This window comes from Labrus mixtus, chromosome 4 (genome assembly GCF_963584025.1).
Source record: "Labrus mixtus chromosome 4, fLabMix1.1, whole genome shotgun sequence".
NCBI classification, from domain to species: domain Eukaryota; kingdom Metazoa; phylum Chordata; class Actinopteri; order Labriformes; family Labridae; genus Labrus; species Labrus mixtus.
In genome coordinates this window covers 32,258,927-32,331,015 of record NC_083615.1, presented here as the reverse complement: position 1 = coordinate 32,331,015, position 72,089 = coordinate 32,258,927, and the positions used below count along the sequence as shown (strand labels likewise).

The 72,089-nt window shown below is 40.4% G+C and overlaps 1 protein-coding gene across 1 annotated transcript; it reads left to right on the top strand.

Annotated features, from left to right (window-relative positions):
- Positions 1-16,886: 16,886 nt before the first annotated feature.
- sf3b3 (splicing factor 3b, subunit 3) lies at positions 16,887-45,687 on the top strand. Its single transcript, XM_061036953.1, has 27 exons — positions 16,887-16,988; positions 17,634-17,774; positions 18,995-19,150; positions 20,025-20,195; positions 20,788-20,960; positions 21,258-21,399; positions 21,756-21,868; positions 22,047-22,184; positions 22,398-22,501; positions 23,957-24,122; positions 24,275-24,370; positions 24,966-25,038; positions 25,470-25,621; positions 26,224-26,379; positions 27,040-27,195; positions 27,807-27,950; positions 28,228-28,350; positions 28,545-28,699; positions 29,647-29,821; positions 30,409-30,614; positions 32,355-32,511; positions 37,426-37,551; positions 39,950-40,162; positions 40,313-40,411; positions 44,291-44,434; positions 45,149-45,253; positions 45,347-45,687. Exons 2-27 carry the CDS (start codon positions 17,705-17,707, stop codon positions 45,485-45,487), a joined length of 3,654 nt encoding a protein of 1,217 aa, XP_060892936.1. The 5' UTR covers positions 16,887-16,988; positions 17,634-17,704; the 3' UTR covers positions 45,488-45,687.
- Positions 45,688-72,089: the final 26,402 nt, after the last annotated feature.

The window sequence follows — 72,089 nt, the reverse complement described above, 5'->3', positions numbered from 1 at the left end:
CAGACACGACATGTTTCTCGTTGCCGTCGAAACTGCCCAAATACATGCAGTGTTTCCCCTAGGTTTACAGCTTTGGGGGGGGGGGAGGTGCGGGCAGAGGGACGCTGACACAAACACTTGAAGGAATCTTGGTGTTCATGTGTTACTTTTAATGACAGCTGTCCTTTTCTATCGGAAAGGTATCCTTAAATGTCCTTAAACTTCTTTCCCTGATTTCAGACTCAATCCACTATCCTATCTCTACAATAAAGACACAAAAAGCCCAAAAATAAATCTAAATTATTTTTTATTAACTTGACCTTCAAGGGGGGCAGAGGGGGCCGTTGGGGGGGCGGGCCGCCCCCCTAATATAATGGTAGGGGAAACACTGACGTGTGTCGGAAAAAGGAGAAGGCGAGCTGGGACGCAAGTGATCCAGACTCATACAGCTTCTGGTCGTCCTGTATCGAGGCTACACAAGTCTGCAGATGTTGTTGCTGAGTGTCATTCTGTTGCATTCTAATCTATTTTGTAATAACAGAACGTTATGGTGGATCAACCTCAGTTTTCTATTAATGGTAAATGGACTTGAGCTAATATTGCGCTTTTCTAGTTTTCTGACTATTCAAAGTGCTTTTTACACTGCAGGTCACACCTACACATTCACACACTGATGGTAGAGGCTGCTATGTAAAGAGACCATCAGAAGTAACTAATCTCATTCATACACCGCAGACGAAGCAGCGGGAGAAATTCAGGGTTAAGTGTCTTATGCACGGACACATCGGACATGTTGCTGCAGGAGCCGGGGATCGAACCCTCGACCAAGACAACTCTACAGACGGAGCCACAGTCGCGTCACAATGACGGACAGCCTTCAGATTTTTCCGTCATGTTAAAGCCAAATGTTCGGTTAATGAGATCTGAAACACATGCACACAAAGAAATGCCAGCGATGAATTAAAGAAATGTGGATCTTTTCATTTATCAACCACCTTGGTAGTGTGTCAAAAAGTTTATTGTAGACTCTGCAAGTTTTAATTCACATGACACATGGTGAAAAGCATTACAGCTTTCATGTTGTGCATGCTCCCCAGCTGTCAACAAATGAGAAATGAGTGCAGCTTATATTCCAGTCAGGTGGAAGTTCAGACCGGGTGTAGAGTCTCTCTGTTTTCAAGGGGAAGTTGATTAAGTAGACCTCAGCCCTACACATTTCTTAAAAAGAGCGCAGGAGAGATCCAGCTGCTCCACCTCACACTCTCCCCTGGGTGCTGTGTCCTGCTCCACAGAGAGACGAGAGTGTGAGAAGAGAGAACGAGATGAGATGGTTTCTGGGAGACAGATGAGATGAATCGAGCACTTGACAGACAGCAGCTTAGGGGGACTGCTCCTACAGTACAACAGAGCGACACACAGACAGACAGAAACAGACTTTTCTAAACTTGAGGAACAGGAGCCTGTTCTTTAAGAGTCAGAGTGAAAAATACTGTAGAGGAAGGCATGAAAAATCAGTGACATGAGCATTTCAGGGCATGTAACTTAGATCAGTGAGTTTCATGGTACCAGTGATGATTGCCACGGCAGATCTGCGACCAAAATAGCAACAGCTACGTCAACTGCCTGCTAGCTGGAGCTGCAGGATGGGGGGCGTTTTCAAGCCTCTGAATCTGAACATCTGTGAAGTGAAGGAGATATTATGACTCTGTGCGTGTGCTCCCAAGTGAAGACAGGTTATTTAAGAAGGCAGAATTTTCCTGCAAGAACTTAACTCTCAGGTGGCTGGTTAACAATGTGAAGGATTGCTCTACCTCCCTTAAAAGTCACACATAAGGCAAGATACACTTTACCATGTTTTTTCTAACACTAATATGTGTCTCTAGTCTGTCTACAAACCCCCCAATTTTGGGAAAAGTCCATCCTCTCCGTCTTTTGCCTGCTCCACTTTTCAGAAAATGTGTGCTCAAACAGGCTGTTTGGAGATTCTCCCTTTGTAACATCACAAAGGGCAGTAACCCCTCCCCCAGGTGGGTGACACTCTAGCTTTCTAATCGTAAACAATAGGGCATGGTGCAAGAAAGCCAGAGCCACTCAAGCTCTTCCAGAGAGGGGGCGTGGTCAGAAACAACTCATTTGCATTTAAAGGTACAGACACAGAAACAGTTGTGAGCAAGGTTGAAATAGAAGTTAGCTCATTCATTCTTCATTCATGCTCATAAAGCATAAACTTGAAAGATATGCCAGATGCTACATACGCCATAATGGAGATGCATAGTCATGTTTAACCTCTTACACAGCCCCTCTAAAAAGAGCCTAATCTCCCGACTCTATAGAGAACATTCATCTAGTGACATGTTGGCCCATATTACAGAAAATAGATTTTCTCAGCTGCTTGGTACACAGTTGCGCTTTCTCAGGGGCAACCTGAGGCAATCTGAGACTGTCACCACAAGTGACTCACACAGCCAAGGGCAGTCCTAAACATCTTGATAAATGTCACTTTCCTCTCTTTGCCATGCCACAACAGTATTTCAACGACACACAAGTATAATCAGTGGGAAAAAAATCCCATGACACAGCACATAATATATGAACAACTGTCACTGTGTCTTTGTTGCAGCCTTTACAACGTGCACAACTTGTGACACGCCCTGCTGATGCCCTGCTGATGTGTGGAAAACATTAATGCCCAACTCTATTGAGAACATACTTTTCATGCCCATCATGAGATTAGATTACAGTAACAGCATTTGGGGGAAATAAGAGTTTCTATGTGTGGCTTGTTTGGCTGAGCTGTAAACTGATACAAGTGTTCATTTTCCCCCCGTCGCTTCTCGGACAAAGCTACTTTCTCAGAAGCTACATGGGGCGGCTGAGGCAAGACACTAAACCCCGAATTACAGCTCCTGCTTCTTCAGCGGAGTATGAATGATCTGAGAAGGCAGGACAAGATGTACAAAGAAGGACCTGGACATGGCAGACGAAGCAATAGAAGCTGGCATTATATTGAATTGTTTAGCCATTATCAATCAATCAATCAATTTTTATTTGTATAGCGTCAACTCATAACAAGTGTTATCTCGAGACACTTTACAAGAAGCAGGTAAAATACCTTACTCATTGTTATGTTACAAAGATCCGGCCTATCCATCATGAGCACTTTAGCAAAGCAGCAAAAGTTACAGTGGTAAGAAAAAACTGTCTTATATCAATGCTAAGTGTAGTTTGACATATTAACAGTATCAACAATAGATAAATAGCATTAAAAGAACATGCTGGCCACCAGAAAACATTATGAACATAATTAATGCAGTTTACATGAATGGACATTGCACTGGTCACGCAATGTTTGCAGTAACGTAATCTCACCCCCTCCAACTTTTTTTTTATTAGTAACACTGACTTGAAACTGGCAGATCTCATTTCACTTAAAGCCTGTAGACCTGGATGAGAGAGTTAAAGTAAGGAGGAGACGTTTCTGTGTCTGTTTTGTAAGCGAGCAGCAGAGTTTTAAATCTGATGCGAGCAGTAACTGGGAGCCAGGAGATGAACAGCAGAGTGACATGTGCTCTTTTAGGAAGGCTGAACTTCACTTCATCTGCAAACTGATTTGCACTTTGAAATTTTTGTCTGCTCTTAATTTACTGTTTATAAACTGTTTCTTAATCATGTAATATTTATTATGACTTGTGCTGCTGCCCTATTGGTCAGGTCAGCAACGGAAACGAGGTCTTGTTCTTAATGGGTTCATTACCTGGTTAAATAACAAAACAAGACAAAACTAAATACCACTAAGAGAGAGGGCAACAAGGCAAAGACGGGGACTGAACTTTCACCCATGTAAAAGTCAGACAACTCCTCAAACATTACAATCTTGACTTTAACAAAGCAGAAGACAGTGACTCTTATTAAGAATCTCTCTCATTAAAAGTCAATGCTCAACAACGGTCTATCTCCCTCCCAACTATAAACCAATATTCATCAATTCAGATCTTTAAAAAGAGGGGATTTTCTTACACAGAAATCAAATGACAGTGCTGTGAAGAATGGATGTATTGGACTACACCATTTTTGCACGCTTTACACTTTGTTAATTAAAACATGAAAAGTCAGTGGGTGAATAAAAGCTGTCTCGGTATTGTAAATGTTTCAGAGAAATATCTTGAAAGAAGCCAATAGAATATGGTATATGAAGAAGGAAAGAGTTCTTCTTTCTTTCTTTTGGAGGGGCGGGGGGTCACGTTGGGGTGGCAGGCCGCCAATCCAAACGAATGGTAGGGGAAACATTGGCCTGTGTGTTAACCCAGTTTGAAGTCCCCCTGGACCAGAAGTGACAGGGGCTGTAGCATCACAAAATAATCTCAGAGAACAGATACAGAGGAGAAAAGTGAAGAGGTGAAACCAAAAAAATAAAAAATAAGGCTAAGCCAGTTAGGTTTGTGGAGCTCTATTAAAACTCGGCTCCCCGGGTACCAGATTAACCTAGTTTAAGATTTCCCTACAACATTAATCAGCCAGCGCTTCTGAGAACTGCCACTGCAGATTCTTACTGATATGATGAACATCAACGGCACCACTCTCAAATTTGGATGCTAGAGCAGGACCGCTGATCTATAATTATATTACTCAGCTGTGTTCCAATTACCCTCTGCAGTCCAGAGCATGTGACTGCCCAGAAATCTAATCTGCTTTTTGGGTATTGATTTTAGAAAGCCAGAAATGCTGAAAAGGTTTCTGCTGAGAGTTTCAGTGTTGTTTGGTCTTCGGGGGCTGGCTGTAAATTGACTGACTTTTAATTGTATTTACTGGTGCTTTTGGCACCTACTTGAAATACATCGCAGAGTAAACATTGCAGTTTCCTCAAGTCTGTTTATAAAAGGCAGAGAGAGAGAGACAGAGGGATGTGAGCAAATGGAAAACCCATTAATACAATTCTATTTCACAACACTGTTTGGAAAAGTGCAGCTTGGTAGAACAGCACTGAAACACTGGTTTCATTAATTTTAGAAAAATGACCACGAGCTACTTCTTTTTTGATTTCCATTGAGCCAGGGGTTCCAATATGGGGAAATTTACTCTGTGAAATATTCTTGACCAAACAGCAAGTCATCGTCACAGTGTTCATCTTTGAAGGGGAACAGGACTTTAGGACGCTATTGTAGCTTGTAAGCCCTGAGGCGCTATGCTCCACAAGCAGAAACGTGGTCAAACTAGGATAAATACTGAAGATGCTTTTGAAAATAGAGAGAGGTTAAAACACAGAAAGGATTCGAGACCGATGCAGAGCTGGCTAAACACTGAAGCTTCAGTGACCTGTGTGCACATTGACTCTAGAGAGACGAGGGGGCGGGGTGCTCTGTAGGTGAAGTAAACTGCTCAACAAAAGAGGAACATTTCAATCAGTTAACAGGCAGTGGTTGATGGGTCGGATAAATCTGTTTTCGGGGTATATTATTTTGTTGGGTTAGCAAACATGCTAACAAGCTTAAGATCTGTTTGTTTCTTCAGTATGATGCAGGCTACTCAGTGATTTCAGCAATGTGCATGTTTTAAAAATCTACCATGAAATAGCCTTGTGAACAAAGGTTTGTAATTTTAATGCCGGAACGGAAGAGTGCATCCTTGCATTAACACACTTCAGGCAGGAAGAACTCTTTGTTTTTTTCAAGTACGCTTGTTAGTTGTGAGAGCTTTTTTTCCGTCTTCAAGAAAACCCCAGAGAACAAATGGCAGCAGGAGGTAAATAGCACAGAACAAAGAACAGAGAAAATAAGTTCTCTGTAACACAGTGTTCTTGGTTTTGAACAGTGAGGTTTCAGTTTGGTTGGTTAATGTGAGGCAGCTAAAGCATTTTGTAAAGTTAGAGAACATTGTGGTCTAAATATCGGAGAGAGAGAAAAAAAGTGACTCTTAGACACTGCCACTTCAAGGGGGGATATTGACACCTCTAAATTGCAAAGTATAACACAGAAGAATGGCAGAATGGAGGGGTTGTGTTTAATAAGCTCCACGACCAGAAACGTGATAAAACTAGGACCGTCTGCGACATGGAAACCTGGCTGCTCATCGACTCTAGGAAGGAGGGGGGCAGGGGGAGACAGCTCTCGCCAATGTTTTGAATTTGGACTGCAGTACCCATTTTAAACACTAGGTGTAAGACCTACAAATTGCTCCTTTAAGGTTGTTAGTGTTCGATACTTCAGCTATTTTTGATACCAGATGTTTTAAAGTGATACTAGCTCTATAAATGTAACTTTATCTATAGATAAAATAAATATTTATAAAAATAAATATGAAGCTCTTATCACCAAAAGCTGCCGTAAGAAAAGAGAGCAACAGGAGTTGCAGTGCAGGAGTTTGGGTGATTAAAAACAAGAAATTACAAAATATTGGGCGCCTTGGTCTTGTGTTTTTGTTCCCCTGGTGTCAAAACGGGTATCAATATTCTTTCATTTTTACTAGTATCGTATCATAGTGTCAAAATCTGGTATTGTGACAACCCTAATGTACATGACACAAACGCCCAGCCTCCACCATCGAACTGTGTCGTCCCCACAACCAACGGTGTCCTCATTCATGCACGGCCTGCAGCAACCTCCACCTCAGCGGAGAGGAAGTGTGGACAACAGGAACGTTAGGATTACAAAGATTACAAATCCTTCCTGCATATTATCCCATCTGCTCTTTTGTAGCATCTTGAGATAACAGTTGTTATGAATTGGCGCAATACAAATTATAATTGATTGATTGATTGACAAACATGAATTAACCTGAGACATTGACTCAAAATGTGTTTGCAACTCTGTGAGCACAGCGCTGTACAGTGATCCTTGCTAACCCACCTGTGATTGGGGGCTATTATCAGTGGTAACAGTCAGACGCCATTGATTAGTGACTACTAGACAAACGGTGTGGAAATAAATGGACTGACATTGCCTGTGTTATCTAAACTGATGGTTTGAGTTACCGTGCAATGTTCTATTGGAGAAATTATTAAAGATAAACAGCAGTGCCAGATAAATATCAAGATTAAAGATTAACACAAACGATACAGAGTGGATTGATTTCCAGTGATTTATATAATAAACAGTTCAGTTGAATGCCAGGTTCATTGCTTTCTTCACTGTTACAGTGAACCTATTGGCTTGCTTTCAAGTAGCAACAGAGATAAAAGAGCTAAATGTGTGTTGAGAAGGTTAAGTAGTTTACGCTAATAGGATTCTATTTGTTCATGTGTGTGGAGAGCAATACAGTTACTCTAAGTAGTTGAAAATGATAGGATTATGTGTGGGTTTGTATGTATGTATGGGCGTCTTCCTACCGTGGGCTCTGCATCATGTCAAGTTGTTGTGTTCTTTCTTTCAGAGCGTCCAGCGTGTAGATTCACAAGCTGCTGGGCTTTTGCATCATTATTAACACTTTCAGTACTACAATGCAAAAATCTGTCTGGTTCCGTTTGATTTATCAGTTATTTCATAGTCCTGTAAACTCTACTTGACTGGAGGCTCTTCACCTTAAGGCCCTTGACATTTGTTCGGCCTGCACACACAGATTGCCCTGAGGACGCATAAAGACCTTTGAAACTCAAAGCCTTACTTCTTCTTAACTTCTGATTGTTAATTGCTGAGAAAAGGAATGCATTAACTTCACTTTTCCCTGATAGACCACCTGCAGTGTTTTCACCACAGGCCCAAATGGCATTGCAGCACAGTTTTTTTTGCAGAGAGCCTCAGTGACTAATCTCTCTGCATTCTTGAGAACTGGCTTGTAACTGGTTTATATAAATATCACTTTTTTGGGGGCTAAAGTATGCACACACATCACAGTCGGGGGGGGGGGGGGGGGGGATGAAAAGCAGTCACATGCTGGGTGAAATCTTCACAGACTGGCACCTACATTTCCCAAACCACACAGGGGAAAAGACAAACTGCACTTCACTTGCTGTTGATAAAGGCCAAGTTGATTTAAGGAAAATAATTGCCCTTTCTCCCTTTTTCTGATTAAGCTGGCATGGCTTTTTTGATTATGAAAAATTAAAATTAGGCTCTCTATATTTTGCTTCACACTGCACTCAGATCAGTGCATGGACTGTCCTAAAGTAGAAAATGCTTAGACGTAAATATCTGTGAATCTACCAGTTTTATTGTTCTGATTTTCCACTGAACACATTTACAGATACTCTGCCGTCTAGTCTACTGGCTGTCTCACTTTGTTTACTCTGAGAAGACTTTGTGTTTTCCACAGAAAGGATTTACATTTAAAATCTGTTCTAAGTACTCTCAGCCCATGGTGGGAGTGGACAGTATATGTGCGTGCATGTGTGTGTAAGCGACACAATACACACATAATCTTAAAGGTACGAATCCAATTAACAACCTCTTGGCTTTCGACTTAACGCCGTCAGCTGATATGTTCAATAGTCAATGTGAGCCTTGTGCCCCTCTGTGTGTCAGACGTGCAGGTTCTATTTGGTTTTTTAATCTGTCTAGAAGTGCTAACTCACGCCAGTGCTTGTGGTCAATGCATGTCAAACTTTCCTTGAAAGCTGCAGTTAAGCTGCTCTTAAAGAAATGGTCACCCTGTTTGGCAGGGGAGCAGGACATCCTCCATTGGGAGAGGACCTCTAATGACGTGAATGAAGAACACACAGCAGGTCCAGAAAACAGCCAAAAATAGTCGGGGTATTTTCATTCTGGGCCAAACAGGGTAGACTTACTCTACTTACCACACCACTAACAACCTCACCTTTATTTCAGGGACAATAATCCTAACTCCTCTTTCATTCTCTTGTTAAGACTGGACAATGCACCAATCCTTATTTACAGTTTAGCTTTGAGTTATACAAGACCGTTTGTCACATGCAAACTCCTGCAAATGTGAAGGAAATTTCAGGACAGGCTGCTCTCAGATATTCTTGATTTACAAGTTCATTGATGACACCTTTCACTGTCAGTCTGGATATGGGGGGCGGGGGACATTAAAAGGATAATGCAGGAGAGGCAGACGAGGGAAAGGCGGATGAAGGAACAGGGTCCGATGATATGATGGCATTACTATAAAGGCTGCAGCTGTCATGTGTTTAGTTGGACGTATTGAAGGCATCAACAGAGGCAGGTAAAGAACATATTAACAAGCAGAGAAGAGCAGACAGCAGCTTCATCGCTCACCAGAGGTGTGATGTAAACATAATCACCACCGCCCACTCGCTCGCAGTGAGTTTGCATGAATATATTACCTGCTGCATTCACACATCGGCTTACCCCGACTTCACAAAGACATTTTACCATAGGGGGCTGTGATCCTGTCACACCTGCAGCTCACCACAAAAATGTAAGGGACATTTTCTTAACTCATTGTCAAGTTATAGCATTTTACAGTAGACCTTTTCAGACTGCTTTTTTATTTTTTCAAAAGTGCCATAACTAAGCTCGGTTTTGGACATTCAGATTGATTCTGCGACACCAAAATTACACAATTTTGGTGTCCCACTCTGTGAATTCACATTGCATTTCTGTATTGCAGAAGCAAGGAGCACAAGGAGCTCTCCACATACACACACAGTTAGACATGCACACAGCGATGCACTCCCCCGCTGGTTCAACCTCTGTTACTACCTCAGAAGACGGTACAGACGGGTGATCACTTCTTCCCCCATTACACTTCTGCGACATTCAGACTGAAGGTGTGACGTCACAGGGGTGTAAATATCACGGCTTGAAACGGCAGTCTGAATATTAGGTCAAACATGTGGTTTAATTCATCATTTCCTTCTAAGCTAATTTAATGTCATGTTTTAAACCAAAACTGATTGTCTTTTCCTTTGTTTTTAATGGTACAAATTGGTGGTCCCGGTCCGTCATGATAACTGACAGGTTGTCCATGTGACCTGCAAAACTGTAGTGACTGTTGGAGTATTGCATTTAAGAAAAAATGCTATATAAATAAAGTGCTACATTATTACTACTGTAGAAAACACTTCTGTATCATCTATCTTATTTGTGGTGTTGCTTTGTATCTGTATTTTTATGCTCACACAGAAACTTCACACATACAATATGTATTGGCACAAACTCTTCCAGTGTTTATTTTCATTCTACGTGGGTGTTGAACTTTTTTTTAACATGTTAAATATTTAACAGAGAGAATTATAAATGAGTCTACTCGGTTTGTCCAGTTTGAAATATCTATGCAAATATTTATGCTGACTTCTAAAGTTTTGCATGCTTATTTATGGCTTTACTGCAGAACTCATGATTGCATCAGTCCAGTTCAAACTTTTATTGTCCCACTAGGGGAAATTTGATTAACAGCAGTGGACTAAAACACAACGGATAAAAAGACACAGGACAGTGCAACACAACCTGAAAAAGACAATGTAACTGTTCATTAAAAATGTCACTGGAATGGTAGCAACAAGGTTTGAATGTTTTTCATGGTTTAAAGAAGAGGAAGAGCATTAATTAGACTGGGAAAATACAAACTATGTATCTGTTGCTCTTAGCCTGTACCTCCAACCAGAGGGGAGAGGAACAAATTCCTCCAACAGAGGATGGTCAGAGCTGGTCAAGATTGACTTGATCCTGAAATCTCTGTGTGGATTTGGACTGAACAGTTTGAGTGTGTCACCTTTGACTTTGTAAATGGTTATCGAAGTAGCTCAGTGTGGCTTTCAAGCTTCACTTGTGACACTATTAGCAAAATGACAGAGAAGGAAAAGAGAGATGTAAATTGAAGCTACTGTGAGTTTGTAGCTGGTTATGGAACAGAATGTAATTAATACTGAGGCCTCTTTGTGAATTCCAAAAGCAAACAAACCATCAGTGACAAGATTTATAATTTCTACATCTGTATTTTTAATGCCTGTAAACCCTGATGCAGGTTGGTGTCAGACAAAGTAAGTCGCGGCACACTACAGAACCAGCCTTTGTTGACATTCATCACAGTAAATATATTCCTCATGGAGTGATACGGATGACTGTTAAAAGACAGCAGGACTGGATTTTCCAAACACTACTGTCCCGTGTAGAGGACAAGATCAGTTTAGAGATAAGACGTGACACAGCCTTTTCCAAAGACGACACCAAAATCTACAAAAACCAAAAGTTCCTCACAGGAGCTTTAAGAGCTCATTGAGGGGAAAAGAACTAGCACCGCTTTAAGTTCATGGACAGTAGAGTATAGACACACAGCTGAAGACTGCCACAACTAGGGCACTGTGCTGTTTGAGCCTATACAAGCATACAGGTAGAATACACAGGGTTTAGGTGTTGTATTGGCCATGAGTACAAAGCCAGGTCTGCTTTGCTGCTGCTGCTGCATCTAAGCCTCTTTTAAACCCAGAAAACCCCAGAATGCAAATGTTCTAGTACTGTGCTCAATACAATGGATGTATGTGGTATATAAATTATTATCATAGGACCGACTCAAAGCTACTGGAAAAAACCATGTCCCAAAAGGGTAAGAAGATTTACAAGATGCACGCAGGTTGTTTCAGCCAGTGGGACTTAAAGCCTTGGAGGAGGGAAGCTGGGACTTGCATCCGTTGCCACCAGGAAACACGATAACATAGTTTTCAGATAATGAGTGTTGCTGTTAGAGGTGATTTGACTTCCCTTTGTGCCAGTCCGTTGCCAATCCTGTTTATTTTTAACATTCACGACGTGACATTACCAGGAAGCCAGGCTGAAGGTTATGACACTTTTCCAACACATTGCTGAACTATGGCGTGAGAAAGATCCGGCTTACATCTAAGCCCCCTGGATTTTCAAAGGACGAGGTGTCATTGTGCTGTACCCACAAGGTGTGAGCAGATATGAGGGAGCTTTAATTTAAGATGGCTTTTTAGTAAAACAGGCAGGTAAATGAAATATACTCTTCAGCCGTATGCTCTGCACAACTCAATCAGTTAAAAAGGAAATGTTGTTTTCTCAGTTTCTCACAGAAACATTATGGACATGTACTTTTTCTGCCACATTAAGATTTAGTTTTGGATAGTTCTCTTGATAAATATCTTGTTTTTGTCTCTTTGCTCATCTTCCTTCTGGTTTGAATATAGTTCCATATGTGACATGTACCAATCAGGGATTTTAAACCAGAATCTGATGAATCTGCGTCGGATGAAGAGAGCACACCTCCCTCCTCCTATTCTCACCACCTTTTACAGAGACACTATAGAGGGCATCATAACAAACTGCATCTCTGTCTGGTCCGGAGCCTGTAGTGCCTCCGACTGGAAGTCCCTACAGAGAGTGGTGAGGACGGCGGAAAAGATCATTCAGACTCCACTTCCTCCCATCCAGGAGATCGCTAAAATCCGCTGTCTGACCAGGGCTCAGAAAATCAGCAGAGACACCTCCCACCCCCACCACGGACTGTTTTCGCTGCTGGACTCTAGAAAGAGGTTCTGCAGCCTCCAAAGCAGAACTTCCAGGTTCTGTAACAGCTTCTTCCCACAGGCCATAAGACTTTTGAACACGAAAAAATAATCCCTCCATTCCCCCTCAAACCCCCACACAGGACTACCTCACTGGACTGTAAAATACAATATAACATACATCACAAATGTGCAATATATTTATCTGTATAGTAATTTTACTCATAGCTTTTCTTTTTATATCTATTTATATCTGCACCTTATTTTTCTATGTAAATACTTGCTGCTGTTTTTATCCTGCACTACAACGAGCCAAATGCAACAAAATTTCGTTCTTATCTGCACTGTAATGTACAAGTTTGAATGACAACAAAGAAAGTCTAAGTCTAAGTCTAAGTTTAGCGTTAGGTCGTTAAAATTATCACTATAATCTCTGTTATTTAAATGACTGTGCAGTGTTCAGCATCCAAAAGTACCAAAGCTTTAAAAAAAAAAATGAACTAAAGCTCTTCAGTAGAGCACGACCGATTTATCGGCTAGCTGATAAGAGCAGCTGATATTAACTTATCCTGTGACTATCGGCTATTTGATCCCAGATATGTCCCGATATTACTAGATTTATTGACCAGTTAAATAGCCTTTAATGTGAGTTTCATAGAATTACATTAGCAGTTCTCTTTCAGCAGCAGAGTGTGCTAAATTGATTACAACAAGCATCATCACTCTCAAGGGAAACATGATGCACGTACATGCACGGTTACTTTCCAGTTGAGTGACCATCTTGTCTTTGTTATACTGTATATTCTTTTCCACAAGTGTTTGAGAACAGCATTTGAGGGATAAAATGTATATCTATCATCTCTACAGATTTCATAAATCTAATTGAGATATCGGCCGATCTGTATCTGATTTTTTTCTCCCCAATGGCGTTATCGGCCCCAAAAATCCTGAACAGTCCCTGATCTTCAGTCATATTTTTTACCAAATGTGCAGCACGTGAAAGAAAGAGCACTGTCGAAATTGCAAAAATAAGTTGTCAATGTTTCAGTACCCCAAAAATGCCCAATGTATGTGTGAGGTTCAGACAGTGTGCAGTAGTCTCCCTTCATATTTTGGAAATTAAAAACAAGAAATAACCCAACATTGGGTGCTTAGGACTGCTGTTTTTGTTGCCATGGTGGCAAACCCAGTAACCACATCATTTGATTTTTTACTAGAATCGTATCCAAGTTTCAAAACCTGGGATCATGACAACCTTAGTTTAGAGGGCTTAAATGAGATCAAACCACACCGACACAGTCATGGTGAAGCAGATTAGCAGTCCCTTATTAATAAACAACATATTGTTCTTTACATTACTTGTTCATTATTTACATATTGTAATACGTTCATTCGTTTATTTAAGTTTAGTTTATTGTTAAGTATGTCAGGGACCATGTCAGAAATAAACACTACTCTCAATTAATGAGAGGAGATGCATTGATTTAGCCGATTAGCTAGATTCCATCTGCAGTTAACACCTTCATCAACCCCAACAAGAAGCATATCCACGCATGCACACACAAGAATTTTCTCAGCATGACAGCATGGAAAAATAAGCCTGTTCAATTCAAAATCAATCTCTGGATTTGACATGTTGTTGCTACCATACTGAAGGAAAGAAGCTAAATCAATATAATCCTCAGTAGAGCAGGAGCTGTAATGTCAGAGGTCATTCTGTTGTACAACTCTTAATGTGTCTGGTTATTTTATCAAAGTGCACAAGACCTACACCCAACCTCCTCTGATTGTCTTTATCTTAAGTGTCTTAGATGATAAAGTGAATTCAAAGAGAACAACACAATCTAGGTGTGTGTTCACCATAATTGCCCCACCTTCTTATTCTCTATGTTATAGACAGCTTATGGCTCATCTACTTTATCACACTGGAAGGACCATAAGGACCTGCATTCACATTAAAATGTTAGGGAGCAAGTCATCTCACCTCATCGTGTCCATTTACAACAAACAGACTCAGGTCACACAACCTGACCCGGAAAAGAGAGAGAGAATCACCTCGTACCCTTTCATCTACTCTACCCTCTACAGGACTCCGACCACTGTTGTGTCTTAGCAACACCTCCAGGTAAATCGATGGAGGGGAAAAGAGAGGAGGGATGAATGAGACGGCTGAGAGGACAAAAGGGAAGGTAAATGGAGAGAAGGGCAGATGGGTGTCAAGAGGGTAAAGAAGCAGAAGAAGACAGAGGAAGTGAGGCGAAGATTTGGTGATGGAGGACAGGGGAGAACTTTAAAAGAAAAAAAAGCACATGCAGACAGGGGAGGGAGAGTGATTTGTGAAGACATGAGAAAGAAGAAATCGAGGATGGAGAAAGAGGCGTAGGAGGGGGGAAGTAGGAAAGAAACTAGGGAAGGACACTTAAATGTCAAGCTCTTGCCAAGTCACTGCATTTAATGTCATTTGGGAGGAAAATGTCAAAACGATAAAAGAGACAACATTTTGAGCGACAGTGAGGGAAAGTGACATGTTTTCTGCACACTGGCTGCATTTCTAGGAAAATGCTTTTAGGAGTTTGGCTGTTGAATATGAATATGGTCCACCTGCCTTGTGTACCTCATTATGAAAAAGTGTCTTCAAAGTAGATGTAATTTTCACTCAAGGTTTTTTGTTTTGAGAAAAGTACCAGATTCACTGACAAACAAGGCTTGGGTGAGTAAAGTGCCCACAGTTTGCTTTGTGCTTCTCGACTGATGCCTACGGGGAAAGATGCAAAAAAGGGGGGGGGGGGGGGGGGGGGCGTTGTGAGGCAGGTCACCGACTACAAAGCATCTCGAGCCGGGCGGAGAGAAGGGGGGGTGGGGGTGCCAAGAGCCCACTATATGGCCTCCAGTAGCACACACTGGAGGAGACTGATGCCTGCCTCTTCATCCTTACCCATACTACAACAAGCACTGTTTCACACAGCTGGGATTGTACGCCCTGTGCAGAGGCACGTTGCCTGCATACACCCATTTTTCTAGTGCTCACCTTGCTGTGCCTGTTGTGTTTGTGGTTGAAATCCCAAAGCAGCGCTGGTTTCAACAGCCGGTCATTTTCAGCCTCGCTCGCTCCTGTAGCTGTGCCTCCTCTCTCGTGGCTTGCGGTCACGTTGCCTGAACCTAAGTGTGTGGTGTTTCCTTCACCCCTCTCTAGATTTAAATTTAAAAAAGGGCAAACGATCAACGGAATTGTATAGTAGGCTTCTCGGTTAATGGAAAAAGCACGTTCACGTTACCTTGAGCGGTCTCTGCGTGGCAATGTGAAACCACCACCCGGGTACCAAATGATGAAGAGGATGAAAGCTGCTAACCCGCTCGATGAATAAAAATGAGTGTGATGAGGCGGAGTCCAGTAAGAGAAGAAGACCGTGGACTGTTCTCCTCTGAGACGAGGCAGGACGAGCAGGAGGCGGCGTCGATTGGTGGCTTTCCAGGGAGGGATGGTCCTCGCAGACCACCGTAGCGCCACTGTCACGCTAAATAGAGTAAAACTACAACATCCGGTTGTATCTTTCCGGAATTTATAAACGTGTGTTTTTGAGGACGTAAACATTTTTAACTATACATCTCAAGGGAAAATGTCGTAAAAAAACAACAATTAATCCAATAACATTTTTGGAGTTTTTTTTTTTTAAATAGGCCTATTTTTGCTGTGGTTGTACCTTTCTATTTCTTTTATTTTTTAAGCAGTGAGCTCTCAGAATAGATAGATAGATATCTCAACTTTAGATAAATAAATATGTTTACAATAATACGCATAGCTGCATTAAAGCATATGAAAGGCCAATTACACGGAGCTGGATTTATGTTTAAATTCCCATCTACTAACTGATACTGAATGACCCCCTACCCCCTATCTTATTGTTTGTTTGTTTTTTAATCTTTATTTTAAAATAATAAAATTGAATGGATTTGTGCATCAGGATTGCAAACTTAATTCATAAGTAATTATTCAAATTTGTTTTTCAATTGCACTAGAATAAACATTACTGGATGCGATAATGGTTATCTATTTTGATGATGGTGCACATGTTTAAATATATAGGCCTAGATAACGGAAAAATATGGGGAAATACTCAACTGTGTGTGTGTGTGTGTGTGTGTGTGTGTGTGTGTGTGTGTGTGTGTGTGTGTGTGTGTGTGTGTGTGTGTGTGTGTGTGTGTGTGTAGGGTTACTTGGTCAATGCAATAAATGAAACATGTGTATCGTGCCCTTGTGTGTATCATTTTATGGCACTTTTCATACAATTAAAATATAGTACAAAGTGTTTAACATATAATAGAATAACCTGTAACATTTTTCGGTATTGTAAGAAATCCATAATTTACATCCTACCCATCACTTTTACACTAGGTCAAACTGAGGTAAGGACCATTAATCTGGAGGTCTATAACGACACCTGCTGGATAGTCGTCGTTACTGCAGCATGTCGTAGCTTTATGTCAGGCACTTTTTTTAACACCTAACGTGGCGACGATTTTGGACAAAGGACCCTGAAACGGCGGCTCATCGTTGGCTCCCCGGCGAAAAGGAATATTATTTGTGTGTCGGAGACTTTATCCACCTGAAATCTGAATCATCCTGGTTAATACTCAGGTAAATATTGTATAATATCAACCGGCATCTTGTCGTTTATAAAATTAATATGAAATGCGTGATAATTGTGCTCGGCTTTACGTAACAAAGCGAGATAGCCGTAGATAGCGCCAAGTCCAAAGTGGCGCTTCTAATGAATAGGCTACAAGTTGAGAAATTAGCTATTTAGCCAAACTCTGCAAAGTAAAGCACTTCACTTCAGTTTTAAAGGCATAAGACAAGAAATGTTGTGCAGCACTGTCTTGCGTTTTAGAAGCGAAGTTAGCAGAAAAAAACAAATATGGGATATCTGGACTTGATAAACGTAAAGTACGTCTTTTTATTTGCTAAGCTAACGTTAGCATTGCTCCTTGGTTATGTTTCTGAAGACAACACAGCCCATGTTCTGAGTAACGATAAACTACTTCTACTATTACTACTTATATTGAGTGGCATTACGTCTAAAGAGTTTATACGTTTTGTAGAGTTACTATCTTACCACTGTGTGAAGTGACTTTCTCATCAATATAAGAACAGTTCAGTTTGAATATCCTGTAAACAATTGTCACGGAAAATATTGAACAACTAGTCGTAGGAAGAACATGTATTAAGCCATTTAAAAAAAAAATTTTAGTTCATATATTACCCCTTGTTTGTTCATTTCAGGTCTTAGCTGGGCTTAGTGCTCCGCTCGCAGCCCCTGGAGAAAATCGTTTGGGGAAGCCAAAGAGGGAGCCATGTTTCTGTACAACATCACCTTACAGCGTGCCACGGGCATCACACATGCCATCCATGGAAACTTCTCAGGTGATCACTGCATTCTTACTATTTTTCCTGGTACGGTTTCCTTGAACCAGAGTAGGGCTTTCCGTCTGACTCAACTACCAAGGTGCATGGAGAGTGAATGGTTCAAAGGTCAAAATGCTCCAGCAACACTAGTATGAAGAACTTTATTAGTCCAAAATAGTTTTCTCCACAAGTCTTTTCCTTGGAGGTGTGTGTGTGTGTGTGTGTGTGTGTGTGTGTGTGTGTGTGTGTGTGTGTGTGTGTGTGTGTGTGAAAAGTAGTAATTGACCTAAAAATCGAATGTAATGGTTCTTGACAACTTTAGGTCATGTTTCTTTTTACACTGAAAAGTTTCTGTTCATGAAACTATTTAGTTTAGGTTTTTTATCATGCTGTTTCAGTAGATTGAAATAACTTGCTACTTTCAGTAAGTCTAAACTTTAGACTTATTGAAAGTAGCAAGTTATTTCAATAACTATAACCCAATTATTTTCTGCTTCCTGTTTATACCCTTTAGACTCTAAAGGGTATAAGCAGGAAGCAGAAAATAATTTTTGTAAAATGTACTGATTGACATTTTCAGTCTTCAGCCATAAGTCTTACTAACTTGGAGCAGCCACACGGTTAGTTCTTACAGTTGATGGTTAAAACTCGACGTATGCTGAAAAGTTGGGCTATGAGGATACTCTCAGTTCAGGAGATGAAACACAACATTGGGTTCACAAGATGATATTTTAAACACTACTTTTAAGAAAACTGATTATAAAATATACGACTGGAAATAAAGTATTTATTTGATTTGAAGTCACAAAATGCCAAACAATGGAGCTCCATTTGAAAAAGTGAACCTGTAATGAATGTTACTGCTCATGAAGTCTCTGGGTGTTGCTTTAAGGAAACATGCTTGTAATGCAGATATGATGAGTTTGTCATGTCTCTTCTCTGACAATCACTGGAGAAAGATTGAACATTTCTGATCTCAGCATACAAGTTTAATCTTCCACCGGGGGAAATGGCTGCAACACAAACGGTTTGAAAGCGGCTGGGGGCATCTTCTGTGATAATTTCAAGTTCAACATCAGACTCAGTCGAGGTGGCTGCTGCTCTGCGTCTATGAAACACCTTGACGAGAAATATCATCTCGTTTTGATTTTGAGGATGCCAAAACCATAATAAGAACTTGTGCCACAAGACCTCATCACACCCATACTGAAAAGAGATGTTTGTGGGTTTTTTTATAGGAACCAAGTTACAGGAGATTGTTACTTCCAGGGGAAAGATCTTGGAATTGTTGCGGCCTGATGCCAATACAGGAAAGGTGCACACTCTGCTCACAATGGAGGTGTTCGGCATCGTTAGGTCCCTGATGGCTTTCAGACTCACTGGAGGAACCAAAGGTATGTACCTAAAGATGAATACACTTCAAAGGACATTTATATGCATAGTTAGCTCATGAAGTCTCTGGGTGATGCTTTAAGAAAACATGCTTGTAATGCAGATATGATGAGTTTGTCATGTCTCTTCTCTGACAATCACTGAAGAAAGATTGAACATTTCTGATCTCAGCATACAAGCTTAATTTTTTTATCCCCATTGGTCATCACCCTTTAGCAAGAGTATAGCCGTTTTCACATATGCACTCCGGATAATATCTAGATATTTACAGGAGGACTTCTCCGGAGATTCTCCCGACCTAGACGTTCACATATGCTCCTCACAGCGGGGGACTTTCCCTGTCAGAGGGGAGGGGAGGGGAGGGAGGGGAGGGGGGGGGGGGGGGGATTTCCTGAGGTAAGACGTGACATAAATAAACAACGCGGAAGTAGCGGCCATAGCAACATAGTCCGCTACACAATGTTATAATGAGAATATTTGTCTTTATATCAAAGCTATGTGTAATCCAATGGAATTACAACATCAACAAAAGAGAGGAGAACAACATACTGACGAACAGAAAACAGAATGCAGCAGTTTAATTAGAGCACGGAGATCGTAGTGGGCAGACACTTTAGCCGGTCACTATATAAACGTCATTCTCTTTTCATTGGCTGAAATTGAAATCTCCGGAGTAGTATATGCTGCCACGTTCAGACATCAGCTCCTCTGGGTAGACTAATCTCCGGAGTTATTCAGGAGATTTCTGTATGTGTGAAAAGGGTTTATGTTTGACTTTAGTGCTGTGACCTAAATAAACAATAAACTCATGCAATGCAAAGGTAAATCATTGTTGTGCTACATGTGACACTTTTTTGTGTATTTTTGTTTTTTTAGATTACATTGTTGTTGGAAGTGACAGCGGTCGTATCATCATCCTGGAATACCATCCATCAAAAAACATGTTTGAGAAGATCCATCAGGAAACCTTTGGGAAGAGTGGCTGCAGACGCATCGTCCCTGGCCAGTTCCTGGCTGTCGACCCAAAAGGCAGAGCTGTTATGATAGGTAGGAAAATTATTTTGTTTTGATTGCCCAGTCAAGTTGATTTTTCCCCTTACAACATCAGAAAGATCATGCCCTACCTTTTTAGAGCATGCTACACAGCTCCTGGTAAATGCGCTTGTCATATCACACATTGACAACTGCAACTCCTAATAGGCAGGTCCTCGTACATGCACTGGCAAACCTCTGAAGATGATCCAAAAAGCAGCAGTGTGGCTGGTCTTCAACCGAACCAAAACAGCACACGTCGCTCCACTGGCTCTCAGTTACCGTCCACATCAAATTTAAAACTCTGCTGCTCACTTAAAAGACAGCGACAAAAACGGTTCATCCTTACCTAAACTCTTTAATCCAGGTCTACACTCCCTCCCACCCACTACGTTCTGCCAATGAAAGGCGTCTGATCCAACCTTCACAACAGGGTCCTAAGTCTCTAGCTGGACTTTACTCCTCTATGGTCCCCTGTTGACAGAACAAATTACCAAACTTCTTTCCATCTGTAGAGTCACTTTCCAACTTAAAAAAAACAGCCCTGTATATTTAAACTACATTAGTGTCAAGCATTTTGAGTACTTTTTTTCTGTCCCTTGTTTAGGAGCGATCGAGAAACAGAAGCTGGTTTATATTCTGAACAGAGATGCAGCTGCCAGACTGACCATCTCTTCTCCACTGGAAGCACACAAAGCCAACACGCTGGTCTACCATGTAGTAGGAGTCGATGTAGGCTTTGAAAACCCCATGTTCGCCTGCCTCGAGATGGACTATGAGGTATGGAGATGTTATCATGACTGTACGGTTACCAACAGGCTTGTGTTGTTGATGTGATGAGTTTTCATGTCTCTTCTCTGACTATCGCTGGAGAAAGATAAAAACTTCTCTGATCTACATTTTGAAGTCTGATACTCAGCTGTTATTTGTAATATTTTGATTGAATGTGCAGATACTATAAAACTTTTAATACAATAATTTTTAGTTTAAGATCACCACATAGTAGTGTCTCAGACTATATTTCACCTAACAATGGTCTCATTAAAAACAATCTCTGTCTATTACTGCTCTTTCCAGGAAGCTGACAATGACCCGACAGGAGAAGCGGCCGCCAACACTCAACAGACGCTCACCTTCTACGAGCTGGACCTCGGTTTGAATCACGTGGTCCGCAAGTACAGTGAGGCTTTAGAGGAGCACGGAAACTTCCTCATTACTGGTAAGCATTCAGACTCAAATGCAATCTTATGATAAATGTTAAACTTCTAATACTGATAGTTTCAATGTACTGTGCAGGTATTTGAATTGAGCATTTTTAGTTAAAGGATTATTACGCACATCAAAGTGTTGCAGATGTGATGAGTTTGTCATGTCTCTTCTCTGACCATCTCTGGAGAAAGAAGTACCTTCTCTGATCTCAGCACCAGTTAGCAAAGACAACAACACATTAAAAAGCAAGTTAAAATAGTGAGGGGAATGTGCAGGCTGCACAAAAGGTCGCTCTGCTGTTTAAAGCACCTGGAATCATATTTTTAAAAATAAGTGTATATGTACTAAACATTTCTGTCTGTGTAGTTCCCGGAGGATCAGATGGGCCCAGTGGAGTCCTGATCTGCTCTGAAAACTACATCACCTACAAGAACTTTGGAGACCAACCTGACATCCGCTGTCCCATCCCACGTCGTAGGGTGAGTGCTCAATACTGAAATAATGTAAAATTCAGGTTATTCTATTACAGCTTCCCACTACTGTGGCACAAAACTGTTACACGTGTCTTTGCTCTAAGTATTCAGCACATAATTTAACCTGTCAACCCAAAGATTCATTACAGTTTGAGTCATTCTCCTCATTTGTCCTGTCACACAGAACGACCTGGATGACCCGGAGCGGGGCATGATATTTGTCTGCTCAGCCACCCACAAGACCAAGTCCATGTTTTTCTTCCTGGCCCAGACTGAGCAGGGAGACATCTTTAAGGTTACCCTGGAAACAGATGAGGAAATGGTGAGTGAAGACTGAGGAGCGATGGATTATCATTCGTCCATACTGCTCTCTATTTGCACTTCTTCAAAGTCAAAATCTGTCACAGAGATATGAAGGGTATAAAACAAATCTATTGTAATAATCAGCCTCATTAAGTTTAGTGTTGTGTGGGTTGATTCAGAACATTGATTCATAGAATAAGGGTTTAAAGATGTCTGTGTTTTTGTTTTTCAGGTCACAGAAATCAGGCTGAAGTACTTCGACACGATCCCTGTGGCTACAGCCATGTGTGTCTTGAAGACCGGCTTCCTGTTTGTGTCTTCAGAGTTTGGAAACCAGTAAGTCATTTGTCTGTAACTACTCTTCTTCTTTCCTCTCCAAGTAACTTGTACTGACTGACCATGACTTTGAATCACTTTGTTCTTACATTTCTGGACTTGAAAACCTCCAGATTGAGTAAGAATGACCTCTTTCGACCAAATGATGAGCAATTTATCTATTTTATTAATTTAAGTTAATTTATTTATCCGTTTCTGTGCGACAGCTTTGTTTGGAGTAATTGGTTGTGTCCAAAAGTTGTGGACGATAAAGTGAACTCATTCAACACAATAAAAAAACATTTCAGACACTACTCGATCACCGACCGACCGCCGACAGACCTGCAGCTGGTCGCTCCTTTTCTCTCGTCCATGAGCACTTAAACACCATTTTCCGCTTCTCAAAAAGTATTGAACCACAATGCATGATGGTATTTTCGTTAGTGACCATCGGTTGTACACTACTTTTCACAATGCATGATTGGATACAATTAGTGGACTATATAGGTTTTGAGTTCAGACACATTTACAAAATGTCGTGTTCACTAAAAACTGATTCTAGTGTGGTTTCGAACAGTCATTATGTTTTCGGGTTGTCTGTCTGTGTTTATCAGTCTGACTGTCTTTGAACCCCTGAAGACATATCCTTCAGATTTCCCTCAAATGTCTACTTCAAAGAAATGTTGGGGTTTAAAGTCCATGTCACTATGCTCCTAAAGGTACATCTTTGACCATTACCCAGTAATTAAACATTAATAATGACACGTTAAGACAGAACAGGATAAACTGTTTTCAGCACTCAGCGGCCTACGTACAAAAATGCCCTCGCAAAAACAATGTTTGTTGTTGTTCCTCTCAGTTGAAAAAAGTTTTTAAAAAATTACATCGCAGCGCTTTATAATATTACCTATCCATGCCAACCAATCAAAATCAAGAAGCAGCAGACTTCTAATATCAACTTTGTCAACAAAAATGGCAGAGGCTAATTCTTATTCTTGCACGGATCTTGTTTTTGTTTATTTCATGAACCCAGATTTGGGTTTTCAAGGATACACATTCCAGATGTGGAGCTTCCTGGACACAACTCCTTTCCATTTCCTTCTTTTTGTTTGTGTGTAACATGTCCTTGGAAAAAAAAAAGCAAATATTAAGCATGTAGAGCATTGAGAATGGACCTTAATGGTTGTCTGGTCACTACTAAAATGACCAGACAACTTACCTATTTGGTTGTTTTCACAATACCTGTGTTTTCTACATGTTCCTATGAAATCTAAAATAAAACATTTATTCCTTATTTATCGCAAGTGAAACAAACTTTTGCAATAGTGTTTATTGGGAATGCTTTAATGGTGATAATGAAGAAATGGTAATTGGTTGTGCAGCACTACCCTCAATGTACATAAAAAATGCAGATTATTCAAAGTTTCCTCTGACTTCTGTTGCTCATGCTGTGTTCTACCTGTTGTTTCCTTTTAGTTACCTCTACCAGATCGCCCACTTGGGTGACGACGATGAGGAGCCAGAGTTCTCCTCTGCTATGCCCCTTGAAGAGGGAGACACCTTCTTCTTCCAGCCCCGCCCACTCAAGAACCTCGTGCTGGTGGATGAACAGGAGAACTTATCACCCATCATGTCTTGCCAGGTCAGTGTGTGTTTCTGTGAGATGGTAGACATAATGGACCCTGCAGTTGGCCCTTCAAATCGCTGTTGTAATTAAAGGCTTGTTCGAATTTAAACTTTTCATTGAAATTCCAAAGACTCACTTGTTTTGTTTTTTTTTGCTTTTTTTAACAGATTGCTGATTTGGCAAATGAGGACACACCACAGTTGTATGTTGCCTGTGGACGAGGACCACGCTCTACTCTGAGGGTCCTCAGACATGGACTGGAGGTACGAACACTCAAAATAACATGTTACACACACACTAACACACACAGTGTTGGCTGAATAGTGATGATATGTTTCATGTCTTTTCTCTGAATAAAAGCTGAAGATTTTATGTTTCTACCTGAATTCAGCTTAAACACAAAGTCCTCTGTTTTATATCTCTTCACCTCCCAGTGTTGGCTCTTGTCACTCCCCAAACAATGACCAGTTATCTGCTGGTACTCGCATACGCTGGACACATCTGGTTCTGTAATTTTTCACCAGTTTGAGTCTTTTAGTACAAAGTCCTTCTGCAGGGCTGGACTGTGTTTTCTCATGTGCTCTGCATGTGATTCATGCACTTATTTTTTATGTTTGAGCCTTTCAGAACAAAGGGGTCCAGTTAACCATGTGAGCAGTGCAAACAGGGTCATAGTAACCTTCAGTCAGTCCACCTCTTAGTCTCGTAAGGCCTGCACGACTGGTCGTTTAAACTGTGACAACATACTGACATCCTTGGATTAAGCCTTTACAGCGTCATGGTAACATCTGTGAAGTTTCATGATTGTTGAATCCTTTTTGTCCCTCCTCTCTCTCTCCTCTGTATCGTTCTTTTAAGGTGTCAGAAATGGCCGTGTCCGAGCTGCCCGGTAACCCCAATGCTGTGTGGACGGTACGCAGACATGTGGAAGGTAAAAAACTTTGAAAACTCTCGTAAATCAAATTTACAGCGTCAGCTCAGAGTCTGGTGAAGACTGCTGAAAGTAGGGTTTTTTTAAACGACTGTACGGTTCTTCTGAAGGCTTTCGGAACGAATGAATTTCACACAGCTTTTTTTAACTGCCATGTCCACAAACCTTCAACATCACAAAGTGTTTAGTCTGTGTGTTAACCTTTCAGTCAGTCCGTGAGTGAAATGTGTTTTTCATTTCATTCTTTGTATGACGTACAATGTCATACAAAGAGAAATACTTTAAAAAAATCAAAGCGTCATTCTATAAAGTTGTCTTTGCAGTCTGTCTGTGCTTTCACACATCTTTTTTTTCTATGTTAAGCCTCAAACATGACTATCAACATTGATTTTCTAATCCATACTTCATTTATTTTTTTCCCTTTTTTTTAGACGAATTCGATGCCTACATCATTGTGTCTTTCGTGAACGCCACTCTGGTTCTGTCCATCGGAGAGACTGTAGAGGAAGTGACTGATTCTGGATTTCTGGGAACAACGCCCACTCTCTCCTGTTCTCTGCTGGGTGAAGACGCCCTGGTGCAGGTGGGTCCAGTATACCTGTAATATACTTTTCTTTTTACTGTAACAACACTGGACAACTACCTTGAAGTTGCACAGTGAGATATTTGTAGAACCAGATAGATACTTTATTCATCCCCTGGGGGAAATTCAGGTTTACCCCATAACTCGCATATAAGTTAAAATATTGAACAAGACGATGTTAATTTTCTGAACAGGACTACAAACAGATTCATGGGTAATCAAAAACTGCATAGATAGAATTCAAAGATAATTAAAATCCTAAAAACAGTTCTTATTAATGTACCCATTCCTGGGGTGAGAGAGTGTTAAGGAGGAAAAGGTGGGCAGTGACGTTCCTCCCACAGCGCAGGTCTTGAGCCGCTGCTGTTGTTCCTGTGTGTTATAAAGCCTGATGGCTGTGAGGAGAAAGGATTGCCTGAACCCCTCAGTGCTGCAGCGCAGTGAAATAGGCCGTCCACTTCGTCCAACCCATGAATAAAACGTATCGCTTGCTGTGAATCATAGCAAACAGCGAGAAAAGCAAAATCTAGATCAAACCACTCCATACTTATTTGTTTGTCCTTTGTATTTCTCCTGCTCATTCCTCTGTTTGTCCATAACAGGTATACCCAGATGGCATCCGTCACATTCGAGCTGACAAGCGTGTGAACGAGTGGAAGACGCCAGGCAAAAAAACAATCGTCCGCTGTGCTGTGAACCAGCGGCAGGTCGTCATCGCCCTCACCGGAGGGGAGCTGGTCTACTTCGAGATGGACCCGGTAAGAAGTTTGAGGTTCAATTCAGTAATTTGCATTGTTGAAGTGATGTTGTTGCTCTGATGTTACATGTTCAGCCTTTCAGGTCTTAGGATTCTTTAACATCATAGTTCAGTCACAAATCAGAATGAGATCTCTGCTCTCATATTAGTTCATTTTAACTGTTTTAACACAATCTTCTTGGAAGTTGTATGCTGAATTTTTGACATAAATCACATTGAAATTAAGTAGCCGCCCGTAACCCTCAATTTTTATGTAATGCATCATTAGATAGAGCTGCCTTTAGATTTGCAGATTTGGCAGCAGAAGCTGAACAGAGTAGATGAAAAGTTAGGGTCTGTTGGGTATAGGTGGAATGTTGAGGGTTCATTGCCCAATCAACTATCTCAATACTGAGAAGAGCTATGGAGTGCATGGACAGGGTTTGGTTGGTATGGTTAAGGAGATGTCAGATGAGGCATTTTAAACAAGTCAGTGGATTCGGGTGAGGAGAAATAGTGCCAGTCAGGGTCAGAAAACAAAAGGAGAAATTGGTTCTATGCCTCTCTCTCCTCTCATGAAAATGAGGGACTAGACTATCAATCACAGATTCCAATGTAAGTAAAGGTATCAATGGTAGTGTAACCTTCTCTGCTTTGATCTGCTTCCTCTGCCTTCCTCTAGTCCGGCCAGCTGAATGAGTACACCGAGCGGAAAGAGATGTCCGCTGACGTGGTTTGTATGAGCCTGGCTAATGTTCCACCCGGTGAGCAACGTTCACGATTCCTTGCTGTGGGACTGGTGGACAACACAGTCCGGATCATCTCCTTGGACCCCTCGGTATGAACAAAAACAATACACAATTATTGAGCAGAACTTGCATGTTATTTGGTGGAAGTATTGTTATCTTGCAGACAAATCATTTCCATGTGTATTCATACAACAGTTACACCCAGACCCAGAGGAGAGCGTCGTGCATCTTGAAAATTACTCTCTGCTGTCGGGTTAGGGTTATCGCCAATGACCAGCAAACCAGATGTTTATCCTCCTTTAAATGTTTTCATGCTCCTGTAAGAGATTTATTTAGGATCACAGAGCCAAGAATTATAACCTGTTGAGCATACATCAACCATCGACTCAAAGAACTGAACTGCTGACTCATCTGACCAACCAAGAAGTCAACCTTATAAATCACAGAAGTCAGCAGACCATCTAAGCACATGGTAGAAGTTCATAAAGCCCCTGAATTTGTCATGAGCTCGGTATTGTTCATTAAATGGTTTTTATGGGAGTGTTTACTACCTGCAAGTGTCCAGTAGAGGGAGTAAAGGATGCTTTTGTATGAAAACGACTAACAGCACCTCTTGTGAGACTGTTTTATATGTTGGCTACTCTCTGTATTTTTTTCATTATTTATTAATCTTAACCGTCTGAATCTTTATCATTGACAGGATTGCCTTCAACCATTGAGCATGCAGGCCCTTCCAGCCCAACCAGAGAGTCTGTGTATCGTTGAGATGGGTGGAGTTGAGAAACAGGATGAGCTCGGAGAAAAGGGAACCATCGGCTTTCTCTACCTCAACATTGGACTTCAGGTATCCTGTCTCATTCACTAAACAGATTGTGAAAATGTTGCATTATTGCACGTGGTGTCAGCATCTGGTCAGCTGCATCTTCTCAGTGATAAACCTAAAAGGAAAATACTTGATACTTGGTACATGATGATTAAAAGTTAAAACGATTGTACAGTAAGCTAGAGTGAATGTACATCTGAGCAGATGTCAAACAAGGAGATTCCCCCTATACAACCAGATGTCTCGCTTCTTTATATGGACATTATGCACTGCTTACATGTTTGATCTCTTTCCTCAGAACGGCGTGCTGTTGAGGACTGTGCTCGACCCAGTGACAGGCGACCTGTCGGATACCAGAACACGCTACCTGGGATCACGACCTGTCAAGCTCTTCAGAGTCAGGATGCAGGGACAGGAAGCTGTAAGTATCTCAAACATTTACATGTAATCAGTAATCACAAAGAAGTGGTGTGAGTAATCCTATTATTACTCCAGTTTAAATATACATGATACACTTGAATGCTGTAAACGTGTTATCTGCCCTTAGATCTGTAAATGTTTGTCATTTTAAAGAACAGGTGATCATGAGGTGTTTCTCTCTCTTGTTCCTGACAGGTGCTGGCCATGTCCAGTCGCTCCTGGCTCAGCTACTCGTACCAGTCACGCTTCCATCTTACCCCTCTGTCATATGAAACGCTGGAGTATGCGTCTGGTTTTGCATCGGAGCAATGCCCTGAAGGCATAGTGGCCATTTCTACCAACACTCTGAGGTACAGAGACTTTCTGTAAAAGTATCACATGTCCTGTTATTGCCCTGTGTGCCACTGGAAATGCACCAGAACAAATAATCAATGAGTATGAAATCAACTTTATCTTAAAAAAAACTTTAAAAAACATGTTTCATGTGGTTTTACAGTATATAAAATGGGGGAAGTTTTCATTTTTATCATCAGTGAACATGCCATATTGACTACAGAAAAACGTGGAGTATTGCGTATAAGCTTTGGCCTCAGACTTGGCCAATCTTCCTCGCTCTTGGGTGGAATCATATCATCTCGCATCCAAAAAAACAACACAGCAGTGTCTGGTTTGAAAAACACATTCAGAAAAGTCTCTCTGATTGACATAAATCGAGGGCTGCCAAAACCTGTTGTTTGATTTCTTCTTGTGTAATTCACTTATCATCAGTCATTTATTTCAAATAAAAGTTACGCCCTCCTGCAGGGAGAAGCCTTACGCAAAATGGAAAATGGGCTCCATGCGTTCCTTTTAATTATGACAAGGGAAGCAGCCTTTGTCCTAGAAAATATTTGTGGAGAATCCACTTGTTTGTGTTTTCTCATTTAAAGTTTAACAAAAACTTAACGGTGACCATTACTTTTTCTTATTGCGATAGGAAAAAGTTGGATTATGATAAAAAATAGAGTGAAAATGTCAATATAATGACTACAGTCGGACAGTATCTTTGTAAACATGATAATAAAGTCATGTCAAAAGGCAAACCTTTCAGCCTGTATAGAAAGTAAATAAAGAAAACAAGGTATTTAATGATCACACCAAATTCCCTGATAACCTACAACACACTTATTGAACAAAAGTCCTACATTGACCTGTCACTAAAATGTCAGAACAGTGTTGTAGGTATGCAGAGCTCAGCCATCACCAATCAGGTTGAAAAGTTTTATAACTCCCCCTCTTCTCATTATCCGTCCAACAGAATCTTGGCTTTGGAGAAGCTAGGAGCCGTCTTCAACCAGGTGGCGTTTCCTCTTCAGTACACACCCCGGAAGTTTGTCATCCACCCCGAGTCCAACAACCTCATTTTGATCGAGACCGACCACAATGCCTACACCGAGGCGACCAAGGCTCAGAGAAAGCAACAGATGGCTGAGGTATGAGCTGCTACTTCATTGAGATGATGTATTAACCACTTTGTGTCAGTGGAGAGAAGGCTGTCTTTTTTTTTTTTTTTTTTTTAAGTTAAGAGGTGAAAAAGAAAGATGATTGTGTGTTAGCATTCTGTCTAACAAAGTGTAAATGCAGATGTTTTGAGATATGCTGTTGACCAGACAATCAAGTGCATTTTATTTATTTTATTTATTTATGGTTTATTTAATAGACTGAATCTGAAAACAGCCAACCAATGTGAGCATCAGATTGTTTATAGCGGAGTGTAATTTTCATCACCTGTCCCTTGAAGGGCTTTTGTGTGACTAAAAGACAACAGTTTAAACAAAAAGATAAAGAAAGATACAATAAGTCACACATGCAGAGACCCTATCGAAGGTTTTGACACCTCATCATTTTCAGTCCTTAGTTTTATTATGAATTTAGTTTTCAATCATGCAGATTGATTGTCTTCAGAGTAGGGCTCGACAGTTAACAGTAGCACAGTCCTTATTTATTTATTTTCAAGATGCTCTTTCCAAATTAGTCCTTCAGCTGACCTGCTTTGTGTTTGTTTTTTTGGCCGCTGCAGGAGATGGTGGAGGCGGCTGGTGAGGATGAAAGAGAGCTTGCCGCTGAGATGGCTGCAGCCTTCCTCAACGAGAATCTATCTGAGGCCATTTTTGGTGCTCCTAAAGCGGGAGCGGGACAGTGGGCCTCACTGGTGCGTCTCGTCAACCCCATACAGGGTACAACGCTGGACCAGGTGCAGCTGGAACAGAACGAGGCTGCTTTCAGGTGAGTCAGTTCAAGGATATGAGCTTTAGCAGCAGAGTAATAGCAAAATGAAAAATGTGTTACTGAAATCAATAACACGACTCAATACAATAATTATAGAGTCAAACAAAGACATATCACCTGAAACTCGGTTCTGATTGAAATATGTAAAACCTGTATTCATGCACTATGCACCTTTTAATGAGAAGTGTAATCAGGACACCCTAGGCAGGTGCTTCTATCGCTTATTGTAGATTACAGGGAGTGAGATTAGCAGTGCTGGAAACTTAATACATGGTTTAGTATGCAGAGGGCAGGACAGAAGGTGAAGTTTATGTTTATTACTATATTAGGAACAGAACATGCAATTAAATCTTTAAATGTAAAACGCTACACAGAGTATTTAACCATGACGTTTACATTTGCATGAAATCAACATTTTACCTTCTTTGCCTGCAGTCTTGTATTGTACACGCTGTCATGATTTGCATGATTTTCTGTGTATGCATTCTGATTTAACCTCAGTCAGTTTTTTTTAAAACAACGGACAAAGAATATGAAAGGACGGAGATTTGGAAAATGAGCAATCACAGACACACTGCAGTAAAGGGTTCACATGACGTTCTGTTTTATATTTTTATAATTTAAAGTGGTGTGTACCTGCGGTGGGGTCAGATGAGGTAAGAGAGTCCAGAGTCTGACCATGAACTGTTTCATGTTTATGTCTTTTCTCAGTGATTAAAGTCAGCCCCCTAATATTCCCAGAATCTTGCATATTCTAGCAGGGCTGTTTCTTAACTTGCTGGATTTATTTGGCACAGTCGATATCAAGGGCTGCCAAACCGGATGACGGACCTTTCAGCGTGATTGTATTAGTCAGAAGAAAGGACTTGTTTTGTTTTGTTTTTATAGACTTGGATTCTCATCTCTCTTAATGCCTCAGTCACGCTTATTAGCAACTTTTAATCACACAATCCTGTAAACTATTATTTCTCATTTTCAGTTTTATTTGACTGGAATCAGTTTCAAGCATGAACTTTGTTACAGTAGATGATGTACAACATGATAAACTGAATATGTAGTTTCATCCAGCAGTATTTGTTTCTTATTATAGGGCTCATTAGTGTGCTTCCAGAAGTACATATTTTCTCTATAGCTGGTTGGTTGTGACATTATAGCTGATAAAGAAAAATCAAAGTAGATTGACCACGAGCTACCGGAGTGTGAAACGATGGTGCATGCTCCTGTAGTAGACACAGGTTTCCGCTGTTTCTTGATGTCGTTTTTGCGCCCGATAGAATGTACTATAGCCAAAAGTGTAGGGTTAGCTGGTTGTCATGGTTACAAACTTCAATCTCTTGATATAAGGATTTTGTGAAATGTCGATGCAGGATTTGAACGGGAATATTTACTTCCAGAATCAGAGCCGCTGAAAAAGTGGCCGGTCACTGTTGAGCTCTATTAACTACACCCAGACAACATCCTGTGGAATCATTCATACGCATCATTGTCTGCGTTAATGCAAGTTTTTAAACCATGAGAGGTAACTTGCATAAAGACTGTGTTGGTGTTTGCCTTCATTTACCCTGTACCCGCTTCAAAGGCACAATGTTAGATAATACTTAGTAAACTTTGCGGTAGATTTATGACCGTGTCGGACATCCCAGTTCATTTATTATAAAAGATCCTCTTTGTTGAGTAATTTTTAAAAAAGAGCCCATGATTTACACCTCCTACCTTCCTGTGTTTGATCTTTTTCAGTGTTGCAGTTTGTCGTTTCACCAACACGGGGGATGATTGGTACGTTCTGGTGGGTGTTGCCAGAGATATGATTCTCAACCCCAGATCAGTGGGTGGAGGATTTATCTACACATATCGCCTCACTGGCGGAGGAGAGAAGCTGGAGTTTGTACATAAGGTGAGTCTGACACTGAAGGTACTGTGAGGAGTTTTTCCTCTGAATCTGACTTAAATAAATACTGACTCCTGTGTGTCACCATTTCCACTGGGTTGGATTCTTAAATAATGAAAGACAGAAAAAGCCTTTTTTTTTTTTTTTTTTTTTTTTTTTTTAACCATTTGAGAGCTGCAAGGACGTGGTTAAAGATGTTTGCACCACACATGCACTAAAGGACAGAATCCGCCCAGCCAACAAGTTAAGTTTAATTACACTTAAATTTCTGAAAGGGGTGAAATGCAATACATTCAAAACAGAGAATTGCACTGCGTTTCTCCTTCGCCTGTAGATGGTGACATTTCCGTGTTTACACATTATACAAATCCAAACCACTGCTGCGATCACTTACCTTGCCAATAGGGAGTGCAGGTTAGCAGGCAACTGCAGATGAAGAATCTGAAGGTCTGCAGCAAGCTCAGTCTGGTGTCAAAGTTTAGGTAACAGTTTTGGGATTAAAGATTGACTGATCAAAATAAATGCACTTTCAAAGGGGCTAAAATGAAATTGCATTGCCATCACACTGATGTGAGACAACTGGGTTCACGTTCTTCTATAAGCGGAGTGCTGTTGTATCCCATGATCAATAAGCTTCGGGTTAAGGGTGTTCGTTATTATTGAAATGTGGGTTAGTGTGTCACTGTTTGAGAAGTTAGTAAAGATAAGGATTGGATTTAAGTGAGAGAGAGGTCCTCATTGGTCAGCAGGCAGGAGAGCTCCAGGAAATCTGGAAAGACACCAAACACGGATATCATGTGTTGCTGCCCATTCAGTCTCCAGAAACTCAAATAGAGCAGCAGCTGTCTGCTGAATCACTCCATCTTCTAACGTTACCTGGTGTGGTTTAAAAAGAGGAAGTGAGTCATGATAGTTTTATTCTAGCACTGTGTCATCAACTCCCATTAGAGGAAATTTCCCAACCACTGAACCGTATCTTGAATTTAAGTGCACATAAACGCATCATGATACAAGACACATTATGCCTGCACAGTTTGACATTCTGAGGTACACCATGTTTGCACAATTCAGTGACATATTCATGTTTACAAAACTATAGGAGTACACACTTTATCATAGGCACAGAAAATGGTGTTACTCTTTTGGATTCATGCTGTAGTAAATATTGTCAATATTCAGCTGGGTGACTTCGAGAGAGTTTGTGTGCTAGTTGACACGTCAACAATACTCACACTGCCTCAAAGAAGGTCCGTCTGTGTTTTGAAAAACTTCAATAAACAGCCATATTCTTTGTTTTCCAGCTTTATTAAGACCAAGCCAATACCTTTAGATAACTTACCGGTAGTTGGAATTACAGTATATACATTCAGCAGCCAGTTCTCTGGTATACATACGGCCTTTTAGAACTGTTGTTGAACGTTGTTAAACCTGGTGGAATTGTTTTGCAATAATAAGATACAAAGGCAAAATATACACCATGCCGAAAGTATAAAGGTAAAGGTAAGATAAAAATCACTTTTAATGAAGTCAAGCAGTGCTTCTCACTCAGTACGTGTTCATTGCACCAATTGGCTATAGGCCTTGTTGGAGTACACGGTTAGATTTTCCCTGGAAGAAGAGATATCCTTAACCTGCAAATATTGACTCCCTGGAGCCTCCAGGGAAAGTTGGCTCAGGCTGATCTTGTATGAAGTCCTTCATGCTTAGCTGTCTCCAGCCTGCCGTCCAGGTGGACTCCCAGGTACCGTGCTTGTAGTTCTTCCAAGTACCTGAGAGTACTTTCTAAGACTATAGGCGTACAATTCACTGAAGCACTTCAGAATTTCAAACATGTGTTTGTGGGGAAGAAACCGTACACTCAAACTGTATTAGCCTGTTAACACTCAAAACGGACAGCAGACAGTTGAAAGGAGTTTGCCCTCAAACCCCATCAGAAACTTTCCCCCCTTGGAGCCCCTCCCTCCCTTCTTCTGTTATATTGTTATATTTCTTTTTAAACCCAGCAGTATAAGCCTGCACACTTTCTCATAGGGAAATACCTTTGGATAAACCATCCAGTCAATATGTTATCATGATTTCAGTTCATATATGCAAATCCTATTTTGACAACCTACGAGCAGACAAATCCTCGTGCCCCTCCTGTGATCTTTGGCAGCCCCCTCTAGACCTGGCAATCTTTCACAAAAAAATAAATAAAAATCTGACAGTAAATTAACATTTAAAATGATTTTGAAGTTCAAACGTTTTTCTTTTTATTACAGGCTGTTATAGACTGAGACACAAGTGGGGCTTCATTGGACACAGTGACTTTAACATGTTGAACTCATAGCTGTCCTTGCCCTTCTTAACCTTTACTTTATATTCCCACTGAACTATGTTTACCGCCCTATCTCCCCATCATCAGTTTTCATCGTCTCATTCAGAAGTACCTTGGTGAGCAAGCCTTTGTTCATGCAGGCATGTTTGGAGGGAGACACTAAATGACTCCCTGTAGAGATTTTTTAATGAAAGCAGGACACCTAAGATGGGGGTTTTTTGGAACCTGGGGACTTTTTGAAGAGGAACTATCCGCTCGGGAGTTCCCTGAGAACTACTACTTTCTGTGTCGATTCGTACCACCATGGTGGGAGAGTACATACTCTGTAGTTTAGGAACTAAAAAGTTCATAGTTCCTGCGGTGGAGAGTCACAAAAAAATTGAAAAGTTCCAACAGTTCCCAGAACTATGAAAAAGTTTCTGCCGTCTGAAAACAATGCATCATTAGTGATCAAATGATCAAAGTTGTTGGCTAAGAAGGTCGCCAGTTCTTGACTTTGTAAAGATATTTTTGAAAGACCTCCAACTGCAGCCTTATTGGAAGAGCAGTTCTTCTGAAACCCTCATCCATGACAACTCAAAACAATAATGTCGAAGTTGCTCTCACAGGGCTTACACAAGAAGACAGACACATTAGTGGTTAATACAGCAGCCCATGAACTTCAGTGTGATGGGATGAAATTGTAAAAGGATCACCAACACGATGGAGCACCATGTTTTTCTGCATACATACATTCCTCTTTGGCTTAAAGTTGTGTGACGGGGCTTGATGTTTGAGCCTTACATTTAAGCTTAAACATGAATCAAAGTGATGACGGGCCTGTTTGAAGTCCACAGAAACAGCAAAAACTTAAGATTTCAATTACTTTCTGTGCTCACTTGCCAGACCTCAACCCTATTGAACTACACAGAAACATTTAAGGAAAAGTCTGAACATATTGTTACAATCTACATGACCCTCTGTGGTTCTGTAAGACGAGTTTATTTATGCAGCGCCGTTCAAACACAACACAGTTCAGAGACTCTTGTAAGGGCATAGATGCAATGAGTAACAGGAGATTTAAAGACACTGTGACTTGTGACGGCTGTAATCTTGTTTGAAAAGTATAATTCCAAAATGAATAAAAGGTTAATCACTTGATACGTAAAGGACAAAACTTCACTTGTGACCACTGTTATCTTGTTTCAAAATATAATTTACCGAAGGAATGATGAGGGCAAGTTGTACTAAATATTCATCTTCATTTGCTGTGGGTCGAGGGTTTTTAAAAGAGTCGTCATATCCAATATTTGGTATTCCTCTTTGAACAGAAATTGTAGATTCATGGTCGTGGTTTTTGGGTTAATCATTACGGTTGCCCTTTAGATTTTAATTTCTTAAACCCTAAGGGGAAATATTGAAATTCAACTGATTTTAATTAGATTTCGTCACCATATTTTCCGATCACAAGATTTTCTAAAGTGATTAAATTATCTTGTTGGATGCCATGTAGGGACACAGGGACTCTGCATGCAGCAGGTATCACATTACAATGTCTCAATTGAGAGACGGCTGACTTTACCAACTGAGCCACAGCCGCCAGAAAAGCAGTTCAGTGCTTCTGTCCCTTCATGCTTTGGCATAACGCTCTGTTTAGTGACATTCTTGCAAACAAGAGCTGTTCTTGTTTCTTACAAGCATTGAGGATAAATATTGACACAGAGCAGGCGGGCAGCGCCATATAACAGTTTTCCTACCTCATTATCTCAAAATCCTGAATTTAAAGAAAACAGTGGTATATTGTTCAGTAAATAAACCTTGTGGAGTGCTGGACTAACTTAAAGAATTCAAGTCAATGAGTGGCCAGTGAAGGTGGGCCGAGCCACTCGCGGGCTGCGGGTACTTCAGAACTTTCACCGCAGGTTGACTGTAGCTAGTAAGAGAGCAAATCCACAAGGGGAAACCGGTGGTGCTAAAAGAGCCACACAGAAATTAATAATAATAATGCATTTTATTTATGGGCACCTTTGACATCACTCAAGGTCACCTTACAGACACAGCAGTGAAAACAGTGAGTACTTTGTAGACTTTGCTAAATGCAGTGGAAACCATCATGCAGGAAGAAATGTTAAACCCTTTCTGTCTCTGAGGGACCCTCCTAAAACCAACTGCGTCAATACACTGGTGTGATTTATAATCTGGAACATCAACAAAAACATATTTACAAGAAATACATTTGAGTTGCAAGGAGAAATCGGTTTCAAACATATTATTTTTAATAAAGAGTTTTTTGTCATCACAGGAGTAATCTTTTATAAAAACAGAACTTGTGATTGTCTTAAAAGAAAAGTCTCCAAGTTGGAGAGTCCCATGATGACAGAAGAGAGTCATTTCTGATGCAATGAATTTTCCCTTTTTATTTATTCAGATTTCTTATAAACATGTCTCTCTCCAAGTGTTGTGATCATGAATATGTGTCACGATGAACAATGTTTTGTGGTGAACTATTGTGAGAGAGTTGGCTTTGTAGCCTATTCATACACATCTGCTTTTAGAAAATATGCTGCTCTCAAAGTTTCCAAAAATAACACAATTAATTGTATTTCTTTGGTTTTGATTGGCAGACCCCTGTAGAAGATGTGCCTTTGGCCATTGCTCCATTCCAAGGACGAGTCCTGGTGGGAGTCGGGAAACTGCTGAGGATCTACGACCTCGGCAAGAAGAAGCTGCTTCGCAAATGTGAAAACAAGGTGAGGCGACAACCCAAATTCAGACACACACACGTATGCAGCTTATGTAGCTCTTTTCTGCTGAAAATCACTTCACTAGTGTTGATTAAGTTTGAGAGGCAGAGTATGTAAACACACAGCAGGAGCTCCATATTGTATCCCCCCATTACGTGTCTGTTTGTACCTCTGATGGTGGATCGGCCTGCTTCTGTGATGCTCAGACAGCAGGAGGAGCAGAAGAAAGAAGCTGCAGATATTACAAACGACATACAAAAAAAACTCTGCAAAAGAAAAATGTGGTTTGGAGTTTTTGCATCCTGATCTTACTGACGTGAACTAGGATTCATTTTCTCACTACAAAAATAAATTCCTGGAAAAAAACATTCTTTTGGCAGTCAATATCCTTTTGATGCAAAGTGATTTCCTCAGAATCCTTGGAGCCACTTTGTCTAATTTGAGCACAGACTTCAACTTTGTCTCCTGTATGAACTGATTGGATTATCGTGGTCAAAGTTCAAGGTCACTTTGACCACACATCCACATTATTCTCATAGACACAGGGTTGGATACGTTACATCTGTTTTGTCTGTTCTTAATTTTTAAATCGGGGTAAAAGGGTTCAGATATATCTCCTACCACTCTGATCATTGGAGTTACCTACTTTATGAAGGTATAACAATGCAAGATTTGTGTTTTAGTTTTGTCCTTCCATGCACAGAGTCTGTTTTCCTTTTTTCAAAACTTATTAACCTTCAAATGAATCAACGGAAGAGGGAAAATTCCTCTGCCTCACAGAGCATGTTACTGCCTCAGTGTTACCAAAGCCGTTTTCACATGTGCACTCTGGATAATATCTAGATAATTACAGGAGGATTGCTCTATAGATTCTCCCGACCTGGCTGTTCACATATGCTCCTCACAGATGGAGACTATCTCCTGCAAATGGGATGTAAAAAATCAACACCAAAGTAGCGCTGTCCGCTATACGGTGCAATATTGACAATATTTGCATCTTGCAGCAGTAACAGTATAGAAACGACACTCCCCCCCCCCTCCTAGCTGAATTCTCCGGAGAATATCCTGCGGCGTTTTCACATCAGCCCATTTAGAATTGCTGTGGAAGAAAAACTAGGGCTCTGGCAGGAGAAACTCTGGGTGAAGTCCGAGTGAATAACCTGTCTGTTTGCGTTCACATACAGCTCCTCCGGGAAATATCAGGAGATTTCTGCAAGTGTGAAAACGGTATTATTCTGGGTCTTTGTAGACGGACAGTTTTCTTTAAGAAACTGAGTGTGTGTTTGTTTTTTTGACCTTAACTACATAAGGATTATCAACCACATAATGGGATAGAACTATTTCAATAAGAGGTAAATGTATGATTGCGTAAATCAATAATTATTCTATTTGAAAAGCTGAGCAATCAGATCAATTTCAAGAGGCATGAATGTTAAAATCTGTGGCTCTACCTTCCTGCAAACACATTGATGTTATTTATACCTTAACAGTACACAAAGCCCTTTTTTTTCAAGAGTTTAACAGTTTAATTTAATAATGGAAAGTCTCCTGAACTTCCACTGCTTCCTTTGTAGATTAGATATAATTCCAAAGCACGACATCGTAAAGGACAGAATCTATGTGCTGTCCGTCAAGGTGCCTGTTTTCACAAACACACAAACTTCACCAGAGCCAGAGTCCAAAATCAGCCCGTGTCATGTCTATTAATCGACCAGCCGATATAAGCTTGTACAGTGACTATGGGTATCGTCTAATTTATCTCAGATGTGTCTCACTCTTACGAATTCGGAGTGTGTAAATATAAAAAAAATATATTAGAATGAGTCTGCAAGCACTTTTTAGGATCACTGGTTTAATTGCATTTTTATCACTCCTTAGATAAAAGATGACTTAAGTTTTATTAGGTGGGAAGTGTTTTGGCCACATTTTAGAGGTTTAAGGATACCAACAGTACAGTTGTTTATTTGTTTATAATAACAGCTGCACAAGGTGCTTATAAAGACCTGCAGTGCTTTCACACTAGCAGAAACTCCTGATGTTTTCAGGAGAAGCTGTATCTGTGAAGATAAACTAAACTATTCACTCAGACTCCATCCATAGCTTCTCCTGCCAGCTTCCCCAGAGAGCCAAGTGAGCTGCTGTGAGAATGCAGCAGGATTTTATCAGGAGAATTGTCCTCGAGCGAGTGGGAGAAGGTGGTGACATTTATACCCTGTGACTGGTGCCTGTAATTGAATGGCTGTGTCATGTTTTCTGTTCGCCATTACAGTCTTCTCCTCACTTTTGTTGATATTGTTGTTCCAGCGACCTACATGTAGCATGAGTGTAAGGGCAAATATTCTCATCACAGCCTCGTATATACATCATGCCTTCAAAGTTAACTTTTTTTTACTCTTCTCTTTAGCATGTTCCCAACCTGGTGACAGGCATCTACCCGGTTGGTCAGCGTGTGATCGTGTCTGACGTTCAGGAGAGTCTGTTCTGGGTTCGCTATCGACGCAACGAGAACCAGCTCATCATCTTCGCTGATGACACCTATCCTCGCTGGGTGACCACGGCCTGTCTGCTCGACTACGACACCATGGCCTCCGCTGACAAGTTTGGCAACATCAGCATAGTAAGTATGGGGACGGGGACCATTTGGTGTGTGTATATCTGACTTGTATAAAACGTGTCTGCCTGACACAGAAACCTGTGACGCCCTGCAAAGCTAACAAGCTAAAGTCTAACTCTAACTCTAACTTCACTTTCTGCTTAATTTTCTCAGGTGCGTCTTCCCCCAAATACAAGCGATGATGTGGACGAAGACCCCACAGGAAACAAAGCACTTTGGGATCGAGGCCTTCTTAATGGAGCATCACAGAAGGTAAAATACTGATCAAAGAATGTTCTCTTACAGTCAACATTTTTGATACCAGATGTTTTTAAAACTAAAATCAGATGTTATGGATCCATAGTATCAAGGCATAAAACACTTGAGATCTTCAATCATAGTTTAACTCAGAAAACAGTAGTGTTCCATTCACAGGTATTTAAAAATGTACATATCTGAAGTCTCCTCAAGACCCAAACATCAGTCTGTTACGAACCGACGCAGAGCAGTGGAGGTGTGTCAATGTCTACATTGAACAAATTAGTTTTTTTTATACTGGTGTATATATACCAGTATAAAATGCAGACACCCACGCCGTCACTACCTCACCTGCGGTTGCAGCCGCCATCATCACACACAGCGCCAACCTGGGATCAAAAATTCATCCCCATTCATTGTGTATTGATTTGTGAATGTGAGCTATGCTGGTGAAGACAGCGACACAGACCAGTGTGGCTTTATGACTTTTCAACATTTTTTGTCCCTCCCGTGTGCAAACTCCACCACGTTGTTGCACTACTGAACACAATAGAAATCATCACGCAGGAAGACAGTTTAAACCTTTTTCTCTCTGAGAGACAAAAACAGGGTGCAACATGACGCATTTTTGCTTAAGATTGAGTGTGACAGTTATAAAAAGTGGAAAAGTAAATTCTCTGTTAGAGTTGCCGCTTCAGGGTTTGTGTTCTGTCAGGCTCGTGCTTTGCAAGATTCAGACCGGCTGCTGCTGCCGCCACAATGTCAGGCCTGTGCAGGACTCTGTCCTGGTGCCCTGATCTGCCTCCTCCAACCATCCACATGTGTACACACTCAAACTGCATAACACCGATAACCACAAGTTTAACCTACTGACAAATGCAATTGTGCAGACAAACACTCTCATGCAGAATGGAGAAATGCAAATCTAATCACTCATCCCAAATTTAAGTTGTGGTCAGAAAGTGTTTAGGTAGCAGATAGTTTGGGAAAGTCCCTCCGATTGAGACATTATAAGTTGGTCCCAGTTGTCTTTGTGACACAGTGTTTGTCAGCTTGATTGAAAATCTGTTTGGGTTTGGAAATGTACTGTGTCTGTTTTTAGATGTGGGTGTGGACGCATGGATTCCTTATCCAAAAAGTGTGTGTGCTAGTTTGCATCTGAGTGGATGAACTCAATTACCCATACACAGCTTCACTTAATGCTATCATGTATTCAATTAGATGCATTCCAATCTAATTTTATTTATTTATTTTAAAAGGTCACATCTGTGATCTGTTAGTCACATGATCTGGGGATCGATGGAAAATGTATCATCCAAAATTAATTTACTGCCAATAAATACCAGAGCAGAGTCTCGGTGAAAAGAAAGCTGCATGTAGGTGCAACGGAGATCTTCGGTGCAAATGTGAAGATAGTCAAGTTTTTTTTATCCTTCAAGTTATCCCACTTCTCAAAACGATACACCATGACAACTGTATTTTAGGCATTATAATGCGATCTGAAAAATGATCTGATCCGCACAAAATCTCTGATTCGATCCAAGCCAAGACTTTTGTGATCTATTGCACCCCAAATAAAGAAGGTTAAGTATTTTACACTCATCATTGCATAAATCAGGACTTCTGATCTAAAACCTCTGGACAATAACAAACGTTTCCACCACTTCCACTAGCACAAGACCAAGGCATAACCCCCGTCATGTGACACTGCAGGTACTATTTTCACAGATACTGTCTCATGCTGGACAAACAGCACTTGAGTAGTCTTCTTCTTTCATGAGCCGGTCCTGACTTGTTTTTATGCTCCTTGAACCTAAAAACAAAGACACCATGTGAGTCCTGTGTTGAACGGTGTAGCCTTTGGCCTGATGTTATATTACGCTTAGATTGTAATCTTCTAAAGATGTGCTTGATGATATGAACTTCAAATAAATTCTTGAAATTTCTTCCAACACCACATTCAGTTGTTGTTGTTGTTAATCAAATATCTAATGCTCGATATGTGCGATGTTTTGGGGCTTCTGCTGCCTCGTTCGGTGCCATGCACGTGTGATGTGAGATGCTGTGATGGTTAAGTCATGATAACAGAACTTGAGACAAACAGTCGGATGCTGCAACAATAAACAACTTCATGTTTTAAGCGCTAGTGAATGTCTGAGGAGAAGTCTTGGCATGTCTTTTGTTTTTAATCCAGGAAGCTGTGGTGTTTCTGTAGCCTTTTTCAGACTGCCAGCTGAAAGTGCGATATTTACGCCCATGTGATGTCTCGCCTACAATATGAATGTCACACAGTGTGTGTGTGTGTGTGTGATCAATATAAAAGTACAAAGACATAACGACGGCAGAGCTTTGTTAAGGCGCTGTTGCAAGTCACATTCTGAAAAAGGCTTTAATAGTTTGCCCAAGTAATAAAGTAAACATTGTTCTAAACTCCAATCCATTCATGAGAAATTATTCAAGGTGCTCTGTGGGTTCTTAGTCACCTTTTTAAGCTTGTTGGCTTATCGATGTTAGCTTTAAGCACTGCCTCATTGAGACTCCTTCATCCCTTATTTTGTTACATAAACAAATGTGTGTTTCAGGACAATGGAATGCCCATTCAGGGTTCACAGAGAGAGTTTTTAAGTTGAGGATCGGAATGTGAAACATGCAGGTTCGACCCTGAGTGGGATAATTGGCGGCTGCCCCTAGGGAAGAAGAGATAAAGAGCTCTTTATCTCTTTGGAAACACTGATGTTACCCCCTCTAATCCACCGCTGGCTGATTACCATCAGAGCGGAGCTGTGTTCACTTCATGTCTGACTCAGTTGTGTCTGGAGGCACAGAGTTGCATGCACAACATATGTGACACTGATGCCACGAGACCAAAAAAGGCCAGGCTAATGCTAAGGTTTTATTACTGCCCAATGCTGTCTTTGTATCTGCGGTACATCCTGATTACCATCTCTAATTATTGCTAAAGCAGGTTTTTGATGGTTATTGGATTAGGTTGGACTATCCGGACCAATTTCCTCTTTGCAGACGATGACACTGCGTGTCTTTCAGAGCGTAGCCTCGGCACAGAGCCCACTGTGTGTGCACTTTTTACACATATGTAGTTGTCAGAAGAGTTGAGCAGTGGGGGGTGGGGGGGGGGGGGGGGGGGGGGGACCTGAAATGGCTTCAATTAGATATCTGATCAAATTTTTCATTTCTATTCTTAGTTTCAGAGAAGCTTTATGTGCATGTTTGATTAGAAACCAGATTTTATGAACCATGTGTTATCCATAGTTAAGCGCGTGGCTGACATGACTGACAGGTAGCTGTGATGTAACAGTTTGTTAAGAGGCTTAAAACCACCTCAGCTCTCAGCCTGTCGTTAGGTTGACTGAGAGTTAGGGTCCTGAGCCCCCTGTAGGAACAGATGTCTGATTTCACTCAGGCTTTGTCCGCTAATAACTACAGTCTATGGTCTCCCTGTATGACATGGGGCTCTTACCATGGAGTCAGTAAAGTTCCTGTTCCAGTCTCGGCCTGCACTCTAACTCTGTTTTGTCTCACTGACCCTTTCTATTGGCTCTCTGGTACATCTAAGTCTCAGGCGCCGCAGTACAGGAAATCAACATCCGACTAGATTAATGGGTTCAACGTGGAAAAGTTTAAGGACTATAAAATCTTTAATTCATTGTTTTAACAATATAAGTTTAGGTCACATGAAGAGATGCAAATAAAAATAAATGTGTCACGAGTCAAACCCAGGTAATGAAAAGCAATAAGGGGTCATATATAATAATCTTTTGACCATCTCTGTGACCGTGTGGGCGTCTGAAGTGATCATGAACAACACTCTGGGGGTGAATCAGCACAGATAACAAAAACTCATGACTGACTCTCTCTCCCTCTGTGACTCTGCAGGCTGAAGTGGTTGTGAACTACCACGTAGGAGAGACGGTGCTATCTCTCCAGAAAACAACTCTGATACCTGGAGGTTCAGAGTCGCTGGTCTACACTACGATATCCGGAGGCATCGGCATACTTGTCCCTTTCACGTCACACGAGGTGAGACGAACATTCACATACAACTGGCATCCTAAGAGAGGAACGTATTAGTCTGGCCTCTGAAACATACATCGTCACTCAGGCTGTCAGCATTTACTAGTTAATATCCATTAATTAAGGTGTGAAATTATCCCATTAATTATTTTAATCACATGCTATTTTGTCCCTTAAGACCGCCGCAGTGACTCCCTGTAGTCACAGTTTGAAAAGAACGACACCTGCGCCTTTAAATGTCTCATTTCACTTTAAAAAGAAATCTCACAGATCAGCTGACAAAGTATTATCCACCTTATGACATGAAACATCACACCTTGTTTTTACCATTCACTTGTTAACTGTTTTCATTTAGTTTTTAATCAGCAATGACTTAATTTTTCTGTGGTTAAGTTGATGTCTTAACCTACCAGAAGTTTATTTCAAAATAAAAGCGGGGTTGAAATCAAACAGCAATTAAAGTACTTTCAGCTTAAGACAGTACAAAAATTCAAAATAAACGCTGAACAACTTTTTATTTAAAACTAAAAATAATGTAATTTCAAACATGACTAAAAAAGTGATTCATCGTGATTAACTATTTAAATTCAGAGATTAATCGTGACTAATTGTCACATTTTCTGTCCCCTTAGAAGATACATGTGGTTACATGAATTTGTGTTTTGCTCCACTTGTTCTCAAATCTCTCTCTGTTCTTTGTTCCCCGTCTCGTGTGTTCAGGACCATGACTTCTTCCAGCATTTAGAGATGCATATGCGCTCCGAGTTCCCTCCCATGTGTGGCCGAGATCATCTCAGCTTTAGATCATACTACTTCCCAGTTAAGGTTTGTATTCAGTTTGTCTTTCATGCAGAACTTTCATCTGTGAATCTTTTCTTAATGTGCATTTCATCACCTTCTCTGTGTTGTGGTCTTCAGAATGTGATCGATGGAGATCTGTGTGAGCAGTTTAACAGTATGGACCCTCACAAACAGAAGAGTGTGGCAGAGGAGCTGGACAGAACGCCCCCCGAGGTCTCTAAGAAACTGGAGGACATTCGCACTCGCTACGCCTTCTAATCACACCGTGTCATACAGCAGAGGTGGACACAGACGCACTCTGCTCGCCATTACCCTCTCTCTCACACACACACACACACACACACACACTGCACATACTGTTTTGCCACAGTATGCCTTTTTTAAGAACACACATTGACAGACTTTTTTGTATTTTTAAACGACTGACTGTGGGAAGGCCCACACTGAGTATATTGAAACATACATGTTTACATACATACAACATACACCCCCCCCGTACATGAATCAATTATGACATAACCATAATGGACCCTTCATGATTTAGAGCGTGTGAACGTCCACACACAGTTGTGTGAACAACCGTCAGTCTCCCACCTTCTGCAAGCTGACTCAGTTCTGAGAAGTTTCTTTCACTTCACACACCTCGTCTGCAATCAGAAACCAAACACCCATGCAGTGAAGTACGTAGACGCCATTACATGGAAGCATCGCAGGAAGCTCAGTATCAATCTTCCATCGCTTGGGTTCCCACCAACAGATGTGTGAACAGTATTCTCACAGTCTGCCGTCATGGGCATCATGCACACAGATGTGTGAACAGTATTCTCACACACCACTGGTCCTACCTGTGTAGTTAAGTTAGCCACTGGCTAATCAAAGCATACGCTTCACTGACAACTCGTACTTAGAAAGAAGCCGACTCAGTCTGAGCCGAAGCCGTCTGAGGCATCCGATGAAGCTGAACTCGGACTGAATAGGTGGGTGGAAGAATCCTGAAGGTTTGCACAGGGTGGTGTTCTTCTCAGTCCTGTAAAATTCCCAACCTCAGCCACAAGCGCAGACATAGCATTCCTCTGTAGTCACTGAATTTAGGGGTTTGTGGGATGGGGGCCGTGGTCTGTTTTTGTAAATAAAGTTGGTTTTTTTTGTGCTTTATAATACCATGTGTTTGTGTGTCATTTCCTGCCACTGTGTGTGTGGATAACCAGAGCTCGGCCAAGACGATCATAGCTGCACCCACCTCCATCATTCACACATTACCGATTGAATTATTTTTTTTATTATTTGTTTTTACAAGTGCATTCAAGTCGAGGATTAGAACTATTTGATGCCGTCTTTTTCAATTAACAGTTCAAATGTTTATATTTGATATCATTTGATTAGGATCTTGCAGGCAGAACATTCTCGTTATTGTCTCCTGGTTGGCTGTCAACATGAATTCCTCTTAATTCATGGTGAATCTTTGTAAGCGACGGATGTGAAAGGTCTTAGTTGCTTTATTGAGGTCGCTAGGGCTCGGCAATTAATGGAAACCGACATTCGGAACCTCTAACTGACGTAATCTCACCCATGTTGATTATTTTCGACGACACGTTCAGACACATTTTGTCTTTAGGGAAGACGACACCAAAGTCAAACACTGCGGAAAAACTGTTTGCAAGTTATTTATTTTCTACTGTTTTAGAGAAGCTTTAACAGAGGAACATATTTACAGTAGAGACCATGTCAGTGAGCTGTGAGGACCAAAAACCAAATAATCGTTCATTAATCATTATGGAGGTAAAATGTTCAATTAATTGTGATATTGATTTGAGGTCATATCGTCAATCAGGTCTAGTTGTGATGTGTTCATTCACACTGATATGAGACTCGATGCAAAAGAACAACAAGCCTGAACTTCAGTTGTGCATCATTTTTTTTCATATAAAATAAACTTTCAGCGGCATGTTTAGCTCAGTTTGTAGAACAGGTTCCTCCAGATGCGAGACAAGTTCATATTCATTTTTATTTATCTTAAAGCAGAATACTGAAGTTTAAATGAGTTCAGAAATCATTATTTTGGTGGAATCTCATTTGTTAAAACATGTCGTGAGGCTCGGCCTGCTTTTTACATTGATTCTAAGGGACTTCATGCCACTCTTGGTGCAAAAGTTCAGGCAGCTCTGATTAGTTTGTTGGGTTGTCAAGGGTTCAGAACCTCATTCAGTAGACTGAATGTGTGTGTGTGGAGATTACACAGACTGGAATAGAAAGGCATCATGCGTGCAGAGACGATTAAAGGAAGATTGTGAGCGGCCCCTCAAAACTTAAGAGACCACTCAAAATGTTTATACACAAAATACAGATTTCTGATCTGTTGCATAGTTAAAATGTAAGTATTCTTTCATTTTAGTAAATTAATATGAGCTTGTTTTTTGCTTCACTATTCATTGTCTGAAAATGCATCTTTGTTATCTTTTGTTATCTATCATTTTCTGCAAATAAAAAACCTAAACGGCAACATTTTGGAAGTTGGAAGAAATTTGTAAAATGAAACAAGTGTTTATTTTATTCAAACACAAACCTATGAATAGTGGAACATCGCTTCATTTTTTTGGAGAAGCTTTACATCCTTTGGAGCGTCAGCTGCAGGTTGGACTGCTGCACTTTAATGTCTGTCTAGTCCACTCTCTCCTCTTCCTCTCTTCAGCTGTTCTATCAATACGTTCAAAAATGGATTAAACAATGGATAATTTAGGAAGCTATAAATACACAGTAATGTAAGATACATGCACTGAAACAAGAATTTTTACGATGATCACCAGTGTCAGAAGTATTCTGCTCCTTCACATGACTTCATGTTCTCAGGGTGCTGAAGCTTGAACCACCCCACTTTGGCTTGCAGAGGCTCGAGAGGGGGGTTGCTAGATGCCTTCCTGAAAAACATTTAAAAAATCATGAAAAATTGTAGATTTCAGCCTTGACTGTGAAAAAGATACTAAGTAGTTCAATTTAAAATCAACCCACATTACGTGAAATGAAAATGAAATGAATGTGTAAAAATGCTTCAAATGTAAGTTTGTACATGAAGGCAACAATGTAGGTGTTTCCTCTAGTCCTGGGCGATGAAACCATAATGATAATTACCGTGATGTAATTTTTCTCAACATAAATATAACACATTTTTAAATTAAACCTATAATTACACGAGCAACACCACAAGCCTTTTCCACCATTTGAAACAATATCACCCGTTAGAACACAGCGAAGGAAAGAAATGAGCAAACGTCCCAAACAAGTGTTAGTGGACCCTCAGCAAGCAGCAGTAACTGTTGCTCCCCAGAAGCAAACTGTCATATCAGCGTTTTCCAGCACAGTCCACTGAGCTTATGATGCTGAAATGTTCATTTGTTCAAATAGAGTTTGTCATTTTCATTCAGTAAAGGAGGTTAAACAATAATTAACGATGTGTTTTTTTTTTCAACTTTCACTCAGGAGCAGCCTTTAAATTTGAAAGAAAGAAAGATTTATCACCATTTTTATTGTGATTTATTTGTTGTCCTATCGCCCAGCCCTGGTCTGCTGCTCTTCAAACATAAAGATGAACACACCTGTGTGTCTATGAAGTTTATGAGTCCACTCGGTGGTAAAGTCTATAAATGGAGATGACTTGTATTCTTTTACGAGCTTTCTTACAATAAATTACTTTATACAATACTGTTATGGTTTCCAGGCTGTTGTATTTGTTTGTGTTGTTCTTTTGTATTACCTGGGTTTCAATAGGCTCAAAAAAATGTTTTTACAAGTGTGAAGATTTACCTCTCTCCCAATCAAAAGGCTGAAATAGATTCAGCCGGCGTGTCACCATGATGTTTTATTTCCCTCTACAGCTGGAGTGTCTGACAGATGCCTGGCTTCTCTCTACTTCCATCTCAAGTCTCCTACATGTGATCGCATCTATGTTGACAGCCAAATGTTGAACTTGCGTGATAACAAGAGCATAATGATTTGTTACACAGTAGAATAACAAACACTCACACATCTGCTCCCCTGCTCCTCCTGGACATGTGAGGAGGGTTTTTACTGATGTGGGAGGAAAGCAAAGAGCTCGGCCAGACTAAACCTCCCCACTTAGCGAATACTACACCTACTTTTACCATTATTACTGACAATATAAATCTATCTTAATCATTGGTGCTCTGTTTGTCTTTATCCTCCTTCTTCCTGCTTCTCCCTCTATCACACTTTCCAAGCCCAACACTGTTCTGTCTGTCCATCATGAGTCTGGTTCTGCTCGAGGTTTCTGCCTCTTACAGGAAGTCTTTCCTCTCCACTGTTACTTTGCCAAATGTGCTTAGTGCTCGTGATGGATTCATGTTGGCTCTTTGTAGATTTTAATACAACAATGAGTAAGGTCTTTCACCTGCTTTTTAAAGTGTTTTGAGATTACATTTGTTATGAATTGGAGCTATAAAGATGAAGATGATGATGATGATAGTACCAATGTATAAACTTACCGTTGTGACTTTTTTTTTATTAACTTATATCACTGTAAGCATTCAAACACTTAACTTATAAAGAACTGTTACTATATCAGTCCGTTTACACTGTAAATAATGTAAATGTACCTTCCATATCCTTTAACCATGTAAATTATTGTTTACAGTAAATATTAACTTTAGTATTGCATGCTGGTTAGATTAACATCATGAAGTGCACTCTATCAGCATGTTTTAAATAATACTTAAACCATATTCACTTGTCTAACATACAGATTAGAGCCTCATAACATTCAGTTAAAGAGTCACTTCAGTCTGTGCTTACACTGCCAGGTGTATCAGCTGCTGTCATTTGTTTGGTGAAAAAGCAACACTGGGGTCATAGCAACAGGTCCAGTGGGAATTTACAGTTATGTCATCGATACTGACCACTTTGGTTTAGTGAAGGAGAGGAGAAGCCCCCGTCTTTTTAAGCTGCATGATTCAACCTCCACTCCCTTCTGTCTGCGGTCTCTTGCCCTGTCTCTGATCCTCCACATGGCTCAACGGAACACACAAAACTTGCAGTGCAGTTAGCAATGTTTGACAGACTACATGCCTTTTCCACAGAACACATTTGGGTTATCTTATCATGAAAAGTATAGGCGTAATTAAAAACATCAGATCCTTATTTATAACCTCATGTTGAAGAAAGATCTACTGGCCTGAATCTAACAGTTCATTGTTTGCCTGGATGGTGTAGTTGCAGTGTCATTGCATGTAGTCCACACCCTGACAGTCAGCACCATGGACAGAGACCTTCGGGGCTTTTGAGTACATTTGGAATTTCCCCAATTTTGGAAATGATCCAGCTTACAGTGTGTGATCTCCGGTTGCTGCCTGCAAAAAACACATTGGTTGCTTCTTGGAATAATTTAGACTTTGTTTCCTAAAGTTCTGTGTTGTGATTCACTTCTCATTACTTACAGTATGTGGGCCGATGAAGGCTGCTTTTTTTTCTTGCCCAACATGAAGAGCGGTGTGGGACAAAGACGATGTTTAATTTGCACAAATGACGTGTTATTTCTCAGAGAAAATCCACTGCAGGACAGTCTTACAGTAACGGTCCTCAGTTATGTAGTTTATTGGCCATGGTCGGGGTTTTCTTTCCAAACCTCTCAGAAATGGAGCCCAGATGTTTTTCACTGGAGGCTCTTTTCTTCGGATTTAGCAGGGAAGTTATCCCATTCATTCACAGATTTATTTGTGTCCCGCTGTTTTTTAAAAGGAAGAGAGACATTTTCTGCTTATTTCATTTGACGCTGTGGGCTATAATAAATCAGATGCAAGAGTCATCTCTACACAGAAAAATTAGGCTTATTAATGTGAACCATGCTGTTTGGATTATGTCAGAATGAATAAACGAAATCAATAATGTTGCAAAGTTCATGGCAGTACATCCTCTTTTAAACGATTCAAGCAGACCGTTTTACAGTGTTGCATATTTCCTTATTTTGATTAAATAAATATCTTTGTGTATATCTACAACATGTGTACATTAGAAGTTTACAAAAGGCTTTCTGTAGCTGCACCAGATGTTTACATGGCTCCTGACTGATCAAATCGAGCTCCAAGTACGACTGTATCTCCTACCTAAAGTGTCACAATTCACTACTTGTGATGACTTACTTAGCTCTACACACTCTACATTCAAATACAATTGTAACATCAACAGATGAAAACTGTGATGCAGACTCAAAGCAGACAGAGACAACAGGTAAATATGTGTCACGAATGTGGCTGAACCCAAATCTGGACCAAAAGGTAAGGTGTCAAAAATACATTTATTTAGAAACTTGCAGGTGTGAGGTGTCCAGGGCTGCGGGTGTGGCAGTGAGCTGGAGGTGGCTGGCTGGCAGGATTTGTTGGATGTGAGGCAAGATGGTCCTTGAGACAAAAAAACATATGTAAGACGCAGTGACAGGCAGGCAACAGAGCAATATTTGAAAACTAGCTAACAGGGCTAAACTGGAGCTGGACTAACCGAACCATGAATGACACAACGATCTGACAGAGTGTTGGTGCTGGGTTCTTGTAGGTGAAGTTGATTGCAGACAGTTGATCCAATGCAGGTGAACAGAGTGAAGAGGACAGAGTGGAATGGGGGAGGGGAAAACAAAACTCACCAAGCACTCAGCACTCACACAAAAATACTCACCTCATGCAAACTGAAGTCATGGAGCAGGTACTGTGACAATATGAATGGGAGTGACGGTGTGATATACATCTTTTCATAAAAGCCGGATGAAAATCCTTCCCAATGTGTACATTCGGTTTTTTAAATGCTGGGATGAAAAATAACAAGGCAAAAAAATGTTTGCTAGACCAGCAGATGAGTCTGATATCAGATATTAAAAATGTGTTTAGGTCGATTAAATTCCTGGAAACATTAAGTCCTCAGGTGGTCCTTCAATGCAGATAGTCACGAGTCATTTCTCCAAGTTAAGCAAGTTAAAGTCAAGTCTTTTAGCTTTTGGTTACACAAAAAGTCACAGGAAAGAGAGATACATACACTCAGATAAAAGTGTGCTCCAATGTGACTGCTCATCGCTTAGTCCGTTTACATGCAGAGTTAAGTCGAGTTACAGTTATCAGGACATTTCAATGGACTCCTGTCCTTGTCTCAGTATACAAGCACTGGAGGAGAGTCAGTTTATTGAACAGCGTACGTCAGACTTCACTACAGAAGGTGGCCATCAAGAACCATGTGATCAGGGGTTTTCCTTACTTAGCGTTTATCCTTTTCTTTAGAGGACAAGTAATGTTTCTTTCAAATTTACACTTCCAAATGAATTTAGAAAAATGTGACCAAGAGCACAAAATAGTGTAGACTTTATTTGATCAAATCAATGTGATCACATAATGTGTCCTCAATGCATCAATGGGTATTTAAACGCCAAGCAACAACCTCTGGTATTCTGTTCAACCTCTGGCATTTTTTTAAAACTGCAGCTCCTTGAGTGTCCACTAGTGGACTAGCTCCAAAAACCCCTGAAGTCCCATATTAACCCTAACTCATATTAAAATGCTTTTGACAGCAGAAATAAACAGCCTGGTACAAAAAACACATTTGTTTGAATAGCTCATTTCCGTATGGACTATACAGGGTGAATTATTTGAAAACTCGTCTTTTTTATGACGGGACGGTTAAGAGTTAATCCTCATTAATTGTGTGGTTGATCTAAACAACATGCAGGTTGTAGCTGTTTGCCAGAGGGCTTAAGCCCGCATCAGCTACACCTCTTTGTTTGTTACTAGGTTGACTGAAAGGGAATCGTTGGAAACATTGCTTCAGAAACTGAAAGGAGCATCATCAAGACTTTTGGTGAGTTCCATTTGATGTCCGAAGTCAGAAATTACGAGTTGCAAGTCAGATTTGTCATCAGGCCTCCTGAAGTCGCACCTCTGACATGGAAAACTCTGAGCAACTTCAGTCATGTTGGATTTTAACTCATCAGGAAAGTTTAAGCTGCACATTAGTGTTTAATAGCAACTTAGACTTGTGTTTTTGTAATTAAATCATCACACCGATAGTATCATGCAAGTTCTGTCAGTGAACATGTTGTTGTGTTGCTTTTGTGTGCAGACTATCACTTAGCGAACAAATAAAGGTACTCCTGGAGGTGCTCATGTTGCCTGTCCAACTTGTTGCCTAGTCGTTACTGGAACGCTACTGGAACTTGAGTGTTACATCATTCCCACTTCTGTCATCCGACTTCTGAGGTAAATGGATCCCACCATACAGTATGTCCATGTCATACACAGTCTATGGTTTACACCTGTAGTATGATTGGGCCTATATGACACTATGATTCGATGTTAAACCCAGATTTAATGTTGGCCTAACTGTCTTATCCAATGTCATCCTGTAGTTTACTGTAAGTGTACAGCTGGTCCTGATCTGGCTGCTTAAGTCAAAATGGGCCAGAAAACAGGAATGTGGCTTTAGTGCACAAGTCAGAGCTTTCCTTTCCTTCCCTCCTGATTTACTTTCCATTGAAGAAAAGGCTTTTGAGAATCAATGACCATGTGGATGAGACCCACACTGTGTGAAAAATACAAAATTGCCCCCTTTGCCCCCCCCTCAGGGAAAACTGCACACATTTTGGCTTCACACATTTGTAAATCCGTAGCAGGCTGTCAGCGTACCTGAATGATGTATTTCCCTTGTGGTCATTCGTTTTTCTTTGGTTCCTCTGATGTTAACCGTGTGATCCCTGTTGGAGATTTATAATACCCGTACCTGTACCTTAGAAAGGCTGAGGTGTAAAGTCTGTACCCACATGTGTTTCAAATCAGGCCATGATTCATGACAAAAAAAGAATCCCTGCCTCCTCAACTATTATGTGATATTTTACACATATAATTATAAATAGTGGCTGAATTAAAGAATATTCTCACAAGAAGAAAGAACAAAAGAGTCTTGAGTAAGAAGATGTGTATTTGGAGTTGTGTGTTGTTTGTAGGGTAGCATTCATAGAAGATGATCAACACATATGAGCTCTTGCCTGTACATAGGAATAGGAAGAATTATATCATAAGACATTTTTAATACATGAACCACTGACTACTGGCAAATGTTGGTGTAATTACATTACATTCAGCGTTCCTCTTTCTATCTCCATCCAATGTCACCAAAAATAGAAGGTTAACCGGGGAAAAAATAAGGCAAGTATTGAAAATTAATCATAAATGACTAATAGACTATACTTACAAATATTTTACGTACAAAAAAAAATAAAATAATATATTGGTGGACTGTAAACAATCTCCTGATAATGAATCAATGATTCAAACTTGAAGCTGGATCCCCAGTGGGCACAGCATGTACTCTTAAACAATGCAGTTGTTCACCCAGTTTTCTGCTTCTTGGATATGAAAGTGAACAAAAATAGATGCTGGCACCGACAGATATAATTCCAATTGCAACATTCGTTCATTCCGTTCATCACAGGGATCAGACGCTGCTGGAGAGATCACAGACAGTCAGTCCTACCAGTGTTGGACCAATCATACTTTCAGAGCTGTACCCTTCACAAATCAATCAGTGCTGTGTTTGGACCTCCTTAAAGTTCTCAGGGTCACGAGCACATGTAGGCCCACTGGTGGCAAACAAATTAGTTGATGCACGGTGTGTGGTGGTGGTTGGCCTCCTTGAAATATGCTCTGACTGCATGAGGATCAGCTAATAAAATTTATTTTTAACTTCATTCTGAAGGGAGCGAGTTAACTAAAATGGCTGCAAAAGAATCAGATTTTTTAAATAATCCAATGCTCTCAGCAGTAACCACTTAGTGAGTAATTAGTGGTCTGAAACAGATCAACCTTTGAGGACAGAATGGCACAGTATATGGTTCACTTCTTTCGGCTGAAGGAATGAAAGGTTCACCACCAGTATTTGCTGATTTGCACAGACTTGCAGTCCAAGCATTTTTCCAAACCAAAGTCTAAAAATCAAACTTGTTGATGCATTATTTTTTTTTGTATTCTGCAGGCGGTCTTTATTCCCAGAGATGAGTTAGTGAGTTTGTCCCTTGGCGAGAAATGCAAGTGAAGACAACAGGGCTTACAGTTGTGCGGGTGTGTTTCTTTGAGTAGTTACATGTGCTTTTTGAAAAGTTAAAGTAGAAACAACCAAGTCTCGCTGAGGTCGCACCATTTGTCTGACACCAGGAATAAATCACAGGGTAAAGACTGTTCACACAAGATAATATAGTTAAAGCAACAGGCATGGAGCGTTGTAAAAAAAAGACCATTTGTCATCTATACTGCCAGAAAAACGCGGTGACAATAAAGCCTGAGACTGTATTGGCAGAGCTTGACTCACGGAGATCCTGGCCTGAGTCTAGGCTCCGCTTTTATGTGGTTGACATTCTTTTCGTTTTCTTTCAGTCATCATTACGACACAGAGGAGTAGGCCAGATTCCCCCTAGCTGTTGGATGGCTTTGGAGTAGTGAGTCCCCAGAGGAAGTTTCCATTTCACTAGATTAAACCTAACGCTTCCTCCAACCACAGTTTGTCTCATGCACTTATCAATCAATCAATCAACTTTTATTTGTATAGCGTCAACTCATAACAAGTGTTATCTCGAGACACTTTACAAAAAGCAGGTAAAATACCTTACTCATTGTTATGTTACAAAAAGCAGGTAAAAGACCTTACTTATTGTTATGTTACAAAGATCCGGCCTATCCATCATGAGCACTTTAGCAAAGCAGCAAAAGTTACAGTGGTAAGAAAAAACTGCCTTATTAAAAGGCAGAAATCTTCGGCCGGATCCCCGGCTCATGACGAAACAGTCTTCACAGGCCTAGACTGCGCCGGGCTTGGAAAGGGATAGGGGGAGAGATGGGATAAGATGCAGGATGCAGATTATCAGACTACTCTTTTGTGTGGGAGGCAATCCTGCAGCTTTCCTCCTGTTTGTCTCAGGATTATTCAACATCTTTTAGTTTTGTGACATATTCTGAGGTTTTACTGTATCTTTACTATATTAAGTCCATTTACTATATACAGTAATTTCTATCTCCTGCAGATAAGGATTTCCTACATGGTATGAATTCCTGCCGGCCCTCAAATGGAAAACGAATGGTGTGACTTTGTTATGAATTTGGCCATTTTGTCCTTTAAAATTCTGAATCGTCTGACACTTCGTTTTCTGATAAAATGCCTGAAAACAGTGTCATTCAATTCAATTCTCTGCCAACAGTACAGTTAACAAGTGTAAGCCTGCTATCAAACAAAACAAAGAACAGAGGTTGTGATTGAACATTCACTCTCTGGGCCGGTTTGTATAGTGGACTTTATTGTGAGCTTATTTGCTGAAGAAAAATTATTTTGGACACTATACCTTTTTTCTCTGTGCCCTTTTCATTGCTGTTTCTTTTTTTCTTTCAGCGCAATCTATAATGGAAGTGTCTGATAAGTAACCATTGGCTGTATACTACTGTAAACTCTTACAGTGAAGTCAATTCATACATTTGTGTTAATCCAAGTATTTACATTTTCATTTTCCATGATGTTTACCTTGTGTTTAGTCATCCTAGCCACAGATTGGTTAACTCAGTGTCATGGGATGAGTAACAAAGTAACAAGGAAGTGTTTTTGTGGTGAAGCGGATGTACGTGGCTGACAGTAAAGTTATGCTGAGAAAGTAATCGGTCTCCATCCTGTTGTATTTCTTAAGTAGAGTACTATTCATCCAACACACATCCAACCTAAATGTTTCACTACTTTTACAAGTATGATTGGAAACTTGAGTACTCTGTAGTGCATATATTTTATCTCTAAAAAGATTAGGGTGGCATTAGAAAGTGGCACACTCACTATTCAGGCATATCATTGGTAAACATGTTATAAACATCAGCATGTTATCAATCTGTATTAGCATGCTGAAAGTTGTATTATGCTAAATTAGCATTTTTAAGTCCAAAACATCTGGTCTGGTCAAGGTTTTGTTTTTGGAAATGTAATTTTGGTTAAGACTTGGTAGGAAAAAAGATCCTGGTTTGGAAAACAATGGGGCAATGGTTACAATAAAATAAATATTAATTGTAAGTCCATGGCAGGAAAACTAAGTGGCCAGGGGCATTTCTTGACGGTTATGCCACGACCATCTGCGGTTGAGGTCAGGGAATTTTTTTGGGCTGTTCTGTCTGGAAGACCACTGTCTTGATTGATTTAACCTTACTGCAGTCTATATTCAACAAACATGACAACATATTTAAAATATGACGGAAATGCCGGAACATGTGTTTTTAGAGCCACATGAGACAAGCTATTGTTAGTATTATCTTATGACTTAGCTGGGAAAGGAATTAACAGAGTAATGTCTTTAATTTAAAGTGCTACATTGGTACAGTTCCCCATATCTGCAAGCTGCCAACACACCTTAGAAACAATAGACTTGCCATAAACTTGTCCTTTTCTTGTTGTTGTTTTATGATACCATTTTCAAAAGAGAAGGCCATTAATGCATTCCTTTACAGTTGTTATAATTTGGATAGTCTTTGTCCCTTTGTGATTTTATCTCCCTGTTCACACACAAAAAGGCATCACCCTTTCCTCTCTATTCCCCAGACACTCAGCTGTACAAATTCAAGTTAAGTGTCTCATTAGGGCTGTAAACATCTGCCCTGACCTCAGCTTTCGACTGGGTGTAATTCTCTCAATGGCAGTCACTGGAGGTGAAGTGCGTAGGCCCATGTCAAAAATCAGCCACCAATATGAGCTTTTATGGAAGATCTTCAAATCACTGCTAGATCTGCTGTTGAATTACATTTTGCTGAGGGTTGAAACAGCTCATTGCATGAGCAAGAATGAGTTCTTAGCCAGCCTAGTCCTATCGTTGGTCTGAAGGGGGGGAAGGATGACAGGGTGAAAAACAACCAATAGCACAATTAATAGCTTGAGTTCCCACTGTTCTTTGGCTTTCTTGTATGGAAATTTAACTAAGGTAGCGCCCCTTAGCTATGTATTGGAGAAATCAGAAGTAACCCAAGTCAAGGAGGTGCCAGTGTAATCTCTCAGCGGTCAAAATTCCCTCTAAAGGAATTCTTGTGAGAACTGAATAAAAGTTGAAGGCACAGAAGGCAGAAATGAAGGAACAAAGCTTCAGCAGAATGGTTGGCATGTATCAAAAAGGCACCTGTACCAGGTTGGAATACACAGAACATCATAGAAACACATGGACGGAGATCTGGAGAGCTGAACCTCGATGCCTTAAGATGCTTATCCAAATCATCAATCTTGCCACCTGTGCCAGAAGTGGGGCACCCTGTAGTATATCCCTTGTTGTGTCTGAAGGCATTTGGGGTTGAGTAAGCATCACTGGCTATTCAGACAAGTCCTTAAGTCCAGATAGAGTCAGAATTGCAATTCATGACATCAGAATGGCCAGCATAAAAAACAGACATATTAAAAGTGGTGTCTTCTCCTTTTGAGGATAGACCTGACAAAGCTTGGAATTTAACTTTTGACAAACTCCATCATGATACCATTATTTTTGAAATCTTAAGAATCATGAATTGCAAATAAATCACAAGAAAGTTCCTTTTCTGGGCTCATATAGCTTAAGTAAGAAGAGTACAGTTTATGTGTGTATTGTACTGATGAACCAAGGAATAACAGCATTTACTTTTACACAGAAAAGAAAGTCTTGACTGGAAGTATTTTACATCCAAATTCTAGCTCCACCTGATTTATCGAGAAATTGTCATGCATTCAGAGGCATCTATTTTACTCAAATGATGATCGACAATATTGCTAATGGGTTGTAAGATTGGGGACTAGTATGCAGTCATACCTGTGTATAAGAGAGACAATAGAAACGCTTCTGGTATCGCTCAAACCACTGGTGCTCATGGAATTGAATACTTCAAAAAACAAATCTTGAATTCCTCTGTCTCAGATCTTTTTTATTTCTCGTCTTTTCTTTTCCCACTGCAGGTTTGTACCTTGAGGATAGAGATTGCGTAAAGATGTTGTGCAAAGAAGCTGAAAAATGATTTAAAAAAAAGAAGCAATTTTGCAAAGATTTCCCTCATTACATAATGACACAAGGACGCTGGTTCCATCATGATACATCCCTGAAGGCCTGAAATGTTGATCCCATCAAACCATGTGCAAAGAGAGCATGACCACGAGAAGGTGATGCCGTCAACTGATAAACAAACACTTACATAAACTAACAGTAACCCCCCCCTCCTCCCCCCGAAAAAATTACATGCAAGCAAGAATCAGGCAAAAACAAAACAGGGACTGTTCTGTTATTTATGAATGTCTTAACAGCCTGATGACAAGTAGGTGTTACTTTGAACAAAGAAGAAAAGAAACTGAAATACGGGAAGCAGGGCAAGAGAAGTGCAGGGGTAAGAGAGTGAAGAAAAAAGAGATGAAGAAGACAAGAAATGACACACGCTGTATCATGTTTCACATTATACTGTACCGATGCATGATGTATTCAACTATTCTGACTTTATACAGAGCAGCTGCTGTGGAGCTGAGAGACCTCTGCACAGACTGCCTTCATATTCCACCCAGCTCCTCCTCTATCTGCTCGTCTCCTGCTCACCTCTATCTCACTGGTATGTCATTTGCAACATGTGTGCAGCATGAGGGTTAACTTCAGTAAATCTCTGTATAGAATGGAGCGTAGCGTTAGTTCAGGCACGCTCTATTATCATGACAGAGTTTCGGTAACAGCTGATCTCACGCCAGCCGCATCAGCTGATGGCCAGCTGATTTGCTTCAAAGCGTCCTATTGGCCAAATAGTACATATGCCACCTTATTTAAACTGCTCTAGCCTGACTACTTTTGCTGCTCCCTCTGCAAGCGCATTTGCGTCCCTCCTACTCCTTTCCTGCTATTCTGACTTAATCAATTTCATACTTGTCATTGATGCTTGCTCTGTGGGGGTTTGCTGCTTATCTTAACCCTCACAGAGCAATACCGGCAAATAAAAAGAATTGCATCAAAGTATCCTTCTTGACAAAGTGGTCCTGACTGAACTGCATTGGAGTAGAGTCGTCAAAATCGATGAAGTGGATCATGGATATCCGAAGATAGATGAAACAGCTGCCCAACACAGACAACACTCCCCCCCCCCCCCCCCCCTCCCGCACTGTTCCTTTGAAATAAAAAAATATGGCAATAGTTTGCACAATTTTTTAAATTTAAATCAACATCTCTACTTTTCCATTAAAATGAATTAAAATGTATATATTTTTATATATTCACAAAATGTAAGTACAGGTTAATTAAATGGAAACACTCAGCAGATCATGGGGAGATCAGTAAGTAAATAGATCAGTATAATAATAATAATAATACAAATAATAATAATAATAATAATAATAATAATAATAATAATAATAATAATAATAATAAAATAATTATAATAATAATAGCTTGGAATTATATAGCAAGAACCCCAAGGAAGCTATGGCTACTGGCACAAGCTAACTACTGCCCAAACCAACGCCCTCCACTCCCTGATTCAAACAGCGCCACCATCCGGCGGCTACCCGCTACTCCCCCGTGACCTCGGTAAAGAAGTGCCTGTTCAAGTATCATAAATATCTATCTCGTTTGGTCAGGGGGGTAAGATGTTCATTTTGCAGCTGGTTTAAAAACAGAGCTTGAGTATTTCTGCAAAACTGAAGCCATATTTTTTTCTATTTACAGTCTTTGATTTGGTTACACAAAACAAGTTCTTGTTGGTTTCAGCTCTTCTGAATCCGTATAAGAAACAGTTCTGACTGAACATCCTGGAGGCACCTCACTTACTGGTTAATAATAATAATGTGAAAGCAGCTTTTCCTTCTCAGGCGATGGAGATAAGAAGACTCTTGTGGGTTCCTATTACCCATATCTATCTGTCTATACTCACATTACAAGTTAACAATGTGAATAACAGTGTCAAATAATCTCTCAAAAAGTTATTTCTGTCACAATTCATTCAAAGTGGGTCAATTTTACACAGTATGGTCCAATGTATATGTTTTAGTATTGGTTACTTCTTTATGATATGGTAACCACATGTTGAGTGTGGGCGTTTTATTGTATTAAAATGCAGGGAGTTGATTTAAGATTGTGCAGCCTTTGTCTTCTTTTGAGCTTATATACACATATTTGCACTGTAATGGGGAATGGGTAACCCAGAAATGTTGAGTTGTTCTGAAAGATGAATGTTGCAGGATGGTGTCTTTGCCATAACACCAATATCAGAAGACTATGTGGTCTCTGTTGTATTTGGTAAACATACCACTATGTTGTTCTGGAAGGGATGCATAATTTGAGTTAGGCCTTTTGACCATGAACTATTAAAGTGACTAGTTTCAATGATTACTGTGAAGTGACATTACAGTTAACCACTTAAAACACATTTGAAATCTTCTTGCTTGGTTAATTTCGAAACATAAAGATCACATAACACCCATATGCCATTTTGCATGGCTGTTGCCAGTTACTGCACCCCCTTTAATCTCAGATGCACCGTAGGCCATTTTGGTCTAGAAACGGGCCTGGGTCCCAGGATCTCATTCATGATACTATCTGCCCTGTCTGAACACCTATGACAGGACATGAATGATTCACATTCACATCACTCTTGTGGTTTGGGGGAACACTTGAACAGTTTTTTGTTTTGTTTTTATGAACTCACTGGAATCAACACAGGATGTGATTCATGCTGATTCACAGGATGCTTCCTAATAATTATAAATCTCTGAAAGAACTGAATTCCTGTGCAGTTATTAATAAAGAAATCACAACTCATTCAGAAATAGCATCAGATTTGTCACATTTAATTTAAAGTCGATGCATCAGCAGAAGTTAAAGCTGAAAGTTTTCTTTTACTTGCATACCCAAATAGATGGCAGAAACATTGTCCCCTTCTGTTATTGTGTACAGAACAGATGGTGTGCTTTGGATTTATCCCTCCTTTTATTGCTTAGTTCAGCTTCTTATTGGTCTTGCAATGCCACAAAGTTGGGATTTTTAAACCAAACCTTAGTATTGCAAACTGTTAAACCTTGGTGATAAGTTACAACATGACAGACTGAGGTTGATGACTTTTCTCTAGTTTGTATCAATGGTCAGCATCATTTCACGTTCTCTCTCTTCATGCCACTGGAAACCCAAACCTACAATTTCCTTTGAAAATATGAGAAATCTGTTTCAATCCAAATGTGAAAAAAATATCTTAAAGATTTTTTAAACTTCCACTGTATTGTTTTCATTGTATTTGTTATTTATTATGTGTTTAATTATTTGATCCAATCAGAGATGGGAGAAAAAAAAATCGATACCAACATATCAGCCGATATCTTTACTAGATTTATGAAATCTGTAGATATAGATTTACACATTTATTCCCTTGATCCCTCAAATACAGTCATCGAATACTTGTAGAAAAGATATACAGTATAATGAAGACAAGATGGTCACTCAACTGGAAAGTAATATCGGCACATATCTGAGATAAAATTAGCCGATACCCATAGTCACTGAATAAGCTAATATCGGACGATATTCTCTGTCAGGCTAATGCTAACTGTGATGTGGATAGAAGAGGAACTTGAAACTTAATATTCAGTAACTGTAAATAGTTTGAAGTAAGCAGGACTTGAAATCATAAGGGATTTTTTTAAACTATTTTTATGAAGCAAAAGTTCCAGAGGCTTTCATTTATTCCATTTTTTGGTGTTAATAACTCAATAAGAGAAATTGTAGTCTTGAGCTGCACAAAAAAAATGTTGGCTTATGAGTGATGTGATTCATCTTTTAAAGCTGGTCATGGAGTACACATTTTCTTTGAAAACATTGAGATATTTGGAGGCCTTACTGTAATCATAAATCAGAAAACTATTTTCACCCTGTCACTTGTTCTTGGGCTTTTTGTTTCTTGTTTCACTTCTGTTATCAAGTGCCAAGTTTCTGACCATCCTGCTTGACTGTGAGCCTCGTGTTTTCTGCCTTTTGGTAATTCAATCAGATGTACCAGCATCCTGGCTGCAGTTGGCATTTTGGGGCCCACTGCCCTGTGTTTCTGTTCCCCTGATGGCACCATGCACGATGAATTGAGTATACGAGTATAAGAGGGGAATAGCCTGTTTGAAGAAGAACACAGTTAGAGTTGGGTATAAATCACTGTCAGTGTAGCCAAAACAAAACAAAAAACAAAAACAGAACCAAACAGAACACAAACGTAACCCAGCTGAGTCTGGCAGACCAACCTGTCAGGATGCTGGGTTAGAGAGAAGTACGGGCAGGGGAGGGCACTCTGACATGAAAGCATCAAACAACTAAAGAGAACATCTCATCATACAACTTTTTGTTCTGTACTTGACTTTATTTATGTTGTTTAGTTAACCCCTTTCTTCCATTAAAGGCAACCCGTGATAAAGTTTTCTAATGTTGGTCTGACCCCTCTGATCCGTTGCCTTATCTGTCTAAGGGTCTGTGAAATCTGCAGGAGACACTGCGATGATCTCACCATATGTGGGGACTGAGGACTTCCCAGAGGGTCCCGGGTCCTGCCTCCTGCCATGGCCGTGTTATTTTATGTCACTTTGTCAGTGATAGTGAGGCCAGTCACCTGCAGAGAGACTTGTTTTGGCTTCAATGAATTTAAAATGACTTTATCTAACAACATGTTGAAATCAGCACATTAACTTATATCTGACTTGTGCAATCACCCTTGGGGTAAAATGGGCTGCAGATTGAGAAACAATTCAAATTTTAAAACACATGCAAAAGTCCAAAATAAATGCAACAACAGAACATTCTGCAAATTAAAAAAAAGTGCTGCAAAAAGTGAAAACATCTGCATTAACAACAAACAGTCCGCAAATACTGGAGAGAGTGAGTGATATGAGGCAGTGAATTTATTATACATCAGACCACATAACAATAAACGCCTCCAGATCAGAGTCCCTGATAACCAGTCCCACTGTCTGCAGTGCAAAACACAACGTTTTAACATTTACAAGAATCCCATACAACTTTACTTGAGAAATAGATTCTGAAAAGAAAAATTACTCTGCTGTGTGTATGATCCCATAGGATACAGATCTCAGTTAGCCGTGCATCTAGAGAGGTATTAGCTGTCTAGCAAAAATGAGTTTAGCCATGAGATTGAAAGCTAGACCAACCTGCACACGTCTGACCTGGACTCTGACATAGAAAGGAGATCCAATGAGGGCCTAGTACTTCTATGTAATGCCTGGATTTGCTCTGTTGTTTTGCTTTTGCACATGTTTTCTTGGTTTGTGTGTTTTCCAATTGCATCATGTATTTGCATTGTATTTCCGTTTTTCTTAAGCACGTTTTTGGCACAAAACCCCCTTCTCATTGTTGCCTGTGTATTGGATTTTGCATAGTGTACTCCCAATGTTTCTCCCAATGTAAATCGTTTGGGGTGTTGCAGCTGAATTGCCCTTTTGGGCTTCCATAGCCTTGTGTGTGTCAAAAGAAAAACGCAGCATATTTCTGTGTTTGAAGGAAAATAAATCCAACCGGTTTGAATTTCCCATGTGTTTGAATGTTTCCCTGACATCTCAAATATGCTGCTATGAGCCTTGAAATGACCATCCCAGTTCTGCTGCCAAGAATTTAGTTTTGCACCTTGTAAGAATTAATGTGGTTCTGCCACTTTTACAGCTTGTTTTATGGTTGCGTGACACTTCATTTCTTTTTGTTGTTTTTTTTACTGAAGAAGGAGACTATTCAGGACTATTCAGAGGTTCTCTCAGGCAGACGGCTGCAGGATCTGTGTTTACTCATAAAGGTTACAGGATGCATCATAAAACTTAATGGACAAACATAGGACTTGGAAGTCTTTGGGAAGTACCCTCTTGAACCCCCCCCCCCCCCCCCTCCCTTTAATTGGTTCAACAAAATAAAATCTCTGATATGCTCAAGATTGAGTCAGTTTACATCAAAGTTTGTAAAACAGAAAAGTGTGCATACAGTTATCTGTTAAACAAAGTGAATGAAGCCAAATGTTCCTCTATACTTTGTATCCAGACTTCTATTGACAAAGTATGTCTTGTTGACAGGACATGCAGGGAGGACAGTTAAAGACATAAAGTACTCTTAACTCTCAGCCATAACTGGGGCTCTGTTCCAGGGAACATTTCTGCTATATTTAGACCCTTCATTGGATTTTCCTCTTAGCTTCCAAGGGTCTCTGCTGCAGTGATTGGATCAGTCTCTTTCATTCACTTCCATACATGAGCTCACTGTGATTTCATTATGGTTTCCAGCCATGTGTGGTAGAATTCACAAAACTTTGTGGATGTGAATTTAAGAATGTGCTCTTATACATTTTGACAAAGACGTGAAAATAACATTATAATTGTCCTTTTGGTTTTGGTTGGTGTTTATTCTTCAACGTTTGCAAATATTGAGGGGAAAGTTCCACAACGTGGGGTCTGAACTCCAAGGCTCGCTCATCTTTTGTGACCTGTCGAGTTTTAGGAACCGCAAGTAGGCCCTGCTGGAGGATCTCAGTTGGCGGCCAGGCTCTTAGAGAGTTAGCAGATCACAGATATAAGGTGAGGCCTGGCCATTTAAAGCTTTAAAACCCCTAAAACTTCTAAGTAAGTGGGAGAAAGAAATTTAACTGATTTTTTTTTTTTTCGTCTCAGTTGGGGCAGAACTTTCCAACTTTCTTTTTTTTTTGGATTGATAACCTGTTGTCAACCCTGCCCGCCTCTGACCACCGATGCTAGCTTGGAAAACGCCTCTGACCACAGGTTCTGCCTCTGAGTCCTTGGATTCTGTCTGCCTCTCCCCTGGGCTGTTAAGCGTTTCCTTGCAGTCAGTTTTATCCTCTGTGGATTTCAATTACTGCGTCATACTTATCACTATTCATGAGCAATCTTTGGACCCTTACCTGCCGGCTCCCCAACCCTCTGCCTGGTCCTGACCTGTCTCTTCCATTGAAGCAACACATGAGACAACAATGACATCGTTAATGATGCATAATGTTATGTCACAGTCTTTTATGGAGAATATCTGCAAGGATGGACACTCTGGCGTCAGATTGTTGCTTTCCCATTAGCCATGAAACAGATCATAAAATACTTGCTGGGTGTTGTAACCAGTTTGCAACAACACATATGTAATATGTTAAGTTTTAACATTATGATAATGGATTACTAACTGCTGTTTCATAAAGCTCTCGCCACCATGTAAAGCCTGTCCAATATTTCCTCTGGTCCAGCTTCTTGCTCGGTCACTCTTTCTTTTTTTTCTTCTTAGTTTCATCTGTCACCGTCCTCTTCTTCTGTCTCTTGGCCTCAGCCATTGTATCAAACAGTTCAGAGAGGGCTGAAGGCTGTAGTGTGAAAGTCGCACACACTTCTCGTGAGAGGACATAGAGCTAATAGCAGTTGATTGGACATGAGAGAGACACTGTTCTCCCTGTTGAAAGTCATTGTACTATTAGATCTACTTTAACACTACTAATTCAAGGTGGGAACGTTACTTACAGTATTGTTGCTGTTTATCTTGTACCTACCGAAGTTATTCAATTTGATTTCCACATGGCCTTTTTATAGCCCTTTATATTTTAACAATGTTAAACATGTAATGTGATTGACTGTTTTTACTCTTTTTTTACTGTGACTGTGAAGCACTTCAATGATTGCTTGAAGTTGCCAATGCAATCATCAGTTGCTAATGATTGAAATAAAATTAAAAGCACAATAACTGAGTCTGTGTATTTTATGGCTACTTGCATAAAAGACTTGGAGCACTTCAAATATTTCAAACAGAATGAACCGTCCATCTTGGTGTGTCCAATAATTTAACACATGACCCTGAGGCGGCCGTCTCTCAACCGGAAGGTTCGATCCCCAGCTCCTGCAGATACATGTCCGATTTGTCCTTGGGCAAGACACATCGGTATGTTTTATTAAGATGTTTTATTCCTGTTTCATTGAATCGGTTTTAACATTCTACATGCTAACCTGGTACGGGTCACTCAGCGCCAAAAACCATAACATAATGCAGAGCATCGTCAAACTGTGTCAAAATCACAGGATCGCCCCTTTCTGACCTTTCTCATTTATATAGAACAAAGTGTCTTAAGAAAGCTCAGTCAATCTTGGCAGATCAAAGTCATCCTTTGTCCAAGGATTTGAAGTTGCTGCCGTCAGGCTGCCGATTCAGTCTGCCAGCATACAGGACACAGAGGACGAGAAACTCTTTTGTTCCTGCTGCCATCACCTTTTTAAACCACTGTTGCCTCTGTCTCTTAACTACTCTATTTATTTATTGTCCATTCTATGTTGTTTGCTGACTGCGGGCTGTATGTATGTATGTGTTTGACTGCTGACTGCAAAACAAATTGCTCTCTCGCAAGGATAATAAAGACAACCTTGAACCTTGACACTTATCCCCAAATTGCTCCCGCTGCTTAGTTACTTCTGTTGTTCACTTTTCATAGTGAGCTCTGCCATCAGTGTGTGAATGAATGTGAATGGGTGGGTGTGACATGTGGTGGAAAAGTGCTTTGAGTAGTCAGAAGACTAGAAAAGCGCTTTACAAGCTCAAGTCCATTTACCATTTTACCTCTGCATCACTAGGCAACAAAGCAGCTGGTGGACCAACTGTGATGTCTGATCTTGCTTTTTCCTCCCTTACCCGTCTCAAACTGCAATATTTTACATCTATATTTGCCCAATTTTATGACTCAAATAATTGTATGATCATACATTCAAGCATTAATCCAATAATTGATTGTTGTTGATTAAATGAAGTAGAGACTTTCACTACTACTTCACATTCCTACCATAAATCACATGCCTTTGCCCTAAGACATGTTGTCCCCCTGTTCAATTTTTTTGATGAATGCCCTTTTGTTTTATTGTCTTAATGCCCTGTGGCCTAAAGTACAAGTGGAGCTGCTCAAAACAACAAGTGGGTTTGAGATTAAGTGCTTTATGACCCTTGTTTTTGCTTCTTATTCTACGGAACACGATTCAAATTGAACACAATTCAAAATCATATCAGCGATGTTATCAATGAATGGAAAGAAAACATATTACTGTTAAATGGCAAGATATAAACATCAGAATAATCGAGGCAAACATGGGGTCTCAAAATGAAACGTTACATCAATTGTGCATAAATACACTGACGTGGAAAATCCAACGTAATCTGACATTGATTTTGAATTTCTTAAAGCATAAAAGTCGGCCCTTCAGGTCGGCTTGGATGCAGCACATATGCTGGATGTCCTCAGTAAGCCAGATGCTGCAGAGGGGAAGTGAGGACGGATCAGAAAGCAATGTCAGACTTCAACTAACAACATAGTTCAAGTCCAGTGGTGGTCAAACTCTCCACTCCAGGCCACCCACGTCATGACTGATTGTTCATACTGTTCAAACATATTTACCACAGAATAATGTGACTAACTGTTTGGATCTGAAAAACAAGGTGCTCCTGACATGGCATCTTAACATATATATTTGAAATAAACACAAGAATCTTGGGCCCTAATAAAAAAGATAAGAGCACGGTGAGGAAAGCCCTCCCATTGTACCCAACTCATGCCCTACTGGTAAGTTACTCAACCCACCACGTCGCCATTAATGGCCACCAAAACCCAAACTGCAATACCACCTTCAACAGACTCTGTTTATGCGAGCTTTAGGTAATGACACTGACACTACCTACTCAGTATGCTTTGACTCAGAGCTATCTTTTGATACCCAGTCGACCAAAGTGATGCAGTCCTGCTTTGTTCAACTGAGATGAAAAACCAAAATCAGGTAATTCCTTTCTCCTATTGACTTAGAAAAAGTCACCCATGCATTGATTTCTTCCAGACCTGACTAATGAACTTTACTGCAGCATCACGCTACCATGCACCAGGAGAATTGGACACATCACACCGCTGTCCTTGCTTCCCTTTACTGGCTACCTGTAAGATTTAGAATGGATTTTCTTGCCTGTTTTTTATAAAGCCTTAAATGGTCAGGCCCCACCCTTTATCATGATCTGCTAACTCTCTAAGAGCCTGGCCGCCCCCCTGAGATCCTCCTGCGGGACTAACTAGAGGTTCTTTAAACTCGATAGGTGACAAAAAGGTGACCAAACCTTTGCAGTTCCGGCCCCACAGTTGTGGAACTTCCCGACTGGAGCTCTCAGGCAGGAATGGTACAGTGAAGGATGTAAAATAGACTTGAGCTTTAAAAACACTTTTTTTTCATCTTCTGACAACTCAAAGCACATTTTCCACCACAGATCACACATACCCATTCATTCACACCACATGTAAAGTATCTATCAGTATTAACTAATCCATTCATACAACACTTAACCCCAAGTTGCTCCTGCTGCTTCGTTGATAAGTGTCTTGCCTAAGGACACACCGACATTTGACTGCAGGAGCTGGGCGCCTCAACCTGCTCCTTGGACAGCTGGGAAGCTAAAATCCCCCCTTGATGGGTGCTGAAATATTGGCCATGCTGCTCTAATCTCCTTTTGTCTATAGCGATTAACCTATCGTTGTAAAGGATAATATCCTCGCTTCCTTTGTTGGACAAAGCTGGCTGAGTTTAGCTACATAGCCAGGTTTTTTTTTTCATGCAAAAAATGTGTTGGCCCACTCAATTTCACCAAAGCTGATATTGAGGTCAGAGCGTCTGTGGGTTCATCTTTGCTCGTCTCCTGCAGCTTCTCAGTGCCGTCAAAGCAGGCTTCTAATTTGAGCTTCTCATATTCGACCATCTCCTCCCCGGCTTGACCACTTGCACTGCAGATTTGTTAAGTCAAGAGATGAACCAGACAGTAATTTGAGTTTGAGAGCTGCACTGGGGACAGATTGACAGGGTCCTTTAATGTGGTGTAGCAATGGTCCACTGTGTTTTTATCCCTGGTAGGGAATGGGCCGTCTGTATTTTGGCATATCACGCCGGAGGTTGAGTGTAAACACGGACCAGGATAGATGAGGAAAACTCCTGCAGTGAGTAATATCTTGTAACTTTTCAGGTTGAGTTGCCCCAGGGCTGTAACTGCAGCACCACTGAGGATACTGAGGTCACAGGGGGGGTTTTATTATTGTTATTATTTCTTAGGAATTTGGGTTTTTCTTACTATGAAAGGAAAGTTTACATTCAAGAATTAAACCCTTCTCTTAATTTGTATACTTTAATGTCAGTGAAAATAAATGATGTATTCAGTGTACAATGCTCTGATTGAAGCATTTTGTCCTGAAACCTTCACACAGCGGAGTCCAAATAACTAAAATAAATCTACAATTTTTTTTCATCAATCAATCTAACTTACAATGCAAAACTTTCATAATGTTTTATTATTGGTGTTAAGGTAAATGTCATGGGGATAGAAAGGCTGTTGCTGGTCTGTATAGAAAACAACCCTAGGAACTTGTCTGTACATTATAACAGCTCTGCTTTCTAAGTGTAGATTCTTTAATGCATTTGTATAGGCTGGAACAAATTTGATATTTTGTACACCTGCCATTGAGGCTAGATTAGCAAAACTTCTTTTGGGACCTTAAAACCCTTAATGACTTTATAAATGAAGAGCTGTCACTTTATAGAAACAACTCTTAAAGCATTTTTGTTTGATTTAATCATTTCATATTTGCATTTTTATATTCCTTTATGTATGGCATAAACATTTTTGTATGTCAGTAGTCTCTCAACTGGAAAGTTCAAGGTTCGCTACTACAGCCACATGTCTGATACTGCTTCATCGGCAGCATATGAATGTGTATGAATGGGATTAGTTATTACTGAAGGCCACTAGTGATGTGTAGTTCGTGAACGATTCGTTCAAAACGAACAAATCATCTGGGTGAACGAACTGAACTGAATCACTTACTGAAAAGAGTCGTTCATTTCTCAACTTCAGTTGCGCTCTCCTCTCTCCCGTCTCCCGTCTCTCTCTCTAGACCGTAAGAGTCACTCAAAGCCCGCCCTCCCTCCTCTCCTCAGTCAGTACAGTGTGTGTGTGTGTGTGTGTGTGTGTGTGTGTGTGTGAGACTGAGGCTGGTGACTCGCAGTCTCGCTCGTTCACGTTCAGTCAGTGTTTCGTTCAGTGAACGAACTGAACGTGTACTGAACAGAACGGTCTGGGAAAATAAATGTGATTGTTTTACAGCTTTCAGTTTGCAAACTGCAACTTTATCCAACTAAATTCTCAGCTCATTGGTTTATTATTCACCACCGGCTGTTCTCAGTACGATCGCGAGCAGAACTAAACGGTCGGCCGTGTTTCAGCTTATTAAATTCTGATTCACAGACAGAGCTGCGGAGAAGTACTGAACGATTCGGTGAACGAATCTTTTGAACGAATCACTTTACTGAACTGATTCTACTGATTCAGTACACTGAAAATAACTGCTTTTCCCATCACTAAAGGCCACTTTATATAGCAACCTCTACCATCAGTGTGTGAATGCCTGGGTAGGTTTGACCTAAGGTGTACAAGCGCTAAGACTAGAAAATAACTTTACAAGCTCAAGTCCATTTATCAAAACATTCAGCTGAAAACTCTGTTTAGCTGGTAAAGCAGGAAACTGGATGCCCTGCTGTTCTAAGGCTGAATTTGGATGGATGAAAACCAAGATTTTCCCCCCCATTAATACAGCTGGTGACTTCACTGTGTTTCCCCTTAATGTACAGCCTGTTATAAAGTGGTGTCATTTGACCTATAAATTTAACAACTTTGGTTTATTCTGTAGCCTTCTAAAAAAAGTTTTCTTTTCTTGACATGCTCCTAAAAAATAAAAAAAATAAAAAAAAAGAATAATACATTTAAAAATTGGTTTAAAAAAAGTAGCACAATCCGTGACTCAATGGA

Coding starts and splice junctions, on each gene's coding strand:
- sf3b3 (XM_061036953.1), top strand. CDS start 17,705: ATGTTTCTGTACAACATCACCTTACAGCGTGCCACGGGCATCACACAT. Junction 28,351..28,544: donor GGATGCAGGGACAGGAAGCT/GTAAGTATCTCA, acceptor TGTTCCTGACAG/GTGCTGGCCATGTCCAGTCG. Junction 44,435..45,148: donor TCCCTTTCACGTCACACGAG/GTGAGACGAACA, acceptor TCGTGTGTTCAG/GACCATGACTTCTTCCAGCA.